This window comes from Dendropsophus ebraccatus, unplaced genomic scaffold, assembly GCF_027789765.1.
Source record: "Dendropsophus ebraccatus isolate aDenEbr1 unplaced genomic scaffold, aDenEbr1.pat pat_scaffold_1027_ctg1, whole genome shotgun sequence".
Lineage (NCBI taxonomy): Eukaryota > Metazoa > Chordata > Amphibia > Anura > Hylidae > Dendropsophus > Dendropsophus ebraccatus.
In genome coordinates this window covers 1-60,249 of record NW_027208443.1, presented here as the reverse complement: position 1 = coordinate 60,249, position 60,249 = coordinate 1, and the positions used below count along the sequence as shown (strand labels likewise).

Here is a 60,249-nt window from a genome sequence, read left to right as displayed (position 1 = left end):
GTTCATTGTTTTGCTGGGATCAGAAGGAATAAACGATCATAGTAACAATGGTAACTAACGACCATCGTTCTGGGTAATATGGTGAACTATTTCAGTTTACGATAAACAATCTAGTTTGCGATCATTTATCGTTAGTCGTTAATCATTAAAAATCGCTCCGTGTAATAGGAACCTTACAAGTTTATATGCTGCACAATCCTTATATACCTTTATAAAGCTTGCCTTTGTCTTCTTTGTCCTCTTAGCATCTATTAAACTGCCTCTTCCTGCATCATCACAGAGGGAGCATGGACACTGGACAGCACTGGACCGGGAGAGGGGACATAGAGGTGACTCAATGGATGCTAATCGGCTGATTGTGTCTCTAGGTCCTGACCTAAAATTGTTGGTGTAATAGTGATGCGTGGGCGACGACTGATGAATCTGTAAATAAAATAATAAAGTTCATACATTACCTCTTCATGCTTTCCAGTGATTTCTTAATTTCTGCCTGTTCCGTGCAACTCTGAAGTGACAGGCTGCTCAGTTGATCAATGGCCAGGACGGGGTCGCCATGGCTGAGCAGCCAGTCACTTCAGAGGCAGGCTCTGAAGTTCCACAGAGGCTGCAGATAGCAATCAGAAGCAAAGAGAACATCGGGGAGCGGGGAGAGGTAATGTATGAACTTCACTTTTAAAGCAAAGGTAACGATGTCTGTGCACAATAATCGAGCCATGTAATAGGCTCAGTAAATGAGCGCCGATGTAGCAGATCAGCGCTCATTTACTATAGTGATCGGGCCGTCTAACACGGCCCTTATTCTCCCGTCTTTCTAGCCATTGCCAGGCTACATCTTCAAGCATATAGCTGTCAGGGTATGCTGGGAGTTGTAGTGTTGGTTTTAAGATCACTAATCTAAACAATACAGAAACAATGCCTGGAAACAGTCCTGGAAGACCTGGAAGACAGTTCATTGTTTTATCGATTCACACAGTATTTACTTTAGAGTGCCATATAAAAAATGAGTTTGTTAACCTGTGTACTTTTAAAAAGAAGCAGAGTAAGAACTGATTTAAAAGTGTTGGGTGCAGTAGCCGATGCAAGATAAGATGATCGTATGATCAGTACAAAGTACAAACACAGTCAGTCATCGCAGTACAAAATCAGAATATAATAGTCAAAAGGGATAGCCAAGGAATTATATAACCAGATAGCATGACAGGGATAAGGGAACGTAAGCAAGGCACTAACAAGTTAGGCGCTATAGCAGGCAATGAGTAACAGGAATAGGCAGATACTTAAAATCTAAATCATCAGTAGATGCTATTGCAAGTTTGCAATTCAGAATCATTATTTTTTTTAGTTATCATGGAAAAAAACGTCACTTAATTTTTTCTCAAAAAACAGGAAACAGTCAGAAAACAGGAAGTCCTGTGTATCCTAGGCCATCTGCGTGCTCACAGAGAAAGGGCATACGGCAGCTGATAAGTATGGGAAGACAAGATTTTAAAATAGAAGTAAATTACAAATCTATACAATTTTCTGAAACCATTTGAAAGATTGTCACTGGACAATCCCTTTAATATTAGGCAAGGTATTTATTACAAGTAGCAGGTCATACCTACAGCAGGTCACTGCTGAGGTAAATTCAATATACTGACATTTCCTCCTTGTATAGGGTATTATATAACTGCTGAGGTATGCCCTCACCCTTCCCTTGAGGTCAAAGTAGAACTTGCTCATGTTCATTCTTCATGGGTCATATGTAAGGTAAGAATAATGACAAAAGAGATGAGGTATGTATCTATAAAGTTGAGCATGTATTAGCAGCCTGTGAAGTTGAAATCGGTCTATTGAAAATGAAAAACATTCCTCAGGCGGCTGATAAAGAACAATATGCACTTTTTGTTAAAACTTCACAAATCAGTAGTGATTACCGATGAGCGAACCTGGAGCATGCTCGAGTCCATCCGAACCCGAGCTTTCGGCATTTGATTAGCGGTGGCTGCTGAACTTGGATAAAGCCCTAAGGCTATGTGGAAACATGGATATAGTCATTGGCTGTATCCATGTTTTCCAGACAACCTTGGAGCTATATCCAACTTCAGCAGCCCCAGCTAATCAAATGCCAAATGTTCGGGTTCGGATGGACTCAAACCCGATTCGCTCATCTCTAGTAGTGACCCATAATGAAAATGTAACTATAATCTTATGACTGGAACCCTAAAGACCCTATTACACAAAGCGATTATTGGCTAATATCAGCTGCTATGGACGATAATCGTTTTGTGTATTAGAAGGCAACGATCAGCCGACATGCACGATGCTGGAGTTTGCGTAGTTTTGCGCCTGCCTGCAGGTGTAAAACACGGTTACTCAGGCGTAGGAGGAGACCTAGCAGCAGCGTGTTGCTCTCTATGACCACAGCACGTGAGAATTACTTTATCAATCCTCCTTTTATATGCAGGCTTTGCGGACACTTGCTTCTTGCCCCTAATTTCCTCATACTAAAAACCTTGAGGGCTCCTCATTATCTCAACCACAAGTCACGGTCAGACAATGTGACTTACCATGACATCACCCAATATACTGTAAATAAATAAGTGGATAATGGGTAGGTGCTCTCGCACAACACAGAAGAGATAACAAAGGAAACCAGTTAAGTATTTATGTTATTATAATAACAGATATAATATGACCTCATCTACAACATATGTTGACACTGTCGCTGCAGGTATCTGCTGCCATTCAAAAATACATGCATTGTTCAATAGTCAGAGGTAGAGCATAGTATTTATATTTCATGGCTTGTACAAAAAACATATGGGCTAGTGCACACATCAAGCACAATTCTTTTCTTTGATACACCCACACATATATAAAACTGGCACAAAACAGAAGACCAGAACTAGGTTAACTCTCTTCCTCAGATTGTAAGGCTCAGTAAATTGTGTGGCTGGGCCTCATGAACCACCACTGGTTGTTCATACAGGCATTCATATTCACACATTCTCCTGTTTAGACAGGGCACTGGGTGGGCGATAAGGAAGATTTTATAGGCCACATAAAAGTATTAATTAGCCAACCTGGGCTGGGTGGTGCTGGCTCACGTTCCTAAGCATGAAGAAAGCCCACCTGCCAGCATTTGAAAGAATTAAACATTTTAATGCTTTATTTAGAATCATCATTAAAGAGGTACTCCGGTATCAGAAAAGATTAATGTAGCGTTATATGTAGCTTTTATATGCTTCAACCAACAAATTTTGTATTGTCTCTTGCTCCTCCCTCACGAGACAATGCATCATCCTCTGATGTAACAAAAGGCTTGTGTCAGGGGCCCGCACCTAGACAGCAGTGGCAGAGCACCCTGCTTTCTGCCAGGACACGCTGATGGTGTCCCTAGAAACCAGCCCGGCTGGCTGCTGGTGGCCCGCCCTTGGCGTCACTGCTTATTCCATGACCGAAGCTGCACTGCTCCACTGACACCTACCAGTCAGTTATGTGTATAACTGACTAGCAGGTGCAGCTGCCAGTCAGCTCCAGGCCATGTGGGTAGGCTGGAGTTTCTTCCCCAATGAGGTTCTGGGGCTGGGACTTCAGCTCCCTTAAAGGGATTATCCAAGGAAAATCTTTTTCTTTCAAATCAATTGGTTTCAGAAAGTTGTAATTTAGTTCTATTTATAAATATCAAGTCTTACCATACTTATTAGCTGCTGTATGCCCTGCCAGTCTAACAAAGGGCTTTTTGCTGCCACCTCTGCTCAAGATAGGATGGGGATTTGTCGCTGGACAGCGCCTGTCTTGACAGAGATGTCAGCAGACAGCACTTTGTCAGACTGAAAAGAAAACAACATTTCCTGCAGGACATACAGCAGCTGATAAGTACTGGAAGACTTGAGATTTTTGAATATAAGTAAATTATAAATCTGATAACTTTGTGAAACCAGATAATTTGAAAGAAAAAATATTTCGCTGGATAAACCCTTGTAGTGCTGCATGTCTCAGCTACACATGTGCAATGGGTTGGGCCATTAAAGTGAAAGGACACAGTGCTGCACACCATAGTATATGCCTTTATTGACAGCATGCATATGTAAAGCTGGGAGGCACAGCATTAATGCTTTGTGAATGCAACCTTAGGGGAGCACAGAGGCTGGCTATTTTACTGGAATAGTTATTTTTAGGTTGTCATTAGTCACTAACCCTAAATCCTTCTCTTCTGAAGTCTTTACTAACACAGAACTGCTGATATGACACTCGGATAGAGGATTCCTTTTTTCCCAAGGGACTGTAATTATTGTCCCTCAGACATAACTTTTGCCCTGCGGTTTTCTAGGCTGAAAAAAATGCCTAAAAAATGTCGAGCAGTTTTTCTTGCTTATTAACGTTTTCTTATTTTAGTGTGAATTACTAGATGAATGAATTTACCATAATAACAAAGCAAAGAGCTTTTTCACCTCTGAAATCACCAGCCTGCTGCCTTTTAACTCACTGCTGCTCCCCTGGGTGCTGGGAAAAGCTGGATCCAGTCCTGAGAAACTGGGAGAAGGCAGAAGAGAGTTAGGGTACTAACGATAATCGGCCGAATCGGCCCTATCTGGCCGATTATCGTTTCGTGTGATAAATACAACGATCAGCCGATGATCTTTGTCATCGGCTGATCGTTGAAATAGGTTCTGACCTATAATTTTTGTGTAATAGCTGTGCGTGGCTGGCGCTGACGATATGCAAGGAAGAATACATTACCTATCCAGGTTGCAGGGCTCCTCTTGTTCTGTGCTTCTCCCCGGGTCAGCTGAGACAGGCCACTCTGAAGCTGGAGAGCGCGGACCCGGGTAGAAGCACAGAGGAAGAGGAGCTCTGCAGCCTGGACAGGTAATGTATAAAGTTTAAACATGGGCTGCAAGGACATCGGTAATGATGTCCATGCAGCCCTTGTTAAACCGTGTAATCGAGCAGATCGGCGCTCATTTACATTTATTATCGGGCCGTCTAATACCACCCCTAAAAGGCAGGACGCTGATGGGCAGATTGCAGGGATAGTGATTCCCTTTGCTAGTACTGTAAATTCGCTCATCTCTAAAAAGTACTATAGGTGTTCTCATCTCCATTTGGCATTATAGCCAGTGTCTTTTTTATTTTTACTTTAGAACAAGTCATGTGATTCCAGGGAGTCTACTGAAAACTGAAAAAAAACAAAAAAAAAAAAACGCCAGAAAAACGCAGAATGCAGGCCCTGCTTCAATAAAAAACAAACAAACAACAAAAAAAATCTGCAAACGCACCCACCCCCTTCCCCTCATCTATCCCGTCCTTGGTTGAACTTTTAGGGCAAAACATCTCGTGTGTGGTATGACAGCTGTGGAGCTTTATTATGGGAGCATTATAGCATTTGAAAAAGAGGAACCTACTGATTTGCTGCCTGACTAATCGGCAAGTATTTGGCCAGTCCCCTTTGTCGCTTGTGTAGCTGTGTTGTGTCTCAGTTATAGCTGCAGGTCACTAGCAGCCTGTAGTAACATGGCGGTTACCTCCCGTCACTGACGTCTGCCGCTCTTCTAGTGCGTCATTACGTTTGTCCAATTACAAGAGACGTACATTAGCGTCGGCCAATGGAAATAGGGCGCGGGTTCTGCTTCTGGGAGTGTGGCGGAAGATCCTCCATGTGTCTTTTGCCGCATTCGCCGGTGAAGTTATGTCTGCTGTGTCCGGTTGCACTCCGGGCGGCCACAAGAGGAGCCTGGCGGAGCTGCTCGGTATCAATGCATGTCATTTACTGTAGCGGGTTACACCCTCCCTCACTTCATATACATCCTGTATAATGTAGACTTGTTTCTTACTGTCTGCCCGGGAGCCCATGGCAGTTACATGTTAGGAGTTTGGAATTGGAAATACCTGTCAGGTCAGCTGTTACTATGCAGGCTCATGTCTACATCCCAGGTGACAGTGCTTGCAGCTATGGACGCAGATGTCGCCTACTACATGTGGCTCCACCTGTGGGTATAAAGGTGAAGGGAAGGCTGCCAGTGAGCAGAGCGGGGAGCCGTGCAGGTGTCAGAGAATGCAGAGCGGGGAGCCGTGCAGGTGTCAGAGAATGCAGAGCGGGGAGCCGTGCAGGTGTCAGAGAATGCAGAGCGGGGAGCCGTGCAGGTGTCAGAGCGGGGAGCCGTGCAGGTGTCAGAGAATGCAGAGCGGGGAGCCGTGCAGGTGTCAGAGAATGCAGAGCGGGGAGCCGTGCAGGTGTCAGAGAATGCAGAGCGGGGAACCGTGCAAGTGTCAGAGCGGGCAGCCGTGCAGGTGTCAGAGAATGCAGAGCGGGGAGCCGTGCAGGTGTCAGAGAATGCAGAGCGGGGAGCCGTGCAGGTGTCAGAGAATGCAGAGCGGGGAGCCGTGCTGGTGTCAGAGAATGCAGAGCGGGGAGCCGTGCTGGTGTCAGACATTGCAGAGCGGGGAGCCGTGCAGGTGGCAGAGAATGCAGAGCGGGGAGCCGTGCAGGTGTCAGACATTGCAGAGCGGGGAGCCGTGCTGGTGGCAGAGAATGCAGAGCGGAAAGGGGTGCAGGTGGCAGAGAATGCAGAGCGGAAAGGGGTGCAGGTGGCAGAGAATGCAGAGCAGGGAGCCGTGCAGGTGGCAGAGAATGCAGAGCGGGGAGCCGTGCAGGTGTCAGAGAATGCAGAGCGGGAAGGGGTGCAGGTGGCAGATAAGGCAGAGCGGGAAGGAGTACAGGTGTCAGAGAATGCAGAGCAGAAAGGGGTGCAGGTGTCAGAGAATGCAGAGCGGGGAGCCGTGCAGGTGTCAGAGAATGGGGAGCGGGGAGCCATGCTGGTGGCAGAGAATGCAGAGCGGGGAGCCGTGCAGGTGTCAGAGAATGCAGAGCGGGGAGCCGTGCAGGTGTCAGAGAATGCAGAGCGGGGAGCCGTGCAGGTGGCAGAGAATGCAGAGCGGGGAGCCGTGCAGGTGTCAGAGAATGCACAGCGGGGAGCCGTGCGGGTGCCAGAGGATGCAGAGCGGGGAGCCGAGCAGGTGTCAGAGAATGCAGAGGGAGAGCTGTGCAGACGGCAAAGAATGCAGGACGAGAAGCCGTGCAGGTGGCAGAGAATGCAGGACGAGAAGCCGTGCAGGTGGCGGAGAATGCAGAGCGGGAGTCGTGCAGGTGGCGGAGAATGCAGAGCGCGGAGCCGTGCAGGTGGCAGAGAATGCAGAGCGGGGGAGCCGTGCAGGGTGGCAGAGAATGCAGAGCCGGGAGCCGTGCAGGTGGCTGAGAAAGCAGAGCGGGGAGCTGTGCAGGTGGCAGAGTGTAGAGCAGGGAGCCGTGTAGGCGGCAGAGAATGCAGGACGAGAAGCCGGCAGGTGGGGGAGAATGCAGGGCAGGAAGGGGTGCAGGTGGCAGAGAATGCAGGGCGGGAAGGGGTGCAGGTGGCAGAGAATTCAGAGCGGGGAGCCGTGCAGGTGGCAGAGAATGCAGAGCGGGGAGCCGTGCAGGTGGCAGAGAATGCAGAGCGGGGAGCCGTGCAGGTGGCAGAGAATGCAGAGCGGGGAGCCGTGCAGGTGGCAGAGAATGCAGAGCGGGGAGCGTGCAGGTGGCAGAGAATGCAGAGCGGGGAGCCGTGCAGGTGGCAGAGAATGCAGAGCGGGGAGCCGTGCAGGTGGCAGAGAATGCAGAGCGGGGAGCCGTGCAGGTGGCAGAGAATGCAGAGCGGGGAGCCGTGCAGGTGGCAGAGAATGCAGAGCGGGGAGCCGTGCAGGTGGCAGAGAATGCAGAGCCGGGAGCCGTGCAGGTGGCTGAGAAAGCAGAGCGGGGAGCTGTGCAGGTGGCAGAGTGTAGAGCAGGGAGCCATGTAGGCGGCAGAGAATGCAGGACGAGAAGCCGGCAGGTGGGGGAGAATGCAGGGCGGGAAGGGGTGCAGGTGGCAGAGAATGCAGAGCGGGGAGCCGTGCAGGTGGCAGAGAGTGCAGAGGGAGAGCTGTGCAGACGGCAGAGAATGCAGAGCGGGGAGCCGTGCAGGTGGCAGAGAATGCAGAGGGAGAGCTGTGCAGACGGCAGAGAATGCAGGACGAGAAGCCGTGCAGGTAGCTGGTAATGCAGGGCGGGAAACTGTGCAGGTGCCGGAGAATGCAGCGTGGGGAGCTGCGCAGGTGGCAGACAATGTAGAGCGGGGAGCCATGCAGGTGGCGGTTAATGCAGCATGGGGAGCCATGCAGGTGGCAGAGAATGCAGAGCGGGCAGCCAAGCAGGTGGCTGAGAACGCAGAGCAGGGAGCCGTGCAGGTGGCAGAGAATGCAGAGCGGGGAGCCGTGCAGGTGGCACATGATGCAGAGCGTGGAGCCGTGCAGGTGGCGCATGATGCAGAGCGGGGAGCCGTACAGGTGACAGAGAATGCAGAGTGGGGAGCCGTACAGGTGACAGAGAATGCAGAGCAGGGAGCCGTACAGGTGGCAGAGAATGCAGAGCAGGGAGCCGTACAGGTGGCAGAGAATGCAGAGCGGGGAGCCGTACAGGTGGCAGAGAATGCAGAGCGGGGAGCCGTACAGGTGGCAGAGAATGCAGAGCGGGGAGCCGTACAGGTGACAGAGAATGCAGAGCAGGGAGCCGTACAGGTGGCAGAGAATGCAGAGCGGGGAGCCGTACAGGTGGCAGAGAATGCAGAGCGGGGAGCCGTACAGGTGGCAGAGAATGCAGAGCGGGGAGCCGTACAGGTGGCAGAGAATGCAGAGCGGGGAGCCGTACAGGTGGCAGAGAATGCAGAGCGGGGAGCTGGCTGGTGTCAGAGAATGCAGAGGGGAAGCCGTGCTGGTGGCAGAGAATGCAGAGCGGGGAGCCGTGCTGGTGGCAGAGAATGCAGAGCGGGGAGCCGTACAGGTGGCAGAGAATGCAGAGCGGTGAGCCGTACAGGTGGCAGAGAATGCAGAGCGGGGAGCCGTACAGGTGGCAGAGAATGCAGAGCAGGGAGCCGTGCAGGTGGCAGAGAATGCAGAGCGGGGAGCCGTGCAGGTGGCACATGATGCAGAGCGTGGAGCCGTGCAGGTGGCGCATGATGCAGAGCGGGGAGCCGTACAGGTGACAGAGAATGCAGAGTGGGGAGCCGTACAGGTGACAGAGAATGCAGAGCGGGGAGCCGTGCAGGTGGCACATGATGCAGAGCGTGGAGCCGTGCAGGTGGCGCATGATGCAGAGCGGGGAGCCGTACAGGTGACAGAGAATGCAGAGTGGGGAGCCGTACAGGTGACAGAGAATGCAGAGCAGGGAGCCGTACAGGTGGCAGAGAATGCAGAGCGGGGAGCCGTACAGGTGGCAGAGAATGCAGAGCGGGGAGCCGTACAGGTGGCAGAGAATGCAGAGCGGGGAGCCGTACAGGTGGCAGAGAATGCAGAGCGGGGAGCCGTACAGGTGGCAGAGAATGCAGAGCGGGGAGCTGGCTGGTGTCAGAGAATGCAGAGGGGTGCAGAGTGGCAGAGAATGCAGAGCGGTGAGCCGTACAGGTGGCAGAGAATGCAGAGCGGGGAGCCGTACAGGTGGCTGAGAACGCAGAGCAGGGAGCCGGTGCAGGTGGCAGAGAATGCAGAGCGGGGAGCCGTGCAGGTGGCACATGATGCAGAGCGTGGAGCCGTGCAGGTGGCGCATGATGCAGAGCGGGGAGCCGTACAGGTGACAGAGAATGCAGAGTGGGGAGCCGTACAGGTGACAGAGAATGCAGAGCGGGGGAGCCGTGCAGGTGGCACATGATGCAGAGCGTGGAGCCGTGCAGGTGGCGCATGATGCAGAGCGGGGAGCCGTACAGGTGACAGAGAATGCAGAGTGGGGAGCCGTACAGGTGACAGAGAATGCAGAGCAGGGAGCCGTACAGGTGGCAGAGAATGCAGAGCGGGGAGCCGTACAGGTGGCAGAGAATGCAGAGCGGGGAGCTGGCTGGTGTCAGAGAATGCAGAGGGGTGCAGAGTGGCAGAGAATGCAGAGCGGTGAGCCGTACAGGTGGCAGAGAATGCAGAGCGGGGAGCCGTACAGGTGGCTGAGAACGCAGAGCAGGGAGCCGTGCAGGTGGCAGAGAATGCAGAGCGGGGAGCCGTGCAGGTGGCACATGATGCAGAGCGTGGAGCCGTGCAGGTGGCGCATGATGCAGAGCGGGGAGCCGTACAGGTGACAGAGAATGCAGAGTGGGGAGCCGTACAGGTGACAGAGAATGCAGAGCGGGGAGCCGTGCAGGTGGCACATGATGCAGAGCGTGGAGCCGTGCAGGTGGCGCATGATGCAGAGCGGGGAGCCGTACAGGTGACAGAGAATGCAGAGTGGGGAGCCGTACAGGTGACAGAGAATGCAGAGCAGGGAGCCGTACAGGTGGCAGAGAATGCAGAGCGGGGAGCCGTACAGGTGGCAGAGAATGCAGAGCGGGGAGCCGTACAGGTGGCAGAGAATGCAGAGCGGGGAGCCGTACAGGTGGCAGAGAATGCAGAGCGGGGAGCTGGCTGGTGTCAGAGAATGCAGAGGGGAAGCCGTGCTGGTGGCAGAGAATGCAGAGCGGGGAGCCGTGCTGGTGGCAGAGAATGCAGAGCGGGGAGCCGTACAGGTGGCAGAGAATGCAGAGCGGTGAGCCGTACAGGTGGCAGAGAATGCAGAGCGGGGAGCCGTACAGGTGGCAGAGAATGCAGAGCGGGGAGCCGTACAGGTGGCAGAGAATGCAGAGCGGGGAGCCGTACAGGTGGCAGAGAATGCAGAGCGGGGAGCCGTACAGGTGGCAGAGAATGCAGAGCGGGGAGCCGTGCTGGTGTCAGAGAATGCAGAGGGGGAGCCGTACAGGTGGCAGAGAATGCAGAGCGGGGAGCCGTACTGGTGTCAGAGAATGCAGAGCGGGGAGCCGTACAGGTGGCAGAGAATGCAGAGCGGGGAGCCCTGCAGGTTGCGAAGAATGCAGAGGGGGAGCCGTACAAGTGGCAGAGAATGCAGAGCGGGGAGCTGTACAGGTGGCAGAGAATGCAGAGCGGGGAGCCGTGCAGGTGTCAGAGAATGCAGAGCGGGGAGCCGTGCTGGTGTCAGAGAATGCAGAGCGGGGAGCCGTACAAGTGGCAGAGAATGCAGAGCGGGGAGCTGTACAGGTGGCAGAGAATGCAGAGCGGGGAGCTGTACAGGTGGCAGAGAATGCAGAGCGGGGAGCTGTACAGGTGGCAGAGAATGCAGAGCGGGGAGCCCTGCAGGTTGCGAAGAATGCAGAGGGGGATCCCTCTAAGGCTACATTCAAATGTCCGCAAACTTAAGGATCTTACGGACAGGGAAGGAATGTAATGGATTTGTTCCCCACCTGGCATGATGTGTCAATTTCATGCTGGCAGCTCTTTGAAAAAAATCATTGAATTGCCATAGCGATTTTATGAGGTTCCCCGCTGAATCCATTACATTCCTTCCCTGTCCATAAGATCCTCAAATTTGCGGACGTGTGAATTCCCCCGCAGAGCTGTAACACCTGGTGTATGTGCATACAACATTAGGGTATGTGCACACTATGGAATACGTAGAGACATGGCAATTCTTTAGTTTGGCTCCAAAGCTCTCAGATAAATCTCTCTGTGTAAACGCACCATTATAAGCTGGTTTTAGCCTCTGAGTGTAAACTAGAATACTCCAATTTGCCCTTTTAACAATTTCCGGCTATTGTATTTATGTTATGAATCAGCTTAATTTATATAAAACAAGCTCCCCCGTTTAGACCAGGTTCCCACATTGCCATCCCTGCCTGCGGTTGAAACCATGCTCCCATGTGGTCATCGGTTACATTGCCGTTAATTTGCCAATTTCACATGGCTATTGGTGAAGGAATGGGTGTCTGTTTTGGCTGAGGAGTTTTTCACATTGCCATTGTGGCTTCTGTTATATCTGAACTTTGATAGCAGCGCTGGCCCTGTGAAATGACAAACACCAGTAACTTATAATCCTTTTGACTAGAAAAATAGATTAACATTCTGTTCTTTTTTGCCCTGTCACATTTGACATTACCACCAATGGAGCCTCCCCTTTGACAGTATTAGTCAAAGCCTGGAGCAAACTTGTTGTCATGGGTTAGTTCTGCTCCATAAGACAATACAAAAGAGGTGTAGGCAGGCATTGCTGAATGATTAACAGTAGACCGTCGCTGCATAACAAGCATACCTGATAAATGTCTACCAATAGGCTATATGCGTTAGGAGTGACCACACATACAGTACAAGATAATTCCAAACTCTTAAAGGGGTTATCCAGCACTACAAAAACATGGCCACTTTCCCCCTACTGTTGTCTCCAGTTCAAGTGCGGTTTGCAATTAAGCTCCATTTACTTCAATGGAACTTCAAAACCCCACCCAATCTGGAGACAACAGTAGGGGGAAAGTGGCCATGTTTTTGTAGTGCTGGATACCCCCTTTAGGTAAAAATAAATAAACACACAAAAGTAAATTAACCTAAAACTGGTCATGTAGTAAAAAAAATAAATCATGTGTGATAGTTACCATTAAAGGGGTTATCCAGCGCTACAAAAACATGGTCACTTTACCCCTTTCTTGTCTCCTGATTGGGTGAGGTTTCAAACTCAATTCCATTGAAGTAAATGGAGCTTAATTGCAAACAGCACCTGAACTGGAGACAAGAGAGGGGGAAAAGTGGCCATGTTTTTGTAGTGCTGGATAACCCCTTTAATACATGGCTAGAAGAGCAGGAGGTGTGGGCTTCATTTGTGTGTTCTGCACTTTGTTTTCAAAGCAAATATGCCTGTTTTTTGGCACATAAATGTGTCACAGTTTATACAGCTCCACAGGGGTCATAAACAGGGCTCATCTCTAGTGTTGGGGGGGTGGGGTTGGTGGTTGGCTCCCCTTTTATTCAGTGTGCACAATTGGACTTTGTTGTTTCTATTTGTTGTCAAATATTACTGCCTTGTTATTGTACTTTTGTGAGAGTGTCCTCATGTTGCTGACCTGCCAATTGTGGTGGCCTGTTTAAATAAACAATTAAAAACAAAAAAACATAAATCTACATCTTTTTCATTATCTCCCACATGGCTACACTCCAGACTGCATCCATGATGTGTACAGTTGCTGCAGTGTGTATATAGCCATGGGAAAACCTAAGTACTTAGAGGCTCCTCATTACTTGCAATCTCATCAATCTTTACAGATAAATATCTTTTTTTTCCAGCTAACAGGCCTAAGAGAGGGGAAAAGAAAACTGAAGCCAGCAGCAACAGCCTGCAGGAGGCTGCCCTGTATCTTCTGAGCTGTCGCCAAGATGTGAATCAGTTTCTGTTAGAGGTAATGTCATGGAATGACAATACTGGAAGGGATTGCTCATTGTTCAGTGGTTTTCCAGTTTCATCACATGGAAAAAAACAGTTACAAAGACCATCTTACTTTGGAATGGTTTGTAGTGTAAATAGTGATTGCTTACATTGGAAAATAGAGGTTATAGGTCCATGCCGGACACTTGTTGCCTGCTGTCCAGCCAAAATCAAGGATAAGAGAGTGCTTCCTGGTGTTGTAAAGTCTGGACGCGCTGCCTCACTGGTTTACCATGATCAGTTGCTAGAATAGGCACAACTGTAAAGTGATTGTCTGGTTTTATAACATTATTAGGAAATCCTTAGGAGTTGAATGGGAGCTGAGCTGCAGTAACCCGTAACCTGCAGACGGTGCAGGGTTTCTGGCGCCATTTGCAGTGTATAACTGCAGCAGCTAATCCAATATTGTTGCTGCACCTCCCAGCTTGCTTCATGCCCGATGAAGAGAACACAATAAGAAACGCAACAAGCTTTAGATCAGGACAATAGACATGACAAAAATGTGCAAGATTAGTTGGGAGTAGAGATGAGCGAACTGTTGACATTTGGATCTCACTGCCAGGAGAAGGTGGATGCAGCCTGAGGACTGCCTGGAAAAGATGGATACAGCTACATGCTGATCATTCTGGTTCGTACAAACTTTGGTCAATGTGTAGAATCTATAAGACCTCTTTTGTCACCAGCACAATACTCTGTGTGACTCCGCAGGTCCCAAAACTTGTTTTATCCGTAATCCTGCAACTTATTTTGAATCCTGGTAATCCTTCCTCAATCACGGATCTAGCACATTTTTGGCATGATTGTTGTCCTGGTGCGAAAATTATAGTTTCATACAGTAAGTCCATGATTACTATTGGCAGACAGGGCCTGACCATTTTCTCTTTAGGTAGAATCTCCTCCATGTAAGAAGGAGTGCCTCAATGACTGCTCAGCCTCTGGGCATTCTCAGACGTCTATTACAATTACAGAACCATTCATTGGTAAGTGTACAAAATTAGTTTTAAGCCTTTTCTTAGCTATTTCTGTTACTGAGAATGCTGATTGACAACCAATATGACAACTTTTACTGGCCCTGTTGGGGTTGTTGTCTAGCTAAACTCTTGCATGGCAAAACTCTCTATTTATTTAGTTAATATTCAGCCATTGCTTTATTGCTGCAGATTTCCTATACAAAAGTGTACAACCATTGTAAGATATCCTTAGGAAACAGATGCCACATAGATTTTTTTTTTCCACCTCAGCATCTGCGTTGCGAGATCAAGCCTTCCACTTGAACTTACCACCAAATGTCCTGGGTGCTACAGCAAGTCTGTCTAACATCCTGAAGATTTGCCATAATGTAACAGATGGGGCAGAAAGAACCATGCTAAGCCAGGAGCAGAGGGTAAGCCATATTTACTGGAAAATAAAGGAAAAAATGGATGTGGTAATTATGTGACTCTGCATAGGTATAAACTAGAGATGAGTGAATTAATGAGAGATGGTTTTGGGTGCCTGGAAAATATGAAGTGTGGATAATTGTAAGAGCCAGCTCACCAGGTTCACAAGCTGCCCCGCACGGTCCATCACTCCAAACTCTGATTAGTGATTCCAAGAACGATACACTGGACCAGCGTGTGCAGGTGAAAATTCAAGATTCTTTATTATACGACCCATAAAATCACAGGCACATCAACCAACTTCTCACAAGCGTCTACGCGTTTCCGGTGCAAGCGCACCCTTAAAGGGGTATTCCCCCCAAGAGCTAAAAAAATGAAATGCTCCCAAACCTAGCTGGTCTTACTCGCCAAGTCCCCCTGAGTATTTTGATCCGTCTCCCATCTTTCTAGCTGCTGCCGTTCCTGAGTTACAAGTTTTTCTAAAAGCCAATCTATATCCAAGATAGGAAACTACATTTCCCATCATGCAATGCTTCTGCCTGATGATGGCGATGTAGCAGAGCTGAGACAATGAAGGAGATGATGACAGTGTAGCAGAGCTGAGTTGGGGTGACGGCGTAGCAGAGCTGAGTTGGCAGTGACGGTGTAGCAGAGCTGAGTTGGGGGAAAGGGCGTAGCAGAGCTGAGTTGGCGGTGACGGCGTAGCAGAGCTGAGTTGGCGGTGACGGCGTAGCAGAGCTGAGTTGGCGGTGATGGCGTAGCAGAGCTGAGTTGGCGTTGACGGCGTAGCAGAGCTGAGTTGGCGTTGACGGCGTAGCAGAGCTGAGTTGGCGTTGACGGCGTAGCAGAGCTGAGTTGGCGTTGACGGCGTAGCAGAGCTGAGTTGGCGTTGACGGCGTAGCAGAGCTGAGTTGGGGATGACTGTAGCAGAGCTGAGTTGGCGGTGACGGCGTAGCAGAGCTGAGTTGGGGGTGACGGCGTAGCAGTGCTGAGTTGGCGGTGACGGCGTAGCAGTGCTGAGTTGGCGGTGACAGCGTAGCAGAGCTGAGTTGGCGTTGACGGCGTAGCAGAGCTGAGTTGACGGTGACAGCGGCGATTGCGGGGGGGGGCGGAGCTAGCCGCGGGCGATTGTGGGGGGCGGAGCTAGCCGCTTGCGATTTGGGGCGGAGCTAGCCGCAGCGATTGTGGGGGGGTGGGCGGAGCTAGCCGCGGGCGATTGCAGAGCTAGCCGTGGGCGATTGCGGGGGGGGGGGGGGTATTGCGGAGCTAGCCGCGGGCGATTGCGGGGGGGGCGGAGCTAGCCGCGGGCGATTGCGGGGAGGGGGCGGAGCTAGCCGCGGGCGATTGCGGGGGGCGGAGCTAGCGTGGCCGATTGCGGGGGCGGAGCTAGCCGTGGGTGGAGCTAGCCGTGGGCGATCGCCTGGGGATGGGGGGGCGAAGATTGCGGCTGGGGGGGCGGTTGATTTGTGGGCCAGAGGGCTGTGTGCTGCGGGTGAGTGCTGCCAGGAGGCTCTGGGCTGGGGGTGACCGGGTGGCTGCTGTTAGAGAGGGAGACAGTCACAGCTGCGCTGATCCCTCTGTAACAGCAGCCACCGCATCAGTGTTCTCAGTCACTTCACTGTGCTTGGACTGAGGACACGTGATGCCGTCTCGAAGGTCGGGGCCAGGAGCAGGGAGCGTGTTGGGTTGGACTGAGGTCTGATGATTCTATGCAATCCGTGGGGGTGAATGCAGCTGGATAACAGCAAAACTGTGCAGAATCCATAATAACTGTATATTGGAAAGATGGAAAGCTACGGGTGGGCAGCGTATTAATGCAAAAATAATTTTCGGGGGGAATACCCCTTTAATCATGACAGATAGTGTAATAGATGGATATACTTTTATACATCAAGCAAAAGTGTATCCATCTATACATCAAGCAAAAGTGTATCCATCTGTTACCCTATCTGTCATGGTTGATGTGCCTTCGATTTTATGGGTCGTATAATAAAGAATTGAATTTTAACCTGCACACACTGGTCCAGTGTATCATTCTAAAAAAATATGAAGTGTCATTTTATTGACTTAAATTCCAGTTAAAGAGGATGTACCACGAGGTACATCCTCTTTAATCTGAACCGACAGATCGAACAGCACCGTCACGGGGAAGCCGGTGCCGAAGCTGGTTCCTGTGCACGGCGCCGTTCTATGCACCGGAACCGGCTGGTGCTCAAGCACTGGAGGCCGGCCGAGCCGCCCCCAGTGGGAGGGAATTCCCTCCCCTCTATGACGCGGCTCCATTCATTCTAATGGAGCCGCGTCATACAGGGTAGGGAATTCCATCCCACTGGGGGCGGCCAGGCCTACCTCCAGTGCTTAAGCACCAGCCTGTTCCGGTGCATAGAACGGCGCTGTGCACGGGAACCGGGCCACGGTCCGAAAAAACGGACCGCGGCACCGGCTTCCACGTGACGCCGCCGTTCGATCCGTCGGTTCAGATTAAAGAGGATGTACCTGGTGGTACATCCTCTTTAATATGGGGGTTTCCTTACAGGAGCCACCCCTTTGGCTGGGTCCTTCCCGGAGGGATATCTGGCTAGTCCTGTGTTTCGAGACTCTTTGATGAGGCTCCACAGGCTCTTCTTTTGCATATTAATTTTTCCCAGGGGGCAATGCACCTAGGACTTTACTGCTTTGAGCGCTTTTACTAGCAGTCGGCAGTGTTGTTGTTTGGCTGGTCTCCCTGAGATCAGCGATCTGTTTCTCTTATGATCAATAAAGTGTATGCATTGCTGGCCACTCAAACAGCTGCAGGCACTGGTGCACTGTGGCTCTGAGATGCTGTGCCAACGTGATGGCATTGGCACTGGCCTCTAAGCCCCTGTTCATATAATATTAAACTGCTTGATGTATACGCAGGGAAGCTCCTGACATATACCTCCTGTCGTCAGTCCCACTGTAGAGGCATTTAATGGATAACATTACCCATAAGAACAAATGGTGAAAAAAATGGTGTCCACTACCTCTCTCCAGTATTTTTGAATACTGGGGCATTTCCATAGCATAGGTAAGTAGTCAGAGTTCTTACTACCACATTTGGGACACTCGTCTGCTCTGGCCCGATTTTTGAAAAGCCAAGTGGGGTAAAAATGTAAGCAGTTAAAAATTGAACCAGTTGTTGATTTTTGCTTCATGAGGACTTTTTTTAGAGTTATAGGGCCAATGTCTTCCAATTTTTGCTTATTACAAAGAGAATGAGCCATTAACGTATTGTCTAGGGCATGGGTCTCCAAACTGCGGCCCTCCAACTGTTGTGAAACTACAACTCCCATCATGCCTGGACAGCTAAAGCTTTGGATTTGGTTGTCCAGGCATGATGGGAAATGTAGTTTTGCATCAGCTGGAGGGCCGCAGTTTGGAGACCCATGGTCTAGGGGAACCCTATATATTTTCTTGAAATCCCCATTTTTCCCACCATTCGAATAGCTAAGTGTGTGATATATTGAGTGTGAGAAAACTATAATATTCCAAGTGTCTTTTAGCATGAATGGCATGAATTGGTTTATATGACAACCAATGTGAGAGTTTCAGGCCAAAAAGATTTAATCCGTCCATTCTTAAAGTGACACTGTCACCCACTTTTTGCATTAGGACTTCTCTACACAGGTGTAACAGGTAAATTTCACAGTTTTCACACCTTATTTTATATCATACATCATGGTGCTTGTTCCAGTTAAAGTGATCTTTTATCATCTGTGGATTGTGCTACCTGGGTGGAGCTTCACGGGCGCAGTGCCACTGTAGGCCTCACCTACAAAGCATAGGCCCAGCCCCCTCTACGGCCATTGTAACGGGCCAGCCTAAATGTCTAGGCCCATGCGTCAATGATGCAACTGAGGGGCGGAGTCTACCGTGGCAGTGTGGAGCAGGGCTAAGTGGTGCTGCGTCTGTTAAGCCCCACCCAGGTAGTACAATCCGCAGATGATAAAAGATCACTTTTTAATGGAACAAGTGCCATGACGTATGATATAAAATAAGGTATGAAAACTGCAAAATTAACCCTTTACACCTGTGTACCTGTGTAGAGAAGTCATAATGCAAAAAGAGGGTGACAGTGTCACTTTAAATAGATGGTTAGTGTACTTGATACCTAGACTATCCCAAAGTGAATGATCTATAATTTTATTAAGTTCTAAAAGGTTAAAATTCTCTCAAAGGGGAGAAATTGATGCTATTATTAATACCATGGAAAAACTCTGGTGTAAGAACTCTACCTCTAGTGCAGTTATGGAATGGGTGTATAGCGAGTGCACTACTTGGCTGGCACCAAATGACCTAATTAGTATGTATAATTAGTAGGCTCTCTAGCAATACCCCTAAAATATTATCTCGAAGTATAATTAAATACGCTTGTGGTACGCTTGTGGCCCCGTCGGACGTTCATACAGGCAGATCCCGGTCTCTGGAGGAGGAGACCGCAGGATCGTGTGATGGCGTCCCTGCGGGTGCTGGAGCTGAATAGCGGGATCTAGGGCCGCAGTGCAGATCCCCGATCCCGCTATTCAGCTCGAGCACCCGCAGGGACGCCATCACATGATCCTGCGGTCTCCTCCTCCAAAGACCGGGATCTGTCTGTATGAACGTCCTACGGGGCCACAAGCGTACCAATGCTGAGCGGGTTACAAGGGGAGGAGGAGATACAGCTTATGTACCCCCGGCCGCTCACTCCCGGGTATGTGGAGCGGGTCAGTGCCTGTCCGGCTGGGAGAAGGAGATAGAGCTTATGCCCCCCCCCCAGCTGCTTTCCCCCTTCTGCCCAGATCCCCCCCCCAGCTGCTCCCCCCCCCCTTCTGCCCAGATCCCCCCAGCTGCTTTCCCCCTTCTGCCCAGATCCCCCCCAGCTGCTCCCCCCCCCCTTCTGCCCAGATCCCCCCCAGCTGCTCCCCCCCCCTTCAGATCCCCCCCAGCTGCTTTCCCCCTTCTGCCCAGATCCCCCTATTTCTTGTAATTCTATAATACATATGAATGCTCAGCTTAGCTGAGTGTGCATGAGTTATTAATGGAAAATCTGCATAGCTGTATACCTGTATATACATATCTTGTAGTGTGTGTGCATAAATACATAAATAATACTGCCACTACAGGACTTGCATATTTGAGTATACAGCTACGTAAACACTACAGGATGTGTATATACAGGTATACAGCTATGTACACACTACAGAACATGTATATAAAAGGTATACAGCTATGTACACACTACAGAACATGTATATAAAAGGTATACAGCTATGTACACACTACAGAACATGTATATAAAAGGTATACAGCTATGTACACACTACAGAACATGTATATAAAAGGTATACAGCTATGTACACACTACCGGATGTATATATACTGGTATAGGGCTATGTACACAGTACAGGACATGTATACAGCTATGTTGCTGTATACCTGTATATAAACGTCCTGTAGTGTGTACATAGCTGTATATACAGATACTGTACTATGTACATAGCTGTATACCTGTGTATACATATCCTGTAATGGCTGTATACCTGTATATACACGTCCAGGTCTCTGCTGAGACCCCTAATAATGACAAATAATAATAAGGACAATAGCCTATATGGCCCAGCCTTGTGTTGCTGCTCAGTGAGTTATTTTTTTTAAATAAGAGTATAAAAAAAAAAAGTATCACCAGGTTTGCACTGTCAAGTGGGTGTGGCTTGCAAAAGGGGCGTGTCATAATTATCGCTCAGTTATCGCTACCGCGGCTATATGTACGATTAACCGCGATAATAATTTAGGCCAATATCGCCCAGCCCTACTGTGAGCTAATAAATGGTGGGACCGGTGGTAGGTGGTTATGGCAGTATATTTCTGCAATATATTCAATAGTAGTAGCAACTCTTTATACGCGTTTCAGAGCACTGCTCAGCTCTTTCCTCAGTAATGAGTTGCAAATGGAGTCTGTTCGTATATGCAGCATTTAAATATATGTTGAGTCCATGTTAATTGCAGGCCTGGGACTCTCCAGGTTCTTGCTAATAGGTGGACTGGATTTTACTTTCATGACTTCAATTGAAACATAATGTTGTTTACAGTTTGGAAATGATCCTGCGTATCAATATTTAAATATAGTAATATACTTATCATGCAGTATGGATAGATTACACATATCACTTTTATAGAACACTATTTTCTTACACGAAATATAGTAGGTCTATTTTATTCTATTATTAATTCCAGTTATTCTATTATTAACCCCTTAAAGGGAACCATTCACCCCGTGGCCCCCGGCAGAAACTGACATACAGTGACATAAAGGTCAATATACTTACCACATCGCTCCCGGTCCCGTCCCGAATCCCGTTGTTGACACGGAGAAATCGGCGATTCTTCTTCTCGCGCCCATTATGGTAATGAGTGCCGCCGGGCCCGAAGTCCAGCCTTCTCCCCGCCTCCGACTCTTGATTGACGCCGGGTCCTCTTCCTCCTCGTCTTCTTTCTTCTCGCCGGATCCCGCGCAGGCGCCGTGACAGTCGTTTTCGGCGCATGCGCAGTTCACAATTGAAGCCGCTCCGCAGCTTCACTGCTTACTGCGCGTGCGCCGATTGCCTCGAACACGTATCCTGTTTACCGCGCAGGCGCAGAGAGTTGATGAGACCATCGCAACGGCGCCTGCGCGGGAATTCGTCAGAAGACTGAAGACGTCAATCAAGTTCCAGGAGGCGTGGATGGGCGGCGACGAGAAGAGGACCTCATGAATAAGTTGGACTCGTCCGTCGTTTCCTATGGACGTTGGACTCATCTCAGCTCATTACCATAATGGGCGGGAGAAGAAGAATCGGCGATTTCTCCGTGTCAACAACGGGATCCGGGACGGGACCGGGAGCGATGTGATAAGTATATTGACCTTTATGTCACTGTATGTCAGTTTCTGCCGGGGGCCACGGGGTGAATGGTTCCCTTTAAGGACAGAGCCTGAAATGGCCTTAATGACAGAGACAAATTTTATGAATATGACCTGTGTCACTTTAGTCATTAATAACTTCGGGATGCTTTTACCTATCCGGCTGATTCTGAGACTGTTTTCTCGTGACATATTGTACTTCACATTTCTGGTAAAATGGAGTCGATACTCATAACGAATCTTTATGAAAAACACCAAAATAACCTGAAAAATTGTGAAAAACTGCATTTTTTACACTAAAATGTTGTTCTAGCCTTCATTTTTCATTTTTACAAGGGGATAAAAGAAAAAAAAAACACCAAATGTGTAGCGCAGTTTCTCCCGAGTACAGAAATACCCCACATGTGGACATAAAGTGCCAAGCGGGCGCAGGACGAGCCTCCAAAGGGAAGGAGCGCCAATTGTCCTTTGCAAGCTGGATTTTACTGGAATGGATTTCAAGGGTCATGTCGCATTTACAGACCCCTCGTGCTGCCAAGACACTGGAAACCCCCCACAAGTGACCCCATTTTGGAAACTACACCCCTCAAGGAATCTAACAAGGGGTACAGTGAGCATATGGACCCCACTGGTGACGGGCACAAATGTGGAACAATGTGACGTGAAAGGGAAAATTTTCATTTTTTCACTTTCTCGGCACAAATGTGGCCGTCATCAAGGGGTCCATATCCTCACTGCACCCCTTGATAGATTCCTTGAGGGGTGTAGTTTCCAGAATGGGGTCACTTGTGGGGGGTTTCCAGTGTTTTGGCAGCACGAGGGCTCTGTAAATACGACATGGCGTTCATCATCCATTCTGGCCAAATCCAGCCTCCAAAATCCAAATGGCGCTCCTTCCCTTCGGAGGCTTGCCCTGCACCCACACGGCGCTTTATGTCCACATGTGGGGTATTTACGGACTCAGGGGAATTGCTCTACACATTTTGTGTGTTTTTTTTCTCTTTTAACCCCTTGTGAAAATGAAAAATTTAAGGCTAAACCAACATTATAGTGTAAAAAATGTAATATTTAAGTTTTCACGCCATATTGTTCCACATTTGTGCCCGTCACCAGTGGGGTCCATATGCTCACTACACCCCTTGTTACATTCCTTGAGGGGTGTAGTTTCCATAATGGAGTCAATTGTGGGGGGGTTCAACTGTCTTGGCAACACAGGGGCCTTTTAAATGCAACAATGCCCTTGGAATCCATTCCAGCCAAATCCAGCCTTCAAAAACCAAATGGCGCTCCTTCCCTTTGGAGGCTTACCCTGCACCCACATGGCGCTTTATGTCCACATGTCGGGTATTTCCATACTCAGGGGAAATTGCGCTACACATTTAGTGTTTTTTTTTTTATCTTTTAACCCCTTGTGAAAATGAAAAAATCAAGACAAGATCAATGATTTAGTGTAAAAATTAAACATTTTTTACACTAAATGTTGGTCTAGCCTTGATTTTTTTCCTTTTCCACAAGGGGTTAAAAAAGAAAGTGAACACAAAACGTGTAGGGTAATTTCCCCTGAGTACGAAAATACCCCACATGTGGACATAATGTGCCATATTGGCACAGGGCAAGCCACCAAAGGGACAGAGCGCCATTTAGAGGCTGGAATGGAGGATGGAGGCCATGTTGCATTTACAAAGCTCCTGTGCTGCCAGAACAGTAGAAACCCCCCACAAGTGACCCCATTATGGAAACTACACCCCATAAGGAATCCAACAAGGGGTGCAGTGAGCATATGGACCCCACTGGTGATGGGCACTTACGTAGAACATGTGTCGAGAAAATAAAAAATACCATTTTTTTCATTTTCACGTCCCAAATGTGGCCGTCACCAGGGGGCCATATCCCCGCTGCCCCCCTTGTTAGATTCCTTATGGGGTGTAGTTTCCAGAATGGGGTCACTTGTGGGGGGTTTCTACTGTCCTGGCCGCACAGAGGCTTTGTAATTGCATCATTGCATCCTCTAATGGGAATGGCAGCCATACCTACTTAGCTGGGGAAAAGGGACAATTCTAATTTATTTGGGGGTATTATGCCAATTATTAGTTTATAAGGTTGGAAATGACAGGTGTCCATCAAATTCAACCTGTGTTGATCCAGAGGAAGGCAAAAAACCCTTGTGAGGCAGACGACAGTAGCCTCATCACTGGGGAAAAATTCCTTCCCGACTCCATAATGGCGATCAGAATAATCCCTGGACTAATGTGACCCCTGAAATAGGAATAAGGGACAGAATTTAGATAATGTAGAACCCCAATGACGTGTGGTACGCCTTGAAGCGATCCAGTATGCAGAGGCCGGGGCGATCAGGACAGGTGTCATACTGGAAAATGTTGTCCTTCCTGATCCCCCTATTACGCCACACTCTGCACTTCTTCTGGGGTCTCCCTTTCTCCAGTGTGGGGGACGTCACCTGGAAAATGTTGTCCTGGTGCGATACGGGGTCCTTCATATCCAGAAGCGCTGGGGCCGCTATATGGCTACTAAATATTAGGGCTTTATTACGGCTTCTGATATTTTTGGATTGTGCCGCAAGCTACAGTAGCTCGGGCAGCGAGGGACTGGAAGAGGGGGGTGCTGGTATAAAAGTTATCCCCGTACAGGTGGTAACCTTTATCCAGCAGTGGGAAGATCAGTTCCTGGACGATCTCCCCACTAACTCCGAGGATGGGGGGAGGGGGCATCTGGGGGCAGGATTCGGGTGTCCCTTCCTTCATACACTGTAATGGTACATGTACACTGCGGAAAGGCGAAGGATAACCCTTTGTGCATTCCGCAGCTGGCACCCGCCGGCGGACTGATGCAGGCGTGCGTCTCCGCTCGTGTCACACTCCATTCTATGCACGGGCGGATTCCGCTCTCCGTCCAACGTGTTCATTCTTTGGACGGACAACGGAATCCGCCCGTGCATAGAATAGAGTCTATGACACGGGCGGAGACGCGCGTCTGCATCAGTCCGCCGGCGGGTGTCAGCTGCGGAATGCACAAAGGGTTATCCTTCGCCATTCCGCAGTGTGCACGTACTCTAAATCTGTAAGTGTACCCTGAGGTACACTCAGAGTTTGTAGAATTTCACGCCATACCGTGATCTCTTATTGGGACGGTACTGGTGGAAAAGACGTGTCTGGGGGGAAGCGTACGCTACGCTACCCCCAGACATGTCACTGGATGATGAGGAGGATGAGGATGAATGGAGGAAAGAAGGATCCCCCCCCATTCATTCTCACTGGCTGTTTCGGTGTTGGAGGCAATAATAGCATATGCATCCGACGCCGAAAACACCCTGGGGGACATCTTTATACGGGGACTAGTATATGGGGTATGTAAATGTTTATTGTAAAACTTTATTCCATGTAGTGTGGTGTAATGTAGTGTTTTTTAAGTTTTTTTGACAGTAAGAAAATAATATCCCTACGCCAAGAAAGGAGCTGCTGATAAATGCCGCACTTACGTGCGGCACTTATCAGCAGACAGTGGCGGTAGGATATAGGGGGGAAAAACGCTCCTACGCCAAAAAGGAGGAGTTGCTGATCAGTGGCACACTTATGTGCGGTGCTGATCAGTACTCAGCGGCGTTAGGGCGCAAAAAAAGTAAAAAAAAAAAAAAATTGGGGGGGAAAAAAAAATAATAAATCTTTTTAACCCAAAGCAACTGATCAGTGAATGATATTCACTGATCAGCCGCTAGGGGGCAGTAGAGCGACGCTGCCGGAGATTACCGAGGCCCGCCGAAAACGAAGACCCGAGTGTTTCCGAAGATTTCCGACGCTGGACGAACGAACCCGGAAGCGACGCGAAGAAGACGCGAGGACGGCGCGGACCGCACATCTTCGCTCCGGACGGCCAGATCAGGTGAGTATGGTACACCTGCACCACACACACCTGTTCTGCACCTCTCAGCTACCTAGCTGGGGGGTGCAGAACTCGGCAATACTGTTTTTTTACAGTATGATCGCCATGATGGGCCGGCCGGTACTGGCCGGCCTATCACGGCGATCGTGGGGGTGGCACCGCGGCCATCTTTGTTGGGGACACTTATGGCGATTGGTGCTATCTTGGACAGCACCAATCGCCATTGCTTTCCGGGCCACCGGGTCACCGATGACCCGGAAAGCTGTTTTCAGCTGCTATATGCTGATCTGTATTGATCAGCATATAGCAGCGATCGTCGGCACGGGAGGGGTTAATCAACCCCCGTGCCGACGAGCAGAGATGGCCTGCTATACATTATAGCAGGCCATCTTCCCCGACCGCTGTGTGTGAACACACAGCGATCGGGGAAACATCGGGCGTACCTATACGCCCATTTGCGTTAAAGCCCACCCTGCGGGGGCGTATAGGTACGCCCGATGTCGTTAAGGGGTTAATACCAGTTGTTGTTTTTTTTTTTTTAACCAAACCTTCCCCCAAAGTGTAAGGGTAATGAATGCTCTATAGGGTCCCATCTGCCACCTGTATGATTCCAAGAGTTCAAATAAAGAGTTATACAGTGGAGCCCTGGATTACGAGCATAATCTGTTCCGGGATCATGCTTGTAATTCAAATCACAATTAAACCAAAGTAAATTTTCCCATAAAAAATCCTTGAAATGCAGAAAATTAGTTCCATCCCCCCACCCCCCAAAATAATGTTTTTTTTTTATTTTGAATAACATGTGAAACAAATTAAACATTTAGAAACAGCTGGATATGTAATATTATAAGTTGCTGTACAATATAGCAATCAGCATGTGGAGTATAATGTATAGTAAGGGCATAAACCTGAAAAAACTGCAGCAGTTAGTAGATTCAGGATGGAACTGCAGATCCCCATAATGCAGTGGCGTAGTACAACAGGCTAAAATAGAAAATCAGGGCTGCTTTCAGAGGTCTATGTGGTCACATAATATCAATGGGGAAGGTTGAGGGGGGGGTGTCCAGCATGGACCAACCAGGAAATGAGAATCACAGAGCTATGCAGGAGGACAGTGACAGAAACTTTTCTGTACAGCAGTGTGAGTAACTGAATGTAAGTGCAGGCGCATTATAGCAGCAGTGTGTATAGCTGAGTGTAAATTCAGGCAGATTATAGCAGAAATTGAGAGGATGGGAAACACAAGGGCTGACAGAGACTGCAGGGAGCATGAAGGAATGAGCAGGGCAGATGTGGGCACAGTATAGCAGCACTCTGTCTGGGGAGAGAGGGGTTACAGCTATAAAGTGATTACCCCCACTGTCCTGTTCCCTGATGCAAGCCCCAGCCTGAAGTGGATCTGCTATGATTTGGAAGGTGAGGGAGATTTCCTGGGTCACAGTACAGGGCTGTAGACCACACTATGCAGACCATGCCCCTCCCCTGCTCCCCCTCCCACCCAGTACAGGGAGCTTTTAAACCAACTTACAATTTTGAAAAACTGTAAGCTCTTCTTGCAAAATGCTCTCAATCCAAGTTACTCTTAAACTAAGATACCACTGGAGTTAAAATTTTCTATCCTTAAGTGGGATCACCCATCAAGTAAATTCTTATTTCTCTTCATCTGAAAAAGCTTAGAACTATAAAAATAATATCTGAAATTCCCCCTCTCTCAACCAAATCTATAAATGGATTGTACCTACTGTGTTTCCCTGAAAATAAAAAATCCTTCTAAAACAAGACACCCCAACTAACCTAAAGTAAGGCAACGCCCAAAAAAAAGGCACCCCTCCGAAAGTAAGGCAGTCTTAGGCTGAGTATGCATCCTCATTTATTGCTTATTTTCTCTACTGCCTAAGACGTGTTAAAAAATACTCCCTGTGCTGAAAACGGTGTCTTATTTTGGTTTAAAAGCTGCTTTTGTGATGTTTTCCTCATATATTTTTTTCATTTTTACAGGAAAAACTGTTGGGTTTTCTTAAGACACTAAAAGGACTTTTATCGGAAAACTGTTTTAGTCGCTCAGTTTTTTTAAAGCAGATATGGGAACAAGAGGTAAGCTTTACTTAAATAAAATAGTAGAGCTAAGGTTAGGTGATGATCGTAGTGGGTTATAACTTTAACAAAAAAAATGGATTCCTTGAGATAGAACTGATATTTTAAGCTATATATATATTGTATATCTCCATGCATTTCTATGGAATTAGATTGCTGTGCTCCTGGGATATGCAGTCTTACACAATTGCAGTTGTTTTAACAAAAAGAAACAAATATACATAAAGAATGCTATAGGTGTTTACAGGGCAAGGAATTTCAGAGAAACATCAAAATATTTAATAATTTTCATTTTTCTTGTGTAGCACCCTCCTCTGTTAGAAGTTGTATGGCACTTACAGAATTTGGACATTGTTGGACTTGAGGATTTATTAGAAGGGTAAGTGATACATGGTAACATACTGTACTAAACCTTTTAAAAGCCATAGCATAGATTTTTTTTGTAACTTTAATTTTCACATCACAAGATGGAGGAAATGGTTATTTCTTTATGTCCTCAAACAAAAATGTGTGGCAGGAGGGGAAGGATAGTTGGGTGGGTGTTTGAATAAATTAGTCCAGAGGGTGTCCCAGTCACCCCACAGTGTTCTCTCTGCATCTGGTCCCCAGTATTAACCACTTTTTTCTGTGACATCCTGTGACATTGACTGGCTCAGGTGGAACACCATTCTATAGTAGTTAGCCACAAACTTGACAAAAATGGCAGGTGATTGAGACCATGGCTGCCGTGTTACTGTGATGCAGCAGGCCCCTGGGGATCCAGAGATCAATTTGTATCTTGAATTATTAGGGTTATACATTCTGGCTGTGTGTTGATGTTTGCCTTTCTTGTGTTTTGTGGCCCATAGGTGCTATTTTCCCACAGACACATCAGAAGCTTAATTAGAATGTGGCTGTTTGTGATGCTCTGACCAGAAGTTCCTCATTGCATTGGTTCTAATTGAAGTTATGGTTAAAGGGGTTATCCAGTGCTGCAAAAACATGGCCACTTTCTTTCAGAGACAACACGACTAGAGATGAGCGAACCGGGTTCAGGTTCGAGTCGATCCGAACCCGAACGTTCGGTATTTGATTAGCTGGGGCTGCTGAACTTGGATAAAGCTCTAAGGTTGTCTGGAAAACATGGATACAGCCAATGACTATATCCATGTTTCCACATAGCCTTAGGGCTTTATCCAAGTTCAGCAGCCACCGCTAATCAAATGCTGAAAGTTCGGGTTTGGATCAACTCGAGCATGCTCGAGGTTCACTCATCTCTAAACACGACTCTTGTCTCCAGTTCAGGTGCGGTTTGCAATTAAGCTCCATTCACTTCAGTGGAAGGTTGGGTTCACATTGAGGAATTCACGCGGATAAACTCCGCAGAATTCCGCCGACTGTACGTGCTCACGGACGCACTCTTTCCGCTGGCTCCATAGACACCATTCTATGATCCAGCTGATTCCGCATTCCGCCGAAAGAACGACATGTCAATTCTTTCGGTGGAATCAGCCGGCCCATAGAATGGTGTCTATGGGGCCGGTGGAAAGGAGCGTGTCCGTGAGCGCGTACAGCCGGCGGAACTCCGCTGAGTTTATCCGCGTTAATTCCTCAATCCACCCGAACTGAACAGCAAAACCCCACCCAAGCTGGAGACAAGAGAGGGGCTGTCTCTGGAAGAAAGTGGCCATGTTTTTGTAGCGCTGGATAACCCCTTTAAAGGACTCGCTGGGGTCTGGAGCTTCCTCCTACAGATGGCTGTAGATCCCTGTTTCCTCTTCTGTCTTTATCTAATGCTAGAATTTTCTGTGACTGATATTTTAACTACATATCTAATATTAGTGTTCTTCTATCTGTAGTTGTAAAGACCCTGGCTCTGCAGTGGACTGGTTTTGCAAGGAGTTGCAGTCACTTTTCCTGTACATGCAAAAGTCATGTGACATAGAGTTTTGCAAGCAGATAATATCCAGTAAGTCTGTAGTATGGATTTTCAAGAGTTGTTTCTGATTATTGATCATACAACAAAAATACAATGACAGAAGGGAATTTTAATCTACATGGGGAGATAAATTTGTTAAAAAAACAATATATGTATATGTAAAGGAGCATCAGAACCCCATCGGACACCCAGCCCCCTACTAGCAGGTAAAATTTAATTAATATTCATTCATACAAAGATATTCAGTGTTAGTGTGTCCCATTTTTGATGCTGCTGCTCTTGTGGTGAAACATGTTGGTGGACATTGACAGAGTACTATATTTTAACATCCATGTGCTAGTGTCATTTTGGTGTTTAGAAAGACCTGCTGGTCTGGATGTGCAGTGCCTCAGGATGCAAGATAAAAAAACTGTATTAAGTAGAGAGTGTTTAGACGGGAGGTTGTTGGACACACGGAGTGCTTTTAAAGTTTTTGTTTGGTCCCACCAATGTGAATATCTGTGTTTACAAATGAATTAATAAATGACATGTTCCTTACTAATAGGCAGCTGGGTTTCTAGTAGTGCTCTCATATTCTTTAGATAAATTATAGTGTCATTGCTACCGAGATACAGAGATTATAGTTGATAAGTAACAGACAATTTGAACCAAAACAAATTATTTTTTTTAAAAATAATACACTGTATAAGAATATAAAGTATGCAGAGGAAACGGGATCCTGCTCTGTAGAGTGCTGTCTGACAGTGCTAGATCAGAGCAGGAGATTCCTATTACACAAAGCGATTTTCTGTTTTCTTTGATTAACGACAATCACAAATGAGCGCTTTTGTGAAAGACTTGAAATCATTCACCATAATATAGGGAATGAAAGTTGTTAGTTACGATTGTAATTATGATCGCTGGTGTGCACTTTATACTATACAAATGAATTAAAGGGGTTGGCCACTTTATAGCAAAATAGTTCTGTCTTATGGACAGAAACACCACAGAGCAGGGCAGCCCAGCCTGGAGGAGGGTAGCCTGATTTTAGCTGAATGAGGTACACAGGGAGCTGCTGTGAGTATATATAGTGAGTACAGTTACTAATATTATACACTGAACTATTTTACTATAAAGTGGCCAACCACTTTAACGATGTGTACATACACTGAACGATTAGCTAACAATGATTTAATGATCAGCTGAAAATATGCGATCAACAACACACAAACGTTTTTTCATTGGTCTGTTGATCGTTGACTGCATACACACGGGAAGATTATTGCCTAAATTGCAGCGATATAGTGGATTTTCGCACAGTAATCTTTCTGTGTAATAGGATCCTTAAATAGCCCCGGAGTTCCCGACACAAACGTTGGTGGCAGCAGAGGGGGTTGTGTCGCCAATTAATGCTGCCAATCAATGGAAGTAAATGTGTAAATGAAGAGCCATACATTTATTTAATAAAAAATTATTTATTTTTTTAATCTCTTGAGTACCTCTTACCTAACAATGAGTGATACAGTTCACTGATAAGTCTCCCAAAATCCCTATACAGTACTTGAATTTTTGTCTGATAGACCCCAGTTCATGAACAATTTTGGAGAAAGAATGCTCCCAGAAAGAATTTCCCTCTTCCAGTGTCATGTATGTGGCAAGCCGTATAGACTATTTTGTGTATGGCTGTGAGGTTAAACAGTTTATTCATCTCTATAACACAGATAATTAAGATGTAAGGGTGATAAGTGAACTGTTGTGGGAGCATGGTACTAGATTCTTTTGACTCCAAACACGTAACATCAAGCAATAACACCCAACAGAAATGAACTGTTAAATTACTTTTCCTTTTTTTTATGAACCTCTGGGCCACATGTGTAATTCCTCTAAAACTTTATGCTTATCCACAGGTTTCTTGACTGTGCTAATTGAAAATGCTTTCAGTAAGGCATCTACATCTGGAAAGAGTTCTGAATGTCCTAAACTTAAGGAGGTAAGTGAAAACACAGGCATAAGTTGTTGTACTTATACTTATGATCTGTTCTAACCCCATTTTTTTTCTATTTTAGATCTCCCTTTCCATATTGGATAAAATGCTTACCTGTAAGTGAGAATCTATATACTATTGTGTCATGGTCACTTTTCTGTGGGGCAGGCAGCCACTGTAAGCAGAAGAGACAAGCAAGATGAGGGACAGGAGTTTAATGCCTGAGATGCATTGAGCATTAATGTAATAAGCATCCAATCTTCTGTTTTATAGCCCAGAGCTGCATTTACAATTCAGCAGGCTTTAGGTCTGAATTTTATGTTAGCCTAAAGGGGTATACTGTAATAACAAATTATCCCATCCAACGAACTTGTTATAACTCCATTCATAATCTGTGGAATTAAAAGATATAGTCTCATAGATCTTAGTCAACTCTTCCATTCAAACAGGGGCAAAGGACCATCCTTCTAGGAATCAGTGGGTCTTAGTGGTCAGTCCACAATTGATCTAGCAGTTATAACTTATTACATGAATACTATATCTATTGGAAAATTATGCCATAAGTGAACAGTTGGTAGCATCTTTTAATGCTCTATAAGAATATGTTTAATGTACCGTAATGGATGGTGTTTTGTTTTTCAGGGTTTCTTGATTTCATCCCTGAAGCCCAAAATGTTGATTCTTACAAGCCGGGAGTAGAACAGAACTGGTATGTAAGGGCTGTTCTATTGAGTTGCATTACTCTTTATCAGTTTTTATTACTGTAAAGAATCACTTTAGTGTGGTAGCACCCAGTTTTTTATAAATAAATAATCCCATTGGGACTGGCAGACCTTTGGTGAGGGGTTGCTGCGGTTGGGAGCAAGAATCTATGAAGATCCCCTGGAGAAGAGAGGCGTCAGATGTATCTAACAGCTTCTTAGCCTCTCTGGTTTATTGCATGTTTGCTAATAAGGGAATACTGAGTTAATATTGGACAACTGTTTTCTTAATATGAATCTAATCTGTCTGTTTATTCACAGGTTAATGGCTTATAACGCGTCTAGATACAGAGCTCGTGTAATTCCAGAACTACTGGAGAATTTCTTTACCCATACATTAAGCCAGGTACTCATCTTCAAGCCAAAGCTAAAAGGTAACATACATGTATTTCTGATGGGTTTTTTTTTTTTTTTTTTTTTAGTTGGGGGGGGACAGTATCACTTTTGTCATATGGGACTGTAATGCATTAGGTTATACTTTTTTCAGATTATGGTTAAGATTTTTTTAAGTCTCTTCAATACATATTTTTCTGTTTTGACTTTCAACATGTTTCACATCATGTTTCAGGATGTAGCTCAGATTTCATATCTACATTAAGCTTTCTTCTGTACTGATTGTCACCCTCTGCTGAATATGATTGTCAATTTCCATGCTAATTCAAGTGTTGATTTGGTTTATATTAACTACAATAGCACTGACTACCAATGCCACAATCACCAGCTGCTATTAACTGATCATTCGCACCAGCTAATTAACCATTTAAATGCTGCTAATAAGGAATCCCTGGTGGTCTAGTCGGGCTATCTGCTTCTCACAATGTGATCGTGAGAAGTTGATACTTGCAGCCCTTAGTAATCGAGCGTAGATAACATTGATCAATGCAGTACATATGTATGCAGTACCATGTTTGCAGTACATCATTGTATTGGAGCCCCCTGTGGCGGACTACAAATTAGTGTTCAGAATTTTTTTTTTCATAAATAAAAAATCCCTTCCTATATTAATAGTTTAAATTGCCCTTTTTTCCTATTTTATTAATAAAAAGATACATTTGCTATTATTGTGTGCAGATTTGCCTGAGCTATAGAATTATCACATTCCTGATCTTGTATGGTAAATGACATATGCGCAAAAACTCGCCAAACCACAAAGTTGCTGATTCTTCGTCATGTTACATGCAGAAAAATTTGTGATCAAAGTGATTAAAAAGTCGGATACAAAAAAAAAAAACTAAAGCAGAAAAATGACACTTCATATAGCCTCATGGATGAAAAAAATAAACGCATCATAAGGATCGTAATAGAGGGATTTTGAACAGATTTATTTAAAGTCCTAGGGGGAGATTTATCAAACTGGTGTAAAGTAGAATTGTTTTAGTTGCCCCTAACAACCAATCACATTCCACCCATCATTTTTGATAGCATCTGTGAGGAATTATCTGATTGGTTGCTAGGGGCAACTAAGACAATTCTACTTTACACCAGTTTGATAAATCCCCTCCTTAGTTTTTTAAAAGCAGTAAAATAATTGGCCTATTATTGTAATCGTACCGACTTGGGGAACATAGATAAATTAAGTGTTTCATTACAAAGTACAGTTGGTGTTGCAAGAACAAGACTTCATATGGGTCTGTAGGTAAAAATAAAAGCACTGAGGAAAAAACTGTAGTAAGAAAACAAAAATTGTCTTAGTCATTAAAGGGGTATTCCTCATTCAAACATAACTTTTCATCTGTTGCTGCTGTTTTTGGTGAAACTAACAATTTATTCCATAATAGTTATTATCTATTCAATCTCCCTCCCCCAGTTCTGAGCTGCTGTTTTCTGCTGAAGACACAAAAAAACTGTGTGAGCTTTTTTCTTTGTCTCCCCCTCCCTTCCAAGATGGTTGATGTAAACAAGTCAGGTTGCTGATGAACTCACTGTGATTAATCCTCTCAGCATTAAAGAGTTGCTACAAAGTTGCAGATAGGCACTTGCTTATATCAGCCGGTCTCAGAAGGCGGGGGGGGGGGGGGGAGAGAACAGCTCTCTCATTTTTTTTGTGTCTTCAGCAGACAGCAACAGCTCATAACTAGGGGTGACATGTCCTCTTTGTTCTCATAAACCCCATATATCAAATATATCCACGATTCTATCATACTATGAAAGTGGTGGGTTTTGAGAACGAGGACTCCAGGTCATTTTATGATTTACCTGCAGCACACAGCATTCTAAGTCTTATGTCATTCCTTTTGGCATGTACATACTACTATGACCTGAAATTTCACTGAATGCCATGTGTTATTTATTAAGTTATTGTGTTACTCATTAACTACTATTTTAAATATTTTCATATTTTACTTCCTTTCTACAGTAGGGCGCACAAAGTACAGGACATTGAAATGCAGATCTATAAACACAAGTGACAGTAGTTTTCTCATGCGTTACTATATGCTGAATGGCCACTTTATTTGAGGCACCCATTTAGTTTAGGGTGTTGGACCCTTCTTGGCTTTGGAACTGCAGCAATTCATTGTGGCATAAATCACAGTAGGCATTAAAATGTCGCTGCAGCAATGTTGGCCCTTGTGGGTTGGATTACTTCTCCTAAATGCTGCAATCTAGTTGCCAGCACCGACACATTGAACCAGTAATGTCCTATCTACAGTCTCAGCTATTGATACCTGTTGCAATGTATTTATTACTCTATACTGCTCCTTCAAAATTTTGGCCCTTCCATCAATATGGTCACAGTGTTGATTCATCTGATCAGGCAATATTTTTTGTAATAGATTGTGGGAGTTTCGCCTTTCTGTTTATCTTAATGGGACTGGAACTGGTTGTTGGCTGTTGTAGCCTATTGGTGCTGAGAGGGGATGAGTTGTGTGTTTAGGCCTGTTGGAGCAAGGACTGTAGCTGTCAGCACACACAGCATCTACAATTCTGACATCCTTCTCTGATCCCTTTTCTGATGAGTGAGATTCCAGCTTATCTCCATCCTTCTCATTCACATCTGAACTATTGGCTGAATGAAATGTTCATGTGTATGGGAAAGAGAGCGGTTAGCAGAACAAACATTGAGCCATCTTTAGAATATCTAAATAAAGGAAGCCAGGACAGTATACATTAGCTTTTGGTACTCTTTGAACAACCATTACACCCCTGTACATCTGTTTATCTCTGTGTTATATGTACTTTTTGCTTTGCTCTTGTTCTGCACACAGTATCTGATGCCATACGATTACAGGGAGGTTGGAGTTTTGTGAAGACTTGCCCACTGCTAACAGCCTTGTACCGGAAGGTGAGTTTGGTTATAGATTTCCCTTAAGATTTCAGACATAAGCTTTAGTGATAGAACACTGTCTTTTCTTGGGACCTTGAATTAAAACTACTTTTTCCCCCCAGTTGTTTGTTTTACTCAGCGCTGAAAAACTGTCTTCCTGCATACAAAGGGTTTTGGATACACAGGAGGTCAATTGGCACCATGTATTAGCTTGTGTTTCATGCGTGGTTGTTTGCCAGCCTGAAGCTCAACAATTAGTGAAAGGTGAGGATGTAGTACAATATAAGAAACTGTACAGATAGATACTGTGTGCCTCCTTGTGGTGGATCAGTGTTGCTGCAGCCTAAATGTGTCATTTGTTATTCTGTATGTATTCTGGTGTTTATCCTTCTGTGATAAAAGCTACTTGAAATAAGTTCCTTATTAGTCTTGTCCGTCTTTAGATCTTTTGAGCCATCTCCTGTCTCAAGCCTTTCAGACCTATGAGCTGGAATATTTAATCACAGCTTTCCTTGTGGCCAGACAAGCTGCATTGGAAGGACCTGCCGCATTTATGTCATACACAGAATGGTTCAAGGTAGGAATACCTTTGGTTCTCTATCTAGTCAAGTTGGTGGCAAACAGTACTGACAGTATTAGGCTGCATTCCCACGTTCCGTGATCCTGATGGATCACAGACGTGGAATGCATGTACCGGAGTCCCCCTGCGCCCGGACATCATCTGTAATTAGATGCTGGGAGCGGGGGAGACTGTATTCATAAGCGCCGCGCTGTAGTAACACCACCACGAGGCCGATTCATTACAGCGCGGCGCTTATGAATACAGTCTCCCCCGCTCCCAGCATCTAATTACAGATGCTGTCCGGGCGCGGGTGGACTCCGGTACTTGCATTCCACGTCTGTGATCCGGAACGTGGGAATGCAGCCTTAGTTTCCATAGTTGTCATCACCCAACTTTTCCAAACTATTGCATGTTTAATCAGCATAAGTATGCATGATGTAAGAAATGTCCCATGATTGCTGCATACCTAGACACATTTATAATTCTGTAATCTGTAAAGTTATAAACAAGGGCAAAACACCTAGCACTGTGTATAATGTATTTAGGTTTAAAAGAAATTGCCTTAAATGTATTATAATACTGGAGAAGACAAAAATGCCAGTCTACAAGTCCGATAAAAAAAAATATTATACAAAGGTTCTCAGGGACAAATTTGGCAAATTTACACAATAATGTATAAGTGCTTCTTGGTATCCTGTTTTTTATGTATTGGACCGTTTTCTCTTTATTACCACATTACTTTTCAGGGTGAATTCTTTTAAAGTGAATGTATTGCCTAAATTTCTTTTTACTTATTAGATTCAGGTACTGGAACATGGTCTTTTTTCCCAAATGTTTTCTGATGGCAAGGGCCGAGTTGTGAGCAGGAGCTATTTTGTGTATCTGTGTTATCTATATACTGGTGCCACCTGTCACTGTACTACCCAAATAAATTATACATAGTGCTAGGTGTTTTGCCCTTCTGGTTTGTACAACTGGGTCCCTCCATATTCACCAAAGCAGCAGTGGGTTTTCTGTTCCAGCTTTCTATTGTGGTAACCCCTATGTGGCCAGCTCCAGTGGATTACTGTTTTATAATATATAAAGGCTGCGTGACATTTCTTAGAAAGCTTTGATGGCAACCTTATAAAATGTAATTCCTCTTTTCCTGAAACACCTATACATAGTAAAGAAGAGGACATATATAAGTAGAAGCCTTTGTGAGACTGACTAAAGTTTCTTCCTTTTAGTGTACATTTGGCACTGCCAGTTCATACCAGAACACCACCAAGAAGTCACTGGTTTTTCTCTTGAAATTCCTTTCTGATTTGGTCCCATATGAAACGCCACAGTACTTAAAGGTCAGTGTTCCTGTACTATTTTACATAGAAAGTTTGTGCAGTGTGTTCCTTTAAATGGGTTGTAAGAGATTAGTTAATAGGTTCTACTTTTTGTCAAGCAAACTGCACCACTCTTGTCCATGAGCGGTGTTTGGAGTTACAGCCCAACTCCATTGACACCTATGCAGAACAGAGTGCATTTGCAAAAGTAGACCCAATCTCACATCAGGCCTGTTCAACTTTGTAAATCTGGGAGGCTCACAAATGCTACAAGGGGGGTATCTTTATTAAAACAGACCCACAACCTAAGTCTCAAATCTCTGCCCTCATTACCAAGATTGTGGACCTTGACAAACTCCATAAGAGAATGCTGGCAGCAGCAATAGGAGTTGAACTGCACCTCAAGCTGAGAGATCTCACATTCTCTAAAGCGATGGCTGCAGTTGTTCACTGCAAGAAACCCGGGAAAAACCTCACTTTAGCCCTCCGTTTACAATGGCCCACTCTTTCATCCCTCATATTAGCTCTCACTGTGTTCGGATTTGTTCCGCGCCTACTGTAAGTCTCTGTATGTCCTGTCTCTTTAAGCCTACCCCATCCTCATCACATCCTGAGGATATTACTTCAGTAATTGCTTCCTACATCCCTGCATCATGCCTTCCCTCCCTCCCAGTAGATGACATCTCTTCCCTTGAAGCCCCAATTACCTCTACTGAGTGGGAATGGGCTATTAAGTCTCACCCTCCCTTATACCAAACGCTTGCTACACTTCTCTGAGATCACTTTCTCTACGCTTTAAACTCTTCCAGATTTCTTCCAGAGCTTTGCTCCCATGTGATTCCCTTCAGGCCCACATCACTGTTATCCCTAAGGAGAGATAGGACGCCTCCCTATGTCGGAGCTACTGTTCCATATCCCTCCTGTCTACCATTCTCAAATTACTAACAAGAATTATCACCGCCATTATGAAAACTCTCCTTAAAAACATGATCCATCTCGACCAAGTCAGCTTTATGCTACCCGTGAGACGAGGGACAACATGACCAGGGCCATCACCTATCTCATCCATGCCTGCAATGTTACTCTCCACCGACAAAGAAAAGGCATTTGACAGCAGGGCTGTGGAGTTAGAGTTGGAACTAGTTTTAGCTGGGCTCGAGTTGTAAAAAATGTTCCAACTCCAGCTTTTTAAAAAATGTTTATTTTTATAATTCAGCTTTCATATGAATTTTATAAATGTAACTATGTTGCTGTAGGAGTAGGTTTTATAGCTCCAAGAGATGGATTTAAGTGCTCTAAAAGATACCATTCTGTAAGTGCGAATGGCCTTACAGCATATTGTATCTCGGTGGTAGTAAAGTATCTTGTTTCAAAGCCTCTCCACTTGCGAAATAAATTTCTTGTTTGCTTATCCTTATGCTTTAAAACCTCCACTAGAGTAAATGTTTGACACAATCTATAAGTTGCAAATTAGTTGGATGGGAAGAGAGCCATTGCTTTAGCAAACTCTCTTTGGCAAATGTTACTATAGAATTGACTATGGGAGGCAAATGATTATATTGTCTTTGGCCCTTCTGCAGAAGCTGGTCTTTCGAAGTGTCTCATAAGGTCCCAGAGGTTTATCGTAAATACTGACTTTGCTGGTCAAGTCAGACACCTGAGACCAAAAGGCTAAAACAGAGGGGCAGGACCAAATATAGTGAAATAAATCTGCCTCGGAAGTTGCACATTTAGGACATGCAGTCATCCTATGAGGGTGGCTTGTTGAGGAATGTACAGTAAAGACATATATTGCGGAATGGAAAAGTTTTAATTATGTTTCCCGCCAGGATCCATTTTTCACATGTACCCTAAAGTCTCTGTGTAGCCCTTTTTTAAAGCATGTTCGAATGCATTTGGGCCATTCAACCAGACCTTCCATTTATTTCCTAATCGCTTAGGCTTAGAGAAAACACCTTGCTGGCTAAAAAGCTCCTTATTTATAGCAACCAGCAAAAACCCTTTCTCACATACATTTAGTTTCCTCTATATACTAGTAATCTAGTCCTCCATCCTTCCCCGCTATTCCCAGTCTTGCTGAACCCAGCTTTTTCTCCAGGGGTTGAAGATCTTTCATAGGTGGTCCTGGATAGGTAATTTTAGGGCACAACATTTTCTCCAAAACCCATCTTGGCTCCATCTCTGCCCTTAAGGACCCAAGAGACCCTGTCCCTTGGGGTTTTAGAGAATGGAGAAGATATATTGCTTCCTTTTCTCCCTCCCTTCTTCTTGTCATTTTTCTTGCGCTCTCACTACACTTGAGTCCCTGTGCATCAGCTCAGGACCCCTGTGCCACTCCCTCTACGCCATGTTGTGCTTCCCACCAGATCAACCAAGCCCTCCATTAACTGTCTACTTGGGAGACTGATTTAGGCTCCTCCTCATAAGCAGCACAGGTAACCCAGGTGTTCACACTTGCGCACTCCTTCTCTATTTTATCTTGTCTGCAAGAAGAAGCCTACAAGGTGGTATTGCTTTCCCACGTGCATCCACAGAATTTCTATGGAGGTGTACACTGCCGTGGAATGGTGGAAAAGTGGGAACTCTTCTACACACATTTTAGAGTTATCAGTTTTATCCTGTCTGGAAGGAGGTTTGGTGCTTAACCTCCACATTTACGGATCACCAAATACCCCTTTCTCTGACCTTCTTCCTCCTACACATTGCGGAAAATCCCCATCAAAGTGTATCGCCACTCTGTAGTCAGTCATCTGGTCAATGCCGCTAGAGCTTGTATTCTGGCCTCTTGGAGGTGCCCGGACCCTCCCTCGATATCTATGTGGCTTCCTAAGATCTTATTTATGTTCAGATATATTGTTTATTACTATAGTCATGTCATGCTATCTTTGTTACTATTGACGCCACTGTTGGCGTTTGTTATAGTTTGTATAAAAATGTTATAAAATTATTGACCTTATTTTATTATTTCTTACATTCCTTTTAAATTCTTACAGGTGCACATCCTTCATGCACCATATGTGGCAGCAAAATTCCGTCCCCTGTTGATGGAGTACATCACTTTGGCTAAGACCCAGCTTTCAGACATGAAGGTGAGTGTTCTGGAAAAAATTTCAGTAGGGAGCTGGCTATTTGGACTTTTAACTTTTTGTTTGTGTTTTTAGGTTTCTATTGAAGACATGGGCTTGTATGAAGACCTTTCAGTGAGTTGTGCCAAACATCAGGTATGAGACTGCAGTATGGCTTACCTAGACTTCTGGATGATAAAATGCTTAGTTATTTGGGTAGTGGGGTTACAATTGCTGTTATTATTAACCCTCTTAAAACACATTGTCTAGCATTACATTATATTGATTTTTCCATATGCAAGTTATCACTAGTGACCAGCAGGACTGTTGTGGGATTTGCTTTCAGAACTGAAATTTTCTAAGATACCTTCTATAGTTTATATAAAAAAAAATTAAATAATAAAAAAAACACAATATTGGTATTGCCCATCCACAACATCCAAAATCAAGGTATTTATTCTTCACGGTGAACATGTAAGAAGAATGGGCGAGGGAGCAATAAAAACTGCAGCACGCACACTGTTTTTTCTTTTTAAATTTGCGATTGTCAAAATCATGTTGATCTGCAGAAGAAAGTCACCACGTCATTTGTGCTGCATGGTGAAGCTGCTTAGTGGGGTTTAACCTTTACAGGACCGGGCCGATTTCAATTTTTGCATTTTAGTTTTTTCCTACTTGTGCTTAAAAGACCATAGCACTTGCATTTTTTCACCTAGAAACCCACATGAGCCCTTATTTTTTGCGCCACTAATTGTACTTTGCAATGACAGGCTGTTTTTTTTTCATAAAGTACACTGCGAAACCAGGAAAAAATTTAATATGTGGTGAAATTGTTTTTACGCCGTTCACCCTGGGGTAAAACTGTCTTGTTATATATGTTCCTCAAGTTGTTACGATTACAACAATATATAACATGTATAACGTTTATTTTATTTGATGGCTTTTAAAAAATTCAAACCATTGTTAACAAATATATGTTCCTTAAAATCGCTCTGTTACCATGCTTATATCGCTTTTATTCTTTGGTCTATGGGGCAGTGTGAGGTGTCACTTTTTGCGCCATGATGTAATCTTTCTATCGGTACCTTGATTGCGCATATGCAACTTTTTGATTGCTTTTTATTCCAATTTTTCTGGATTTGATGCAACCAAAAATGTGCAATTTTGCACTTTGGGATTACGCCATTTACCGTGCGAGATTAGGAATGTGATAAATTAATATTTTGGGCGATTACGCATGCGGCGATATAAAACATGTTTATTTTTATTTATAAGGCTGGGTTTACATATATAAGTTGGCGTCAGTTGCAGTTTTTCTCTAAAAACTGACCACAACTGATGTCACAACTGATGCCAAAAATGCATCAGTTGTCATCAGTTTTCCTATCCTTTTTTTCCTTAAAAACCATCAGTTGTCACACTTTGCGCTCATCAGTTGTAATTTTTTCCCCCTATGTTTTTCTGTCATTTTCCATGGGATTTTAAGGTCCTCGCAGCGTGATGACAATACGCTGCGAGGACCTTGACAACTGATGAGCGCAAAGTGTGACAACTGATGGTATAGTGGCAGCCCCCCAGACATCAGTGCACACAGGGGGGCTATATACTAATGGTGGGGAGCACACAGGGGGGGCTATATACTAATGGTGGGGAGCGCACGGGGGGCTATATACTAATGGTGGGACCTTACATGGAGGGACTATTTACTACTGGGGGAGCCACAGGGGGGCTATTTACTACTGGGGAGCCACAGGGGGCTATTTACTACTGGGGGAGCCACAGGGGGGCTATATAATAATGGAGGGAGCTCACATGGGGGCTATCTACTACTTGGGGAGCCACAGGGGGGCTATACACTACTGGGGAGCCACAGGGGGGCTATACACTACTGGGGAGCCACAGGGGGGCTATCTACTACTAGGGGAGCCACAGGGGGGCTATGTACTACTGGGGGAGCAACAGGGGGGCTATATATCACTGTATGCTGGCAGGGCACGCCTCCTTGGCTGAATGCCGCAAGCCAGAGCCGGACGGGGCGTATATGCATGCGTTATGCCCGGCGAGGCATCCGGCGCTCTATTTTTTTGAATAGGTGCGGCGCCGAAGCGGCGGTGCGGCAGGACGCTGCAAGATGCGTCCTAATGCACCGACGGTCCGGCGATGCGGCGGGCACTATTTCCCCGCCGCATGTTTTGAACTGTCCCATTGAAAACAATGGGATCAGTTCAATGATGCGTTTCCCTCCAGCGATCTTCTCCTGCACCGGAGGGAAACGCCGCCGCACCGCCGGACAAATGTAAACCTGGCCTAACATGGGAAAAGGGGGGTGATTCAAACTTTATTAGGGGAGGCGATTTTTTATTAATAATAACACTTTATTTTTCTTTTTTTACACTGACCCAGGTCAGATGCGGGGATCGCTCCTCCACGACAACGTCGCGGGGATGCGATCCCCCCCACTAGACACCAAGAAGTGGGGAAATCTAGTATTCAGATACAGCTGCATCTGAATACTTATTTAGCGGGCACGGCAATCGGACCATGCCCGCTAATAGCTGCGGTCCCAGGCTACAAGCGGCACCCAGGACCGCGGCGGTTCAGAGCTCTGAACTCCCCTAGCGACAGCTGGACGTACGGGTACGTCTAGGGGTTAATTTCTATGCCTGGAAAGGGGGTGAATAAAAAATAACATGTACTTAAATGTCTGCCTGTCATCAGTACTATACTGCTCTGGCCCCTGTTGTGCAGCTGCTTTCTGGTTTGGGGATGAGATGTAGCACTGTAGCCAATCCGGGGCTGTAGTGGTGTCCCGTCTCAGCTGCTGGTTTTAGGGGTTCACTTTTTACATATAATTTTACATAGGATAGTTGTTTTTTTTTCGGGGGAATGCAGTTTTTTGTCTCTTTTTGTTTTATACTATATATGCTATTCTTCTTGTGGTAAAAAAATACCACTATAGTTTTATTCTCTGGATCAGCACTATTACTGTGATACCAAATTTATAAAACTGCCATGGAAACCCATCAGCAGCCTGTGACCATGTCGCTGGACTGCCAATGGTCTAGATCTGTTACATGCTGCAATGATTTGACAGTGGCATGTAATGGGTTAAACTGCCAGCCCAGCCTAAGTGCACTATTACACACACATGTTTTCGTGCAAAAAATTCTTATATCGTCCAAACTTAAGTGATGATTTCTCTGTGTGTATGCAGGCAGTGAGCAAATCGCTAACAAAAATTTGTTCATATGTCGTTGATCGCATCTTTTGAGCTGACCATAAAGTCATTTTTAGGCTTGGTTCACACTACGTTTTTCACTCGTTTTATTTTCATCCATTTTCACAAAAAAAGGTTGGAAAGCTGATGCATTTGTGTGCATCTGTTTTAATCCGTTTTTTCTATTGACTTCCATTGTAAAAAAAAAAAAAAGATCAAAATGTGGCCGACCACGTTTTTGTGTACGTGAAAAAAATGGATGCATTTTGACCTTTTTTTTTTTTAGAATGAATGTCAATGGAAAAAAAGGATTAAAACAGATGCACACAAATGCATCTGTTTTTCCATCCTTTTTTTTTTGTAAACACGTAGGAAAAAAACGGATTGCAAAAATGTAGTGTGAACCGAATCTGAATTGTTACCTAATCATTTAGTTTGTAACTACGATCATTTGTATGCTAGAGTATATGAATTCAGGTTGTTTCCAAAGCGCTTGTTTGCAATCGTTGTTAATCAGGCAAAACTAAAAATCGCTTTGTCAAATAGGACCAAATAGCTCCTTAATGACCTCTGGAACAACACTTATCAGTTAAACAAGGCTTAATGTGTCTGTAATGTGTGTTGTCTTTGCAGGCACAACCTCAGGCCCAACAAGATGTACAGAAAGCTGTTCAGATATTTGAAAATACAGGCAAAATCCCGGCCAGTGTCATGGAGGCCAGGTAAGGTGGAACTTGTTATTTATGTATTCTGTTGGGCAGATATTCTTGTGTTTGACAAAATAGATTTTTTATTTGATTGCTAGACTTGATTTATAGTCATCTCATTTTATTTAACAGAATCTCTACATCTTATAAATAATGTCATTACTCCTCCTTCCTTGTAAAGTCACCTGTGATGTTTTAATCTGTGTTTTTGCATTTTACCTTTACCACCTTTCAGTTGTTATATGATCCAAATACATTATTTATTGTGTTTTTCTTTTTAATAGCATATTTCGGAGGCCATATTTTACTTCTCGCTTTCTGCCTGCGTTATTGGCCCCCAGGCTGGTCAGTATACATGATAAGTCTAAGCATTGCATTGTGTACAAATAAAGATTTTTAGCAATTTTGCATACCTTGTCATGTGGTGCCATCTGTATACATGCCCCCCCCCTTTTTAAATCTTTTATGCTGGTTCGTGTAGTTTGGCACTGTGATCTTCATGTTTGATGCCTATCCCTTTCTTTTATTGGTTGGTATAATTTAAATGCATAATTATGAAGCCATTTACACTTCCTCAACATTTAGGGCCCATTCACACTGAGCAAAACAAATGGAAATTCCGAGCAGAGTGGGCGCTGCAGATTCTGCTTGGAGGTCCCACCTGCTTATCTATCTTAATATGATGTCTCGCTCTCCACTAAAAGAATTGACATGTCAAATGAAGAATGGAGGCGCACAACACATCACATTGAGACAGATAGCCAGGCGGGATTCCGAGTGGATTCCGCGGTGCGGCTTCTGCTCGGAATTTCCGCCTTTTTTGCTCAGTGTGAACGGGCCCTTAAATTGCAACACCAGTAAAGTCATGGAAGTAAAAGTCATGGAACTATGAAAATCACAGGATTAATAGACATGTTTAATAATATGCAAATTATAAAATAATGAAATATTTATTCAGTATTGAGTTGGAGCATAATGCGTAGAAATACCCTCGGTGTGCTATTTATTTTAAAGTTACTAATGGTTGTCTGGGAAATATTCTGCCACGTTGTTCTTAGGCATGCAAACCATTAGTATCTGCTGCTGGCAGCCTCCTTTGCCATTGCAGATCAATGACATCTCAGATATTCTTAATGAGAGACAAGTCCTAAGACGCTGCAGACCTTGGTGGCTATGCAGGTTGCTTACAGTAGCACGAGCAGTATATAGCCTGGTGTTGTCATGGGACATTTCTGGGAAATGCCTGTACCACTGGCTCCTTGTCTAACTAGTGTAATGCTGAGCTGTTAGTGTACCTGGAATGAAAACTAGAGAGGTCTGGGTGCTATACATTATGCCACCCCACACCATAATCCCGAGAGTAGGATGTACCCTTTTCAACTCCAAGAAGTGCAAGCCGTAATGTTGAGGTGCACAGCAAGACAGCAATGGAGATCTTTCCTCCGGCTTTTGTCTCAGACACAATGATAGGTCTGGATTACACACATGCAATGCCATGGAGAGGCCTTCACGAGCGAACATAGCTAGACTACTGCTAGTCTTTATTACATTGATTTTATAGTGGGACCAATGGTACTGCCAATTCTCTGTTTTGTCCCAGAAGCATTTTTTCTATATGACAACACTAGGCTGCTACTGGGAGCAGCCTGCATGGTCTGAATGTTGGAACGTTAGAAACCGCCTACTGTTTAGCTCCAAGTCCTGTGTTCAGATTTGATTGTGTAACTTTTCTGTGATCTCTCATAACAAATTACTCACTGGTGGTCATAGAAAACCAAAGAATTCTGAACATAGCTTTACAAGTGAATAGGTGAGAAAGCATTAAATGGAAATTATCAGCAGCTTAGAAGAACCCTTTCAGCAGAGCAAGCTGGCCTGGGAGTGGGCTAATAGTCCTGCCCCCAGTGCACCAAAATACCTTATTAGCATAGGGAATAAACTGCTAATAACATGAAAACGGTGCAGAGGATGAATGTATGAAACTTGCCTTCATCCTCAGCGCCCTGTGCTCTATAGGGGCATATCAGCAAGTCATCATTTTCTAACCTGCTGATAGTTTCCCTGTAAGAAACTCATAATCATTTGTGGAATCCTGAAATGTATTTAAAATTTAAGGTAAAATATTTTTGTATTTGTTTTGCTTGTCTTTATTCCTGTATATCAGACTTGTTTTGTTCTTACAGCTCCCAGTGGTTCCAGACTCGCTCATGTTACTCATTGATGCACTAAGGAGGTGAGAGATTTAGACAGGCTATTGTATTTTTTGTGTATTGTATGAATCACAATGGGATCTAGTGCCTGTCTCTTCTAAAATGCTTGTGCAATACTCAGACTACATTATTAGGCAGTTTAACCAATTTCGGTTAAATTTAGTAATCTCAGGATTGTTTAAAATGCCTAATAGTGTAGTCTCTATTTACTGGCCTTTGCTGGGAACCAGGATCCCCCCAATGCCCTGTAAGGTTCCTTCTCCCATATAATCATGTAACTGTACTATAATGGGTAGTTTAGTTCTCTGTTGGCTGCATTTCAGTTATTTAATATGCAGATGGTCTGGGTAGTGGACACACTTTGCTTGGAAATCATCAACTCTGATATCAGTTCTTATAGGTGTGATAGGTGTGCTCCCCTCTAATGGTTCCTATTGTACCTGTGTGGATGTCAGCACAGCATCCATTGTTGAGCAATAAGGGCTCGATACTGTGGGTACTCAATACTTACCATATTTTCTGCTTCAATGTAATTAATGAAAATCATATGTAATGGTATAGTCGTATAACCTTTAAGCAAGCTTTGTTACAGAATAAAAAACATCACACACATCATAATCTTTATTCAGATTATGTTGGTTTAGAGATGTTAATAGTTCCTTCTTATGTGCTTAGACCTTGGAACAGATATGATCCTAAGGATCATCTGGGCAGCCCCTTTTGCTGCTCCCCGCTCATTGTCTATGCATGTTATAGCACAGACAGCGAGTGGGGAATAAAGAGAAAGTGAGCACTGACCTGACAGGTCGGCGCTCGCTTACTCCTAATATAGGGCCGAGTAATAGGGCCCTATGTCTAGGAACAAGTCAAAATTGTAGCCCTTTTTACATCTAAGTCGGATGACGTGCATGGGGAAAAAGAGGCCAGACTCTGTGATACACTAAGGTTAACCCTTGAACATTGGGACTGATTTTTTCTTTTGGATGGCGAGGGTGACCTTAAAGGGCAACTCCAGCGAATTTTTTTTTTCTTTCAAATCAACTGGTGTCAGAAAGTACTAGAGATTTGTAATCTACTTCTATTTAAAAAATCTCACATTTTCCACTACTTATCAGCTGCTGTATGTCATAGACATAGATATGTGGGACATACAGTCTGTGATAAGTACTGAAAGACTTGAGATTTTTTTAATAGGAGTAAATTTAAAATCTCTGGCACTTTCTGATACCAGTTGATTTGAAAGAATTTTTTTTGTTTTTGCTGAACTACCCCATTAACCCCTTAATGACCGCGGGCGTATATTTACGTGCTGCGGTCGTTAAGGACGTTCAGAGCGGGGCCGCGCGGCGGTCCCGGGTGCCGCTTGTAGTCCGGGACCGCAGGTATTAGCGGGCATGGTCCGATCGCTGTGCCCGCTAATACAGTAATCGGATGCAGCTGTCAAAGTTGACAGCTGCATCTGATTACCATTTGCAGCGTCATCCCTGGTGTCTAGTGGGGAGATCGCTCCTCCGGAACGTTATCCCGGAGGAGCGATCTCCGTTTCTGAAGCCGTCCGGGGACTGCTCCAAGATGGCGCCGTCCCCGGATCGGCACTCGTTTACTTCCGGCTGCAGCAGCCGGAAGTAAACGAGTGCCTATCTCATGGATCTCTGCAGCATATCTATGCTGCAGAGATCTCTATGAGAGATCAGTGCACTTATACTAGAAGTCCCCTAGGTCGCATCAAATCCAGAAAAATGTTAATAAAAAGCGATCAAAAAGTCGTATATGCACAATCAAGGTACCGATAGAAAGAACACATCATGGCACAAAAAATGACACCTGACACAGCCCCATAGACCAAAGGATAAAAGCGCTATAAGCCTGGGAATGGAGCGATTTTAAGGAACATATATTTGTAAACAATGGTTTTAATTTTTTACCGGCCATCAGATACAAGAAAAGTTATACATATTATATATCGTTTTAATCGTAACGACTTGTGGAACATATATAACAAGTCAGTTTTACCCCAGGGCAAACGGTGTAAAAAACATATCCACTAAAAACAATTAAAAAATTTTTTTTCAATTTCACCACACATTTAATTTTTTCCTGCTTTTGCAGTGTACTTTATGCAAAAATTCAGCCTGTCATTGCAAAGTACAATTAGTGGCGCAAAAAATAAGGGCTCATGTGGGTTTCTAGGTGAAAAAATGCAACTGCTATGGCCTTTTATGCACAAGGAGGAAAAAACGAAAACGCAAAAATCAAAATTGCCCCGGTCCTTAAGGGGTTAAAGGGGTACTCCAGCGTGGCGGGGGGGGGGGGTATTTTGGGATCTTCCTGGGGAGGAGGTGGCTGAGAGAAAAGACGTCCACTCACCTTCCTGGATCCAGCGGCGGGTCCCGTATTGCGGCGCTCCGGTCCCCAGTTCCCGGCCACTTCCTGGTGTCTGACGTGGGCTTGAGACTAATCCCAAAATAGCCCCCCCGCTGGAGTACCCCTTTAAGGCCATACTGAAGACAGATCGTTTCAAGGGGTTTTTCTGATAAATAGATAACCGGTCAGCGGTTCAACACCATCCTACACAGTGAATAGTTTTTCTCCGTTGATTGTGTAGCAGTGTTGACTTGTAACTGAAGCTCATGTCCAGAATTGGTTCATTTACTCTGAGCCCCTTGTGGGACAAAAAAAATAAGTAAAAATAAATAATATAAGTAAAACACAGTTCCCTTTTTCCCCATTACATAAAATTTATTTAGAGAAAAAAATACATATTTGTTTTTTTTTTTTTTTTTTTTTTCAAACAATAGTTTTTTATTAGTTTTTACAACTCACAGGAAGGGTACAAAACATATTTGGTATTACTGCGTACATAAATGTCAAAGGTTCCAAGCATGCATAAATTTGGAAAATGTAATTATATCTGTTATATCATTATATCGTGGTTATACCATTATTTTATTATATCTCTTCTGTGTACAGAGCTGATAAAATCCCCCCTGCCGTGATGAGCTCTTATTTAGATTCCTGTGAATTGGAGAAACAGCGAAAGCTGGAAGGTGAGATCCCTATTTGATGTATGGGATTGCTTGTAGATTTTTATGTGCAGAAGTCAAGCTTTGCATTTAGAAGTTATCTCTATAGTCAGAACATGTACAATACAGCATCTGTGCCATATACTTCAATTTAAAGGACAAGTACCATGAAAAACTTTTTCCCAGTAATTGAAGCACATTACAAAGTTATATAACTCTGTAATGTGCTTCAATCACCTATCTGCCTCCCTTCCCTGTCTTTTCCCCCCTCCACCCCCCACCAGGAAGTGTCCTGACTCACACAGACCTGATTACTGTCCTCACCTTCACCAGGCAGCTCCTTCTTGTGAGGATGAGTCATGAGCAGGAGGGCTGCTCTAGGTCCTGGAACAGCAGCCTCCCCCTCCCCCTCCTTGTCAGGTGACTCTGCTTGCTCAGCTTATCTTCTCTAGTGACATGACTCCTTCACTGAGTCCACGGCAGCAGGAGAGAGGGTATGAGGGGAGGGGGGAGCTGCCTATGTGCCGGAGTCAGTCTGAGGGAAGATAAGCAAGTGAGGTGTGACAAGTGATGGCTTGCAGTTTTTCAGCAAATGGGAGCTGAGCAAGCCTGTCACCTGACAAGGCAGGGGAGGGGGGAGGCTTGTGTAACAGGAGAAGGAGCTGAGAGAAGAGCTTGGTGAGGGTGACAACAGTAATTAGGTCTGTGTGAGTCAGGACACTTCCTGGTGGGGGGTGGAGGGGGGAAAAGACAGGGAAGGGAGGCAGATAGGTGATTGAAGCACATTACAGAGTTATATAACTTTGTAATGTGCTTCAATTACTGGGAAAAGTTTTTCATGGCACTTGTCCTTTAAAGCGTAACTATCATATTTTTTTTTATGCAGAAATCCGTAGTATAAGCAATTTTAAGAAACTCTGTAATAGGTTTTATTAGCCAAAAAAGCCTCCTTCTGTACTCAAGCAATTTCCCAGCCTCCCCCCCCCTTCCCCCCCGACTTCTTATCTGTGCATTATCAGGCATTATGGGTGTATGGTGAGGTGGACTCGTATACTAAGGACATGTATGGGTAATACTTATTATTTGTGGATGGTGTTTCTTTCTGTGTACTCACTGTGAGATTTATTTATTTATTATATGCAGTACCAACCCAGTGCCCAGTATATATGTGTATATATAGGTTCCCCATTTTACTGTTATTTACTTTGTGATATAGTACCTTATGTATAAGAACCTAGTTAATCCACTGCTTTCATGGGGATTTGTATTAGCTCCAGCCCCCTGTTATGTATTTTTAATTGAAATAATTTCTTTTTGATATTCCAATAAAAGATAAGTACTTATATATACATTGGTCTTGCATTCGTAATTTTTTCTTTTGTTTTTTATGTTGGACAGTTTTGGGTGCGCATAGACCGCACTATTTGGGCCTTATATAGGATTAGGGTGTTGTGCTTTGCAAGACTGCTCCGTGCTCAGTCACTCCTAACAGCCCCTCCCCTCTCCATAGCCACATAATGGAGACAGAAATCCTGCTTCTTCTGAAGTGAGGGGGGAGGCTGGGAGATAGCTTTTTCAGTACAGAAGGAAACTCGTTTGGTTTATAAGACCTATTACAGAGTTTCTTAAAATCGCTTGAACTGTTGATATTTAATGTTTTAAAAAAAATGGCCCTGAAATGACAGTTACACTTTAAGTGTTGTTGTCACTTGTTTCTTAGTTGTTTCTTAGTTGCCTATTTTCTATGAATTCCTATCTATAGCCTCGATAGGTAACCTATGAGTACAAAAGATAATTGATCACCTAAAATTTTACTCCATGGACCCAAACCAGCATGGCTTTACTGAAGGCAGATCATGTCGGACTAATCTCATTGATTTCTTTAATTATGTCACAAAAGTAATGTATGTAGGTGGTGCAGTGAATATTGCCTATCTGGACACCATTCCCCATAAAAAGCTTATAGAAAAGTTAGAGAAAATTGGACTTAATCCCTGGATAGTTCAGTGTATTTGTTGTTGGCTGTAGGATAGATATCAGAGGGTTTATCTCAGTTGTATCTGTGTACAGTATAACTGAGAGCACACCACCAGTTGTAGGACCTGAGACCTGGCAGCAAGGGTATTCTGGTGTTCACGCACACATCCTTCACACTTCCCTACACCCCCTCCACTTCTCTGGGAGAGATCAATTAATGACATCACATTTGCAGAATTTTGCCAGAAGTTTAGACCTGGTGAAAAAACGTCTCTCAAAAGAATCTAAAATGGATAATTGTGCAGAATTTGGGAGAAGATTCATTAGTTCATCTGGGCCATAATATATTTTTAAAACTATAAACTGAAAACAATATCAGTAATCACAGCATATTACAAGACATATGATTGTTGTATATGGCCATCAGGCATGTCTATCTGTGTATTTTATTCTGCACTATATTCACTTATTTTGGAAAATTGCAGCTTTTCTATAGCATTCTTATTTATATGGACAAAAAGAGAAAATAGCGCTGCACCTCACACCTATGGCTGATACTAATGCTTCTCAGCTACATTTAAAAACCAACTCCAGGATGTTGGTATATAATTTGATCAAACCATATTGCCCCATGTACCAGCGTGCAGGTCTCCTGGCTCACATGGGTCCCTACACTAACTCACCACCGTGTCAGTCAGCGACCGCCATCCCTGCAAGGCTTGCACAAACAGGGAAGGGGGGCCATAGAACGGCCCTGCAACCCCACTGCCACAGGACCAGTACCCAGAGGCCCCCGTAAATCCCAGCAGGCACCGCCGGCGGAGAAGGCTGTCACCAAACAACACAAGTGTGAACAAGGTCTAAAACACTCACCACACTCCAGCAGGTAGAATGGGAAGGATAGGAGGTACAAGTCATGTGTGCACAGGTGTCTCCTGCTAATTGCGGTCATGTGGGTCTTACAGGAGGAGTGCCAACACTGAGAAAAGGGAGAAATGTAAAATACGGACAAAAAGAGAAAATAGCGATACACCTATGGCTGATACTAATGCTTCTCACTGACCGACACAGTGTGGAGTTAGCGTAGGAACCTGTGTGAACCAGGAGACCTGCACGTTGGTACACGGGGAGATATGGCTTGATCAATTAATATTCCAACATCCTAAAGTAGTTTTTTTTAAAAAAAGCTTAGCATTAGTATCAGCCATAGGTGTGATGTGCAGCCGCTCCTCTCTCTCTCCATTTTGGATTCTTATTTATATACTGCTGTAAATTCACTGTTGCTTGCCTGCCATAATATATTCTAAGAGGTTATCTAGGCTAAAAAAAAAAGCATGGCCGTTTGGATGTGGGTTTTGCAGTTTAGCTCTATTAAAGTGAACGGAGCTGAATTTTAATATCTCACACAACCTGAGGAGAGGGGTGGTGCTGTTTCTGCAAAAAGTGGCAGTTTTTTCTAATCCTAAATAACCCTTTTAAGTGGGAAATGTGCAGTTTTTGTTTCTCTGAATACAGCATTGTGTATCTTTATGGGATTTCTTGAACTGATTATTAGGAAATGAGAAGATGGATATGTCTCTGAATGAGGAGCCATTTGCCAGGTTACAGGCAGCACTGTGGGAGCTGAGACCCCTTATTACAGATCCAAAGCGATATGATGGTATGTAATGACCAGATGTTAATGGTTATGCCACCTCTGTAAACCCCCTTTTTATTGCTTCAATGCATCCATAATGGAAAGTTATAATTAATTTCAGGGGGAGAAAAACAGACATGGCCGCACATTATTACTCATGCTCTGCTTCTCAGCACAATAATTACTAACACCAGGATTTGGTTTACAGTTTGACTTGAGCTAGACAGCTGGGTCACTCCCTCCCTGGGCACTGCTGCTGTTTAGCGTTGGTGGCTCTGCACCATTTTTTAGGTTAGGGACCCATGTGAATCAGGAACTGTGAAGTGGTGTGTGGGCTTATACAATTTGATGAAATTGTAAACTTACTCCTGATGTTAGTAAGTATTGTGTTGAGAAGCAGAGGATCAGTGATAAGTTGTGCGGTCATGTCTGTTTTTTCGCCCCATAAAATTATATATTACACAGCACTGAACACTCTTTCTTTATAACCTTTACATAAATGTTTTCCCCCTCAGAGATCTCATCTCAGATGGCTGTGATCTCTGACAGATTGGTGTCAGTAGTGGGAAGCGTTAACATGGACACACTTTCTGTGACACCATCTCTTTTTACTAAATCTGTGAAGGAGCTTGAGCCTCAGGAACTGATGGTGAGCTGGACGTTTGATTGCCCCCTTTTTTCACGTCTTTCTGACTTTTACATTATTGTTTATTCTTTTGCAGGCTGCTGATTTGATTCTCACATTCTTTTTCCAATGTGTTATGGTGTCCTTCAGTGCCAATCCCCCTGACAGGTAGTAAAGCCTACTATTGGGACAAATAAATAAAGCTGGTGGTAACTATGTCACTCAGTGACAGATCTGTGCCACTCAGAGCTCCTGCTGTGCCCCCTACTGGCACGCATAGTTGTTGTAGAAAGGTGACAGAGTGCCCTGAAAGGTGTACAACATGTAATGACTACTTCTCATCTTTATGCAGATTTTCTTCTTTCTATATGAATAGTTAGGTCAGCTGTTTATTGGAATTGTGGAACTATACTTGGTGTTTTACTTTATTTTTATCTAGTTAGTTAAAGGAGTACGCTGGGCAAGGGATTTTTATAAAGATATGCCCAGGGATGGTATGTGTGAAAATGAAAAAGCTTCCATGCCGCCGATGGCGCTATCTTATTGCTCCTTCCCGCTGTTTGACTGCTTCTGGGTCCTGGGGTCATGATATTGCAGGCCCATCCAGCCACTGGGGCGGGACACTGCTGTAGCCGCTGTGGCTCAGTGGGCCTACAGCGTCATAGGCATGTAAAAAAAAGTCCCCTGCCCGTACCCCTTTGAGCAAACATCAGCAGTTTAAATCCTAGTCCTTTGCTATAAGCTTGCTACAATATACCACTGCAGGCTAGTTATCTCACAGAGGATTGCCTATAGTAGGTAAATTGTAACACAATGTTAAAGAAAGAAAGGTGCAGAATATTTCATTATAAGCTTATTAGATGTAAGGCCTGATATATGGCTGCAAATGAGCGCCAGTTAGATCTGCACTAAATTGCAGTGCTTACACTGCGCGGCTAATTCAGCTTCCTGTCCTCATGAACTATGCCACATCATTTGCGGCCATTACGTACTGTACGTTATCAGCCACACCTCTTCTTTTTAGACAGAGAGATGTGCGGCCAATAATGATTTTGTCAGACACACACACACGATCTCATCAGCCTAACAGCGATGTTCACTTGTCAGCTGATCACTTGCTGGGTTAATGAGCGTTCCAAGGAACACTAGCTGGCAATATTCGGAACATATAAAGGGTCCTTTACTTAATAGAGGTTGTGCAGTTCTGTGTAAATAAAGAGACCAAATTGTTTGGGCTGTGTTCAAGATATAACCTTCTTATTTTATCTTTGTAGACAAGGACCATGGGCCTCCTTATATGTAAAGATGCTGTGTGGTCATCCCAGAGCTCTTTATGCAGTGCTAAGTAGGACCCTGCAGCTGATGTGCCCGCAGGTACACCCCTTGGATAAATTAGTTAGGCTTCCTTCACACACTTCTTGTGTGGACGTTTTTTTTTAACTTGTAAACAAAACAAGTGCACATATGTTTTTGTTTGCTTTGGTCATGTCATTTCTCATGACAAATGAAAAAATGTCAGAACCACATGTATTTGATGCCAACAGATACAATTGATTTTGATGGATGATATCTGGGTATAATTATTCTTCCTTTTATACGCTGCTGATTATAGGCAGGACTCCTGAAAGATCCACATGTGGTTGGACTTGCTGTTTTCTCTGTTCACGTCCATGAGTGCCGGGCACTGCTTACAACAAACAAGGAAGTGAATGCACTAGAATCCTTCTGGGAGCTGGTACTAAACCCCCAGTGTATGAAGTCTGTCTCGGTAATTCTTAGGTAAGTGCTCTGTGCAGCTGAGAGTGTCTGTCACTAATAGACTTAGGCCAAGATTTATCAAACTGTGTAAAACAGAAGCTGGTGTAAGCTTTCATTTTATAGCATTGCTGGACATTATGGCACTAGAAGTATTATCAGTTGCTATGAATTATTACTTGAATTATTGAAGAAATGGCCTTCAACATTAAAGTGACACTGTCCACCCCCTTTTTTTGCATTATGACTTCTCTACCCAGGTGTAAAGGGTAGATTTTTGCAGTTTTCTTACCTTATTTTATATCATACATCATGGTGCTTGTTCCAGTAAAAATGAATCTTTAATCATCTGTGGATTGTGCTATCTGGGAGGGGCTTTTTGGCCGCAGCACCACTTAGCCCCACCCACATTGCAACCATAGGCCCCACCCCTCGGTGACACCATCACCACATAGGCACCTCCCCCTCTAGGTCGGCCCATACCAATGGGTGTGGAGGGGGCAGGGCCTATGCCCTTATGAAGTCACGAAGGGGGCGGAGCATACAGTGGCAATGTGCGGGGGCTAAGTGGTGCTGCGGCCGTGAAGGTTGCCCAGGGCTCACTTATTACTGGAACAAGCATCATGAGGTATGATATAAAATAAAGTGTCACTTTAAATGGTACCGGTCACCACATCCGCTGACCTAACTGGCGCCATGGAGAAAGCCATGGTGTGACAGTAATGCCTGTGACCCCCAGTATAATCCAGTTGAGGTTGCGCACATTACCATTTCAGCCTGATCACCTCCATTGATACCCGAACTTCCAGCTATCAAGGGGAATTCATCACTGACTGGGTCAGCGGATTGTAAAACTATACCTCACAGGGCATACTAGGAGTTACACAAATCTTGGAATACTACAGTTAGCAGACTGATGATCTGACCTTACATTTCAGGTTCTGCACGGCAGCAGTTTCCTATGCTTGCTGTAGGTTCTCACTACTCTCCCCAGGGGCTTCGCTGGACTGTATCTCCCCCATATTTATCCGGAAGGTAATTTATTTTAATTTTATGTTAGGCCTATGTTTGAGTAGAAAACAGGATTTTGTGAGTACTCACTGAAAAATCCTTTTCTCCTTGAGATCATTGAGGGACAAAGAAACCATGAGTATAGGCTTCTCCTGCTTAGAGGTGATGCTAAACAGGAAAAGTCTTTGCTCTTAGGATACTATTACACGGAACCATAATCGGCCCGATTCGGCCGATTATCGCTCCATGTAATAAATACAACGATCAGCCGATGACAACGATCATCGGCTGATCGTTGATATAGGTTCTGACCGATTTTCGCTGGGCGCCGACCGCGCACCGCTACATGTAATAGCTCCTGCGGTCTTCTCCCCGGGTCCCTCTCGCGCTAGCTTTAGAGCGGCCTGTCAGCTGACAGGCCGCCCGGCCAATCACAGGCCACAGCGGTCCCGGCCTGTGATTGGCTGAGAGGCCTGTCAGCTGACAAGCCACTCTGAAGCTAGAGCATGCGGGACCTGGGGAGAAGCGGACCACAGAAGCAGCCCTGGAGCATGGATAGGTAATGTATGTAGACATCAGTAACAATGTCCTTGCAGCCCTTGTTAAACGATTATCAGCCGTGTAATAGGCCCAGTTAACATGCGACGATCTAGCAGATCGGCAATCGTTTACAGGTATTATCGGCCTTACTGTATAGGCTATATCCATCCTGTAGGCTATTCAGTTTGTATGCAGTAGTAGGAGCAACAAAAGAAGTCAACAAAAGGTTAACAATAAGAAACAGAATTGCTAATGGACAATTGAGAAAGTGAGAAAAAAAGGAAACTATCTAGCAAAGCCAAGGCTGAAGAATGAGGACAAACTAACTGGATGAGAGTTGTGGCCCTGAATAAACTAGTGGGGTTCAGAGCTAAGGCTATGTGTCAATTGCATGTCAGTTTTGCCTGCTGTTGCTATTTGTCCTAAAATTTATTTTTCTCTGCTTACAGCTACATCATCTGTTGCCTAGGCTGGTCCTGGAAGCCAGAGAAGGATTGATAGATGAAGTAGAGGATATTGCTGTACTTTATTCCTCAGTGCTCTTTCCCTCAACAAGCTGGAAGGATGCAGCAGTCAGCCTGTGGCACCATTCACAGCAACTGATAACACTGGAGCCTTTTGTGGTCAGTATTGAGAAAAGGCCCTGTTACACTGAACAATTATTGGCCTTACTTGGATGATTACTGATAATCATTTAGTGTAATAGTACGATGCACGTCGATGCTGATCGTAGTCTTTCAACATGTGAAAGATCATGATGTGTCCGCTGACTTTAATGGGCTGCTTGAACGAGCGATGCAATATTAAAGCGGGGCCCCACCCAGCACGCCCACTATGCATATTCATATACGCATAGTGGGCTGTATACACGCCGACTGTGCAGGGAAGTAGGGCCGGGCACCGGCTGGCAGCCCTCCCCCGCAGATGAAGCAGTACAGGACCCCTTCACCTGTTCTGGCGCCGCCACCACCTCCTCCAATGCTGCCATGAGCCGCTGCTTGCGGGACCTCAGGGCATCAGTCATGTGCCCGCTGTGCACTCCTGGCTTGTCCATCTTGTGCACTGAGGACCCGCCCCCACCGGGGCTTCTGACAGTTGCTGCTCCCGGAGTTGTGAGCCCAGACAGAAGATCAGCCGCCACCTGGCAGAGCACATGGCCGGGCGCAGAGAGGGCGACTGCATCGGGCACAACTACGCCGCTCCATGTAACTCCTACCGCGCTGGGCACTGCCCCGCTGTGTCCGGGCTCACAACTCCGGACCCGCCTACTGCAGAAGGCTCGGTGGGGCGGGTCCGCAGTGCACAAGCCGGACAGGCCAGGAGTGCACAGCGGGCACATGACTGTGCCCGCTAGGTCCCGCAAGCAGAGCTGATGGCAGCATTGGAGGGTAGTGGCGGCGCCCGGAGCAGGTGAAGGGGTCCTGTACTGCTTCATCTGCGGGGTGCCGGCCCTGCTCCATGCACAGTCGGCTGTATCCAGCCCACTATGCGTATATGAATATCGTAGTGGGCGGGCTGGCGAGCGCGACGATGCTCTGGCTGTCCCAGAGCAACGCCCTAAATGCTCTTATGCTAGTTAATTTTCATAAGAGCATTTAGCGTTTTTATTAGAAACAAGCGTGGGCCGAGAGTGGTGAAAGTATTGGCTATGTATTACTGACATACTAGCTACTACTGCATACAAGCGGTTTTTCTGGAAGAACCTGCTGAAGTGCCGCTTAAACTAATCTAGTACTTTTTGAATGGTGTAAGGACACCATTGGTTGAAGGGCAACCCCCATATATCTTTAGTGGTACCAATATATTGTACTGTTGGCTTTTCACTTTATTGTAATACTATTCTTTGCATTATCTTTTAGAGACTGGCTATTGTGGGAATGAACCTGGTTCGGATAAGATCCTTTATGTGACAGCTGAGAGGCAATATGACCATAAAATGAATGCATGTATATCAGTTATTGTATCTGCCTAATCACATGTGCTCTCTCTGCAGGCAGCAGTACCAACGTTGGGCTTTGAATTCTACTTTCTCCCCAATCCTCTGTAAAGAGCGGCTTTGGGAATAATTTGGAGATTGCATGTTCCACGATAGTTGATACTGTGCTACAATTTTGCTCCAGTCAGAACTTGAAGTTTATCCTTGTATGATTATGTGCCTACTAATGTTTTTATGTTTCCTATTATCAGTTCTGCTTTCCCTTTAGATGTAACTTGTAACGTAGTCCCCCTGCAGCACACTGCCACGGACTGCAGGCATCCTTTGTCGTTTACAGGTAGGTTTGAAGGGGTATTTTTATCTCAACTAACACTTAAACTTGTAGGCTAGTCAATTTTTTTTTTTTTTTTTTTTAAATCCTCTGTATTTATAATAGCACCAAGTTATTCTGTGTGTTTTTTACATAGCTTGTCATTGCTCAAATTGTCTCCATTAGGGGCTCAGGTAAATTCTTATTATCTGTCGTATGTGTTTGGACTGTGGGAGAAACTTGAGTAACTGGGTGGTAACCCACGCAAACATGGGGAGAACAATACAGACTGCTTTCAGATGTTGCCCTTGGTGGGTGTGAACCCAAGACGCCCAGCACTGGAAATTGGTCAGTATTCATTACATATTAGTTTAGCAAACTGCCTCCTTCTCTTGAAATGCGATAATCAGGAGAGTAAGACATTTTGGTTAATGAATGTATATCAAAATTAGTCAACTTGATGAGCCTTACTATTTAATTATATTAGTTGAAATAGAATATCTCTTTATGATTGTCTTCCCTGACGCATTAAAAGGGTGATGCGGGGAGCCCTAATTCGGTTTCCACTCCCCAATGCTCCCACTTTCTCCCACTGGCCACCTCAGAAAGGGAGGGTCTATGTTTGAGAGCATTGGTGCAGGTACAACCACGCTGCATGCAATGTTCAGTAGCTGTCTCATGTTGCCGGACATTGGCCAGCTATTACCCATCGCATGATTTGGTGGTTTCACCCACTCACAACATGCACCCCCTTTTTGGACACCAAGGGGAGGACATGGATTGTCGGAGCGGAACAGGTAGGACCTTTTCTTCTCCCCCTTTAAAAGGAAGGTTGGGGCACTTTTGAGACCCTCATCTGGTAGCCAAAATCATGAGCAACTCCAAAGTGCAATCTCTCTCTG

The 60,249-nt window shown here is 45.1% G+C and overlaps 1 protein-coding gene across 1 annotated transcript; it reads left to right on the top strand.

The window, feature by feature from the left end:
* Nucleotides 1-5,633: 5,633 nt before the first annotated feature.
* On the top strand, nt 5,634-57,724 carry LOC138774680 (Fanconi anemia group A protein-like; the record flags this gene model as incomplete). The annotated part of the gene is made up of 28 exons (XM_069955662.1): nt 5,634-5,735; nt 13,138-13,250; nt 14,163-14,256; nt 14,518-14,660; nt 27,452-27,547; nt 27,853-27,926; nt 29,386-29,495; nt 31,352-31,434; nt 31,511-31,544; nt 32,071-32,137; nt 32,451-32,563; nt 35,396-35,472; nt 35,577-35,718; nt 35,898-36,031; nt 37,246-37,356; nt 40,329-40,424; nt 40,497-40,556; nt 44,251-44,339; nt 44,609-44,669; nt 46,508-46,557; nt 49,505-49,581; nt 53,090-53,194; nt 53,686-53,819; nt 53,893-53,963; nt 55,070-55,169; nt 55,408-55,574; nt 56,489-56,585; nt 57,551-57,724. Coding segments are annotated over exons 1-28 (2,733 nt in total), but the record flags the coding sequence as incomplete, so codon positions are not given.
* Nucleotides 57,725-60,249: the final 2,525 nt, after the last annotated feature.